Source organism: Xenopus laevis, chromosome 8L (assembly GCF_017654675.1).
Source record: "Xenopus laevis strain J_2021 chromosome 8L, Xenopus_laevis_v10.1, whole genome shotgun sequence".
NCBI lineage: Eukaryota > Metazoa > Chordata > Amphibia > Anura > Pipidae > Xenopus > Xenopus laevis.
In genome coordinates this window covers 116,314,039-116,374,986 of record NC_054385.1, presented here as the reverse complement: position 1 = coordinate 116,374,986, position 60,948 = coordinate 116,314,039, and the positions used below count along the sequence as shown (strand labels likewise).

At 38.2% G+C, this 60,948-nt stretch overlaps 5 protein-coding genes across 5 annotated transcripts; 3 read left to right on the top strand and 2 right to left on the bottom strand.

Annotated features, from left to right (window-relative positions):
• Positions 1-1,667: 1,667 nt before the first annotated feature.
• On the bottom strand, positions 1,668-2,615 carry LOC108699059 (olfactory receptor 5V1). The gene has a single exon (XM_018230919.2). It carries the CDS (start codon positions 2,613-2,615, stop codon positions 1,668-1,670), a length of 948 nt encoding a protein of 315 aa, XP_018086408.2.
• An 8,593-nt stretch (positions 2,616-11,208) lies between these two features.
• On the bottom strand, positions 11,209-12,150 carry LOC108699058 (olfactory receptor 5V1-like). The gene has a single exon (XM_018230918.1). The coding sequence runs from the start codon at positions 12,148-12,150 to the stop codon at positions 11,209-11,211; it is 942 nt and encodes a 313-aa protein (XP_018086407.1).
• Positions 12,151-26,703: 14,553 nt separating this feature from the next.
• LOC108699057 (olfactory receptor 10C1) lies at positions 26,704-27,645 on the top strand. Its single transcript, XM_018230917.1, has one exon. The coding sequence runs from the start codon at positions 26,704-26,706 to the stop codon at positions 27,643-27,645; it is 942 nt and encodes a 313-aa protein (XP_018086406.1).
• An 11,925-nt stretch (positions 27,646-39,570) lies between these two features.
• Positions 39,571-40,515, top strand: LOC108699056 (olfactory receptor 10C1). Its single transcript, XM_018230916.2, has one exon. It carries the CDS (start codon positions 39,571-39,573, stop codon positions 40,513-40,515), a length of 945 nt encoding a protein of 314 aa, XP_018086405.2.
• A 19,060-nt stretch (positions 40,516-59,575) lies between these two features.
• LOC121397331 (olfactory receptor 5V1-like) lies at positions 59,576-60,493 on the top strand. Its single transcript, XM_041573965.1, has one exon. It carries the CDS (start codon positions 59,576-59,578, stop codon positions 60,491-60,493), a length of 918 nt encoding a protein of 305 aa, XP_041429899.1.
• The last annotated feature ends 455 nt before the right edge of the window (positions 60,494-60,948 follow it).

The following is a 60,948-nucleotide window of genomic DNA, read 5'->3' as shown; positions in this document are numbered from 1 at the left end:
GTTTGATATGAATAAATACATCAACCCCTTAAATCCTTAGATAGTTAGGGGGAAAGCTTGGTAGAGCTCCCATTCCAGTGAGCAATGTGGAAGACAAGGGCCAAATAATTATGATGTCTTCATTTCTTTTCTGGCGGTGTGGATTCCCAAAGTATTTAGCCCTGGGGAAGCCATGAACTTTGCAGGAAAACTGTACTGGGTTAAAAAGTAAGTAACCCTAAAATTAAGTTGGACTACTTGAAACTATATAAATAGGATGGATAAAATATACCAGGGAAAATTAACCAAAATTACTCCAAAACATTTTGAAAATTTTAATGTATACACCCACAAATACTAGTGGTTACAATTTTACTCTAAAATATGAAAATATGGGGCTGCAAAAAGCATATTTAAGTTTGTATATTTTTGTAAAATGACAAATGTCACATTAAGGACCAAAATTATTAAAATTAAAGATTGCTTATTTCAGAGATTTGTGAAAATACATTTTATTTCTTAATTTAAATTTTCAAGAAAGAGAAAAAAATCGCAAAAAAATATAATTCAGCAGCTAAAACCTGACTAGCTTCTATATAAACCAGTAAAACAATAAACATAGGATTACATAGTAGTATGAACTCAAAATAACATGGGGAGTGCAATATACTCAAACCCCAGTCTTTCAGCAAATTCATCAGAAGTAGAATTTAATATTTATTAAAACACATCAAAAATACATTTCTTCTACTTCAATACCTGAATGTGTTCCTACCTACTTTGGAGCTTCTACATAAATCAGCAGGGCTATAGTTTCAACATTTAAGTAATTTTATATTTTTGTATTTTAAAACAGTTGAATTTGTAAAAACAATGGGAAACTGATCAATTTTTTCTGAGCCTTTTCTTAACTATGCTAGCAATTGGGAATACAAATTGTGATTGTGAAAAAATCTTGATCAATCAGAATCTGTTTCACAATTAAATTGCTAAGAAAAACAGATTAGAAAATCAATGACTCTGCCTCCCCAAAACTAAATGTGAATTAGAATTGAAAAAAAATATCATACAGAACACCTTCAGTTTAGAAGTTATATTTCAGTAAAATGAGGGGACTGGTCAAGGGTATAAAGGGTTTCTATTAGCTAATACATTTACATGTCAATGTATTTGTGTACATATGAGTAAAATAAAAATAGAACATTCATCTGTAATGATTACATTATATTATAATTTGTATACGTTTTCATTTACAATTATAACAAAAAAAAATCACAATTATACTTTTCAAGATTTTCAGTAAACCATATCATTTGGCTCAGATAGCTTGCCATGTCACAATTAAAATAAATAGTTATCACATATTTCCATTGGAATAAATACAATTAATTTTTCGTGGTTTTCGCGCGGGCAACCGTGAAAAAATTTTGTGTTTTTTGCGCGACAATCCGTAAAAGTTGTGGTTTTTCCCAATCCAATTCTTTCAAGTTTTTTTTTTATTGGAAAATAATGGAAAATCATGGATTCTAGTTTTGTCATACTTTTTTGAAAAAATCTGAAAAATTCAGATATTGATAAATAAGCCCCTTCATTTTCTAATATTTCGAGAGAAAAACACTTTGAGGCAAAAAACAATATTTTGGTGGTATAGTTTAGAAAAAAATATCCTACATCATTTAATGATACTACTAAAGTTGGTTTCTAATAGCTTTTTTTCCATGAAAGATTGCTTTAAGGGATCTTTTGACTTCCTGGTTCCTTAAAGCATAAATAAGTGGGTTGAGGACAGGTGTAACAGTTGTGTACAGTAAAGCAGATTGTCTGTCTTGCTCCAGACTATCATTGGTGGCTGGTCTTAGGAACCTGGTGATGAGAGGTCCATAGAACAGAAATACAACAGTCAGATGTGATGTGCAAGTGGAAAAGGCTTTGCGTCTTTCATGAGCAGAACGGACTTTGACTAGATGGATTCCAATGAAGACATAGGACAAAAAAATTAGGCTTGAAGTGCTGACTGCTAAAAACCCAGTTATTAAAGTAACTAAATTCTCATTGAGACTTGCATCTGCACAGGCTAACATGAGCAGTGGTTTTATATCACAGAAGAAGTGATTAATTCTGTCTACCCTACAGAAAGGCAACTTGGAAGTTAGAATTGTGTGTGTTAATGAATAGAATACACTCAGAACCCAACAGCCAGAGATAAGACGAAAACAGGCACTCTTTGCCATAATGATATTATATCTCAGGGGGATACATATTGCCACATATCTATCATAAGACATGGTAGTGAGTAACATGGCTTCTGTACACCCAAAGAAGTGGAAAAAAAAGATTTGTACTATGCAGTTCTGGACAGATATCTTTGATTCTTTTATCATCAAGCCACTCATCATTTTAGGAACTGTGGTTGATGAGTAGACAATGTCAAAGAAAGAGAGGTTACCAAGAAGAATATACATTGGAGTGTGTAGATGCCTGTCCATTATAACCACTAACAAGATACAGATGTTTCCTAGTAAAGTAAACATGTATAGAATCAAGAAAACTATAAAAAGTACAGTCTGGAAAAATGGACTATAAGTCATCGACAAAAGAATGAATTCCTTCACCAGCGTCTGATTTGTCTCTTCCATCTTCCTTAATAGATAAACAGGAAATAAGAAATTGTAGAATGAAGGTACAACAAACTAATGCAATCACAATAAAATACATTATCTATTCTGTTTTTGCAGGTTTTGAACTTCTTGCTTGAATATTTGAAGTAGTTTTTCAGTTGTGGAACTGGAATACATCATCCAAGAATCTAGGCTCCCTGTTAGAAACCTCAAGGATGGTTCTTCTTACTGTATGTACTGTAGTGAAATTGTACTTGACTGGTTGCTTAAACTAGAACAATATTTTTTTAATTCCATAATGTCACATGTCAGTTACTGAAAAAATAAATAGTTAATGAGTGATACTGGAAACGTACTCTAGTAGAAGGGTTGACTAAGTGTCACCCAAGTAGATAGTTGTGAGTTCGAATTGGTGAGATTGCTCTGAGAGAGCAAGAGATAAGTATATTTCAGTGCGGTGATATAGAGAATTAGCAACTTAGTCACTATTAGAAAAACTTACCAGAGCTTCTTCTAACCCTGCTTCGGGTTACAAATTACCAGGGGTAGCTAGAAATTCTACTCTTTTAGCATAAAGAGTGCAATGGCACTCTTAGCATGAACCATTCCTGGCCCTGTGCAAGGGCAGAAGAGTTGAAGGTTAAGGAACACTGCCATATCAAGTGGAAGGAGTGCCAAAAGCACCCCCGAAATTAACAGTTACATTCAATGAGCTAAATTATGATTATACATTTGTGAGAAGAAAATATACATTTCAGGAACAGAGAAGGATATGAGCTGGCCAGCTGAAAATAGTATACAGCAGCCGGGCGCATGCTTCAGAGCATTCATTGTTCAAATATGTTCTCTACCTCTGGAATTTTATAGATTAATGATTAAATTGGCTGGGGAAAACATTAAGCTTCTTTATAAAACTACTGTGTGTCTCCGGAGATCAAATTAAAAAATAAATTAATAAATAAGTAACATTATTAGTCATGTAAAAAAATGAAAGAATCTTTAGGAAGAATCAACAAACTAGTAGAGCACTGAGAAGGACGCTTCACAGATGTCACTCTATCATGCTTCCAGTGGACCGGTTCAACATATTGCCCACCTTGTTTGTCATGGAGTGCTTATATATAATTATAACATAACTTTTAATATTGCTTATCACAACCACTCAACAACTAGAATCACACATATATCACCATGCTTGAACCTCTGGCATAGTAATGGATAATACCCTAAAATCACTGAAAAAGTGTGAAGGTGGAGCATTACTGGTAGTGGCCACACAGTGAGTCCTTGTCACATATGGCAAACCCAACCCCAAGGGAGTGACTGGATTCCTGTCTAAGCGTGCTCTTCTGCCTATAACAGCCATCTTTGTCTTTGGGCCTGGCCCTCAGCTACTAGTAAGCTGACAGTACTTACCACACGAGAATCCAGCAACTTCCACGGGGCAGGAAAGGGCACCAAATGTATACCCTGGGAAGTGCCAATAAGAAAGGAGTCGGTCATATCAGATAACAAGAGCAGCATTGTGAGGCAAACTCAAGCTCCGGAACAGGTCAGGGTCAGAACCAGAAAGTCACACAGGGGACAGGAGCAGGAAGTAGGAGTCAAAAGAACAGCAATCGCAGGGACCTGAGCACCTAAGACCAAGCATACTTGACATATAATGGGCAATGAGTGCAGAGCAGGGCAGACTAATGGCTAATACTGTACTGAGCACTTGAGGCCAGATTAGTAACAGCTGAGTTCACCATGCCTACCAGAGAATACAAATAGCTGTGAAAAATGACCTTAGTTATCTGCTTGTATAGCACATCAGTTTAAGAACCTGCATAACAATTTACAGGTCACAGCTTCAACTCCAGGCAATATGTTATGTTTCCTGATTCCATAAAATATTTTATTCTTGAGGTTGTGCCTTCTTTTTTTGTCTATTTTTTAATTAGACATTGCCTATTCCTGGTACAAATTCAGCAATATACGACAACAGTATTAATGTAAACTGGTTTGGGACTAGTTTTCTATATTTTTTTCAAATGTTTTTTTATTTTTGCATTTTACCACAACAACAATAAGACAAGTATGATTCCATGATAAGTTACAATAATTTCAATACCATACATATGAAATACAGTTTCCTATACTGTATATTGGCATGCAGGTATGCTTTCCATTATTCCTACGAGATCCTTCCCGGTGATATCATGTTCAGGTGTGACTCTGTATATGCTAGCTGCAGGTATTTGGAATGGTGGGATGTAGTGTCTATAGCCATGCTACCCTGGTACCCCTAGGATTAAAGACTCTATAGCCTTAAGTCAATCTCACTATACCAAGTCTTATTTTTGGAGCACCCTCTTGCAGCGTAGGTGAGTTGTATCAGAGGGATCTTATTTTTATAAGGTTTAGCAAGCTGTCAATTGTGGGGGGCTGGGGGGACATCCAGTTCAGGAGGATACATTTACTGGCATAGAACAATAGGGTACGGAAGAGAATTCTTATGACTGCTCTTGGGGTGACCTCATCTACTATGCCTAAGAGGTATAACTTGGAGGTTAACAAATAGAGCAGTGATGTTTTGTCCTGGGTATAGACAGGGTCCAGTAATCTCGGATTTGAGGACACAACCCGATATAGGTAGTTTGCCACTGGGGCTCTGCATTTGGGACACTGGGATTAGTCTGTTCATATAAAATAATCAATGTGGAGTTGGTGTAGAATTTTAAATTGAACTAGTCTATCTCTAGTTAAGACTAAGTAGTCATAGGCCCTGTCATTTGCCTTTTCCCAATCATCCTTCTCTAACTCAGGGATGTTTCTATGCCAAGTTGTGCCTGATGCATTTAACAGAGGCTTAATAGTGTATAGGAGGAGCAAGTATAGTGTTGTGACAAGTTCTTTGGTGGAAGTGGCTCTAATTCTATATTGGAGGTTGTAAGAGTTATAGTATTCCCCTCAAATTAAGTCCATACAGTCTGCCTCAGTTGGAAATATGAGAACCATGGAAGAGTCTCTTGAGTTTGGACATACTTTATCTCATTTCTGGGCCAGGGGGGGCTTTATCTCATTCCTAGCGTGCATAGGTCCATTGTGGCCAAATTTCGTCTGTTGCCATGTGCTGAAGGTGCAAGAGGAAGCAGTTCCCCATAAAGGCAAGTTAGGAGAAAGGATAGGTGGCACTAGTTTGCAGACTTTCAGTACTGCCATCCATGTCCTGTAGGGCATGAGTATGATCGGATGGTCAGTGTGTAGGTCAGAGAGTATGTGAAAGGGAATGTAGATATGTGATTTTATTGAGCTTGCTAATGTGACCTGGAGTGGGAAATTGGGATTGGACGGGTCTGGGCTGTCACTAGTGAATGTAGTAGATCTGAGCTGTTAGCGTGGGAGACCAAGTCCCCCTTCATTGACTGGAGCCTTCATCTTGGCCCTAGGAAATTTGGGTGGTTTATTTGTCTATAGAAAAATTTATGTTATGGGAATGGGAGAGCGTTGAAGCATGTAGATGAATTTAGGGAGGAATATCAGCTTTGACAAGTTAATCTTTCCATAGATTGAGATGGGGAGGTTAGCCCACACTTTCAGCTTCTATTTCATAGTGGAGAGGCTCAGCTCAAGATAGGAGGGTATGAAAGCATCCAAATCCTTGTGTGTAATGATAGTATTTGAAAAGGACCACCGAGACGAGAGGAGTGAGAGGGTATGAGTGGAGATTGATGTTGTTGTTATATTTGACTTCTCCCAATTAATATTTAGGCCTGAGAAATGTCCAAACTAGTCTAATATACACAGGACTACCTGGAGAGAGTCCCCTGGGGTGTCAAAGTATCACAGTATATAATTTGCATATAGGGAGATGCTCTATTCCACTCTCCCCAGGAGGAGACCTGTGATGTTGCCTCCCTGGTGGATCGGGATTGCCAGAGGATCTATGGCTAGGGCAATCAGGAGTGGTAACATGGGACATCCTTGTTGGTTGCCCCAATACAGGTTGAAAGTGGATGATAGGTTGCCGTTAGCTCTGACTCTCGCTACTTATTGTTTGTATGTCAACCTCATCCACTGAATAAATTGGTCCCCTAAGCCTAATTTCTTTAAGATTTCCCAAAGGTATGACCACAGACTACAGAGTCTAAAGCCTAGGCTGCATCTAAAAATACTATTATCCATGAGCTCTGGTTGCTGTAAGTTGCATATGCAGTAGATCTGTAAACAATCTGCTTCGTATTTACATTGGTGGACCTGGTGGGCATAAATACAGTTTTATCTGGTGATTTCCTCTATGACCTGTTTTATTCTGATGGCCAAAACTTTTGCAAATAAAGTGGCATCTGTATTGAGAAGGGAAATAGGCCAATATGATCCACAATTGAGGGGATTCTTCCCTTATTTCAGAATAATAACTCAGTGCTTTGTTAAAGGAAAACTATACTCCCCAATCATACCAAACAAACCATACATGTTAGGTCACATGAGCCAATTAACAGACAGAATCCTGTCTTTTGCTTTCACACTTCTTCCTGTTACAGTTAGAGTTGTAGTATTTCTGGTCAGGTGATCTCTGAGGCAGCACACAGACCATCATGAACTGGTGTTTCAAGGCAAGAGATGTAAAAGGGCAATATTTACTTAAATATATACCAGTTTGCTAAGATTCTTTAATATGCCACTTAATTTGATATAAACTATCTGTTGCTTGAGTATTCACTTTGGGGGTAAAGTTTTACTTTAAAGGAGGGAAGTAGCTGGTCTCCTTCAGTTGCATTCACTATGGTCTTATGTAACCAGGGAGAGAGATTTCACTGGAAGTTTTGTACCAATGTGGTGAAATGCCACCTTCTCCTCCAGCTCCCTAGCAGCTTTCTTTGTAGCACCTTTAATTGCCGAGGTAAGTGCTCCCCTCATTGTTGCTTTGCAAGCCTCCTAAACAGTCCCCATGGCTGCAGTTCCAGGGTTAAGGTCCCAGAACTCTTTAATAGCAGTGTTATTTGATTCCCTGATACTGGGTTATGACAACAAAGACACCAGAGCCATTCTCCAGGTCTGGGGATAAGGTCATCAGAGACAGCTTAAGAAGCATGATAGCAACCATTTGCCTGGATTTTTCTAGCACCAGAGGTCTGTGAGGTTCATAGTCTGGGCACTGAGAGGACATTTTTGCATGGTATGGGGCCTGGGGTCAGTCTGTCTAGCAAGGGGTTCAATAAAGCATTAAAGCCACCCATGAAAAGCATTGGGTTGGTGTAAAGCTTGCCAGTTTACCCATTATGGTATCCAGGGGTGCAATCGAAGGGAGGGGCATGTATAAATTAGCTATGGTCAGTGATTGGTTGGATATCATGCACAGGGTCAGACTGGGCCGGCAGAACACAGAGAAAAAGCGGTGGGCCCCAGCGCTCATGGGCCCCTGCTGGCCCAGGCCTGCTCCCCGACTGCCCCATAAGGACCACCACTGTGGCATTTGCACACTCATGCCCTTTGTGCATGCATGCCACGTTCACGAATGCAAGAACCGGCACTGTGAGTTTTAAAGTTAGGAGGGGGCCCCCGAGGACTGCCAGGAGGGGCCTTGTTTTTCAACCCTGGTGGGCCCCTAAGGCTCCAGTCTGACCCTGATTATGCACGCCATGAGCATATGTGAACCATAATGGTTGGTAGCTAGGTATAGCAGTTCAAATTGCACACCTTTATGGACCAGGATGGAGGAGAAAGTGGCATGATATGTGTGCGAGCCATGCCTTCTTAAGTGCCATAAACCTGTGGCCTACTAGGTATGTTTCCTGCAGGAGAAGGACATCAGGGACATATCTCTTAATGTAGTCAAACATTATCACTCTCTTAAACTTAGAGTTGATGCCCATGTTGTTCCAGGAAAAGATTTTAAGTGGGCTTCACATAGCTTGATTTTAAAAGTTCTATTGTATTTGTTAGTGGGTGTGAGATATACATTACTGTTATTAGAATTCCAAGTCATGAACAATAACAAATGAAACCAAACAACATGACAGTAACATCCCATTGAACCCATCCCACCCAACATGACCCGAGAACTTGGCAGGTGTCATTCCCAAAACGTTGTTAACAGGGGTGTGGTTGCCCGAGGGCAGCTAACCTAAGAGGCAATTATATATGTATATATAGTCTTAGTTTCTATAGTACCAAACTTATCAGGCAGATCATAAATTTCTTAAGGAGGCAGCAGTGTCAAAGCTTGACACGGGTAGCATGGGGCATCGATGGAGGGTACCTCGCAGTTGGCATATTGTGGTTGGGGGGAGGGGGCATATTGTAAAACAGCACCCTTATGAACCCAGGATGGATCGTTGTCAGAGTATAACCTGTCTGCTGTATCGCCCTGTGCAAGGTGGTTGAGCAAGTATCACTGTGTGAGATACAGTCTGTTGTGACAACCCAGTTGGGTATGAGTGTGGGCCCTGTAGGTGCATCTGTGTGACACTGGGTTTTGTTTGAAGGTGAGTGCTGTTGCTACCCTTCTGTTGCCCCTAGATAAGTATCCTGGGTTGTGGTGTAGGGAAATGCCACAGCAATGGGTTTAAATGAGAGTTGACCTCACATGCTACAGCATCAGCATTTAAGTCCATCTTAGTTGGGATGGCTATGGCTCGCTTTGGGGAACAGGTGCCCTGGTTGTCCGGCTAGTCACTTCTTGAACCAAGGTAAAGTACATGGCCCTTTCCCCAGCTTGGATTCTCAGCTTGGCTATGTAGAGCATGCCATATTTCAGATTTGCTTCCTGTAGGCGATGCTTGACACCCGTGAAAGATTACCTGTTGTCTCTGAAGCTGCGGAATAATCCAGGACTTTGTTGGTTGCTTATAGTATATCCTGGTCACTGAAGTTAAGCAAGGGGACTAGGAAAGGCCGGGGAGGAGTTCTGGGGGGGGCCTTCTCCCTGAAACATAGTGTGCTCGCTCAACTGCGTAGAAGGGTGGAAAGGGGGCCAAGTGGAATGCCAAGGGGTTATTCCCTCCCGTAATTCACACATTAATAGGCTGTTGACTATATTCTGTTTTCAATCTCATGGATTCGCTCAGATATATTCTGAAGGTCAGTCAGGAGAAGAGAGAGAGGTCAATCTTCACTTCCTCTAGTTTTTTGGAGAATGATGGCATGCAGTCTGCAGCTGTGTTGTAACCTCTGACTGTGGTGATGGGGAGTCTGTGGCGACAGCTTGACTGTCCTTCAGGTGGGAGTCATTTTGTGGAGCTTACATTGCAAACTGCTTACGTTTAGATGCCATATCGGACTTTGGCTACTGTGTTTTGTTGCCTCCCATCTTCTGGAGGAAAGGGTAGTGGTTTTGGCACTAGGGTAGGATACCCAAGACAGGCTATAGTACACAGGGCTCTCACAGTTTCACACTACATTTGTTTAGTGTGCTTTCTTGGCCATTTTACCATTGTGCAATCTCAGCTTCGTGGGGTATTAGGCCTGACTAAGTTTCATTTCTTATTGCTGCTTGTCACTTTCTTATTTGCCAGAGTTTGAGGCAGTAAAAGTCAGGCTTTGTAAGCTTGCGGTGGCCAGGACTGCTGTTCTGGTTGGGCTGTGTTCGGGATCACTCGTATGGAGTCCCCGGCTTCACTCTTTACTGTAGGCCTCATCCGGATCTTGGGCTCTGCTGACGCTGGGAAGTCGGTTTTGCCCTCTACTTGTGGCAGATGTTCTCCCAGAAATTGGTGCAGGCCTGTCTATACAGTGGGGATGGCAACAGTACCCTGGCAGCACCTCAGAATTGCATCCTTGCTGCTGCCTGGTCTCTATTTTAATTCAATCCATGCAACATTCTAGCTTAGACCATGTGAGTTTTAATGCTGTCATACATGACTTCTTAAAGAGAAACTCAAAAGCCATCAGATTCCTGAAATAATTAATTAAATAATCAAATAAGTGAATACATATATCAATCTGTTAATAGAAAAATAATATATGCATAGATGGAAAAAGTTAATATATTCATAAATCTCTCCTTATTTAGTACAGTTACTGAGTCCAACACTCTTGGCATTTAAAATGTCTGGGAATGACTGTTTGCTCAGGATGTTAACTACTTAAATAAATAAAAAAAAGAGTTGATAGTTCTAGTAGTATACTAGAAAGAATGTGTTTCCAAAGTATGTCAGTTCATCTATAGGTTCCACTTTTGTTGAAGTTCTACAGTGGGGAGGATAATTTAAAGATCTAATGTGTGTGTTCTGTTCCAGTTTTGGATGCCCTGAGGTGTGATAGGGTTGAGTTTATAAATGGTAAAAGTAAATCATGTAAGTTTTTGTGGCTCAATCTCCAATTGTTTTATATTAAAAAAATATTGCTTTAAACAGCAGGCTAAGCATGGTTCCATTTTGCCGAGGAACCCCTTTGTTGACATACATAGAGCCTGGGTTCACTGAATTTATACTAATGAACCTTACTGTCTCCCATTCTAATGTGTATTAATTTAACTTGGCTGTGAATTAAAGGACACCTGTGAATTAAATGTCACCCTCAAATTGTTCCCCTCATCAGAGGTGTGGGCTAATACATGGGCAAACAATAGTTTGTTTTTTTAATGGCCCCTGCAAGTCCTAGCCCACCAACATAGAGAGGGAAGTTATCAGCTTCTACCAAATTTGTGCCTCAACTTTCTGAATTTAAGGGACATCTTTACATCTTGATTCCTTAAAGCATAAATAATTGGATTAAGGAAAGGCGTGATTATTGTGTATAGTACAGCCGTTTGTCTGTCTTGTTCTAGGCTATCACTTGTGGCAGGTCTTAGGAATCTGATTGTGAGAGGACCATAGTAAAGGAGTACAACAATGAGATGAGAGGTGCAGGTAGAAAATGCTTTCCGCCTTTCATTAGATGAACGAATTTTCAAGAGATGGGTGCCAATCAACGAATAAGAAAGAAAGATAAGACAAAATGTACTGACAGCTATAAATCCGGTTATAATAACAACTAAACTTTCATTGAGACTAGTATCTGCACAAGCTAGCTTAAGAAGTGGTTTAATGTCACAGAAAAAGTGACTAACTTCATTAAGCCCACAAAAAGGTAACTTGGAGGTTAGAATTGTGTGTGTCAATGAATAGCCAAAGCTCACCATCCAACAGCTGGAGATAAGCTGGAAACAAACTCTTTTCACCATAATTATGTTATATCTCAATGGGTTGCATATTGCCACATATCTATCATAAGACATGGCAGTAAGAAGTAGGGCCTCAGTACACCCAAAGAAGTGGAAGAAATAGATTTGCACTATGCAACTCTTTAAATATATCTTTGAGATTTTTTTCACTAAACCAGCCATCATTTTAGGGACTGTGGTGGATGAGTAGACAATGTCAAAAAAAGACAGGTTTCCAAGAAATAAATACATTGGAGTGTGAAGATGCCGGTCTGTGATAACCACTGCTATGATACAAAGGTTGCCCAATAAGGTAAATAAATAAAGAAGAAGGAATACTATAAACAGTATAACACGAAAATATGCAATGCTGGTTACTGGCAACAGGGTGAATTCTGTTACTGATGTCAGATTTCTTCCCTCCATCTTCCAACGAGCGTGGATGGATCTAGAGTAGACAACAACGGCTGTTTCAGTTTCTCAAATCTGTATATTATTATGACATTTTGTTAGATTATGACAATCATACTATTCTTATTAGTGTTTTTTGTTACGCTGTTGACCTGTGGAGATAATTACAGATGTCCTTCATTGATTGATGCTAGTGGAAAGTTTAGAAGGAAAATGTTTCTTCTATGCGTAAAGTGATTTATAGCAGATAACGCTTATTTAATTCTATAATAGACTTTTTTGTGGTTCTCAATTTTTATCTTCTGTAGTTCTTTGGTTAAGTATATAAACAGTGATCTGAAGGCAGGATTTTTACCATACCTGTCACGGTCGGCACCCAACACCAGAACAAATGGCAAGCACCCTGGTCTTGGCTCGTGCTTCACCTGTAGTGTGACCGCCTTTGGCCTCGGGAGCAGCCCTCAGCTACTTGGATGCCACCAGGACTTAAACGAGAGGTGCAAGGCTAAAGGTTCTGGATAAGCAGAGGGGCACGACTGTTAGCAAAGTCTTTGGGCAGAAGGTCGTGGTACAAGGTGTTAGACAGAATCATAGTTGGAACTGGCCGGGTCGAGGCAGGCAAAAAGTGAGCGTAAACAAATCAGGCCAGGTCTGGGCAGGCAGTGTTCAAAGTGAGGTCAGGCAGGCAAGGGTCAAAACCGGGAGATCAATCAGAAGGATATAGCAGAAGAGATAGTTGAAATTCAGGCAATGGATCAGGATACAGAGGTCAGAATCGTCAGGAACAGGCAGGGGTCACAACAGATAGTCAGAATCAAGCTCAGAATCAGAATAGCAGAAGCTAAAGGCACCAGGAACAAATCTATAACGGGCAATGAGAATCTGCATAATGGTCCTTTAAATATTTTCAAATTTTGCGCCATTGCGTGCTGACATCATCACGCCAGCGCGCATGCGCCAATATACACAGCAGAGATGCGCGCATCCTTAGCAATCAGCGCGCCAAGAGAGAGGATGTGGCTCTGTACATCATATTGAATGTAATTTTAAGATAATTTTAAAATAAACACCCTTTTCAAATCAGGCATGGGATTCATTATCTGTAAACCTGTAATCCAGAAAGCTCCAAATTAAAGGAAAGCCACCACCCATAGACTCCATTTTAATCAAATAATCAACATTTTTAAAAATGGTTTCCTTTTTCTCCGTAATAATAAAACAGTACTGTGTACTTGATCCCACTAAGATAATTAATCCATATTTGAGGCAAAGCATAACCATTGAGTTTATTTAATGTTTAAATGATTTTCTAGTAGACTTAAGATGGCCATAGACGTGTAGTTTTACCTTCATATCAGACAAACGACCGTTCGATGCCATCTCCTGACCTGCCACTAAGCTTTCAGATAAAATAAAGTAATAAAAGAACAGATCAGCCGATGTCCTGCCCCTGACAGCAATCGTACTAAAGTTATGTCCGACAAAAGCTGGTGACAGTCTCCCACTGATCAGATCGGCAATACACGCAGAGATATTATCGGTAGCCAATAGAAATTATCTAACCTCTCCAATCGTCTGATCAAATCGTTGCGTCTATGGCCTGTTTTAAAGGGGTGGTTCACCTTTAAGGTAACTTTTATATACAATTCTAAGCAACTTTTCAATTGGTTTTCATTATTTATTTTTTATAGTTTTATAGTTATTTGCCTTCTGACTCTTTGCAACTTTCAAATGGGCGTCGCTGACTCCCTTATAAAAATACAAATGCTCTGTAAGGCTACAAATGTATTGTTATTGTTACTTTTTATTACTGATCCTTCTATCCTAGTTACCAGATTGGGTAAGATGCAATTTGAAGAGCTGCTGAATAAAAAGCTAAATAACTCAAAAACCTTCAATAATAAAAAATTAAAACAGACTGCAAATTGTCTTAGAATATCACTCTCTACATCATACTAAAAGTTATCTCAAAGGTGAACCACCCCTTTAAAGTATGGAAATCCCAATTATGGAAAGATAAAAGCCCCAGGTGCCAAACAGTCTAGATAATAGGTCCAATACCTGTATACAACAAGCATAATTAGTAACACAAAATGTTTAAGATTAAATATGCAAGAAAAGTAAACATTGTTTCTACTTGCATCAATTTGCAAAACATTACATCAAAATGTTTATTTTCAAGTCAAAAAGAAATACATTTTGATCCTTGAAAAAATCGAATATTGTTGTCTCCCGTTTCAATTCTTAATATAATTTAGGCTTTTACCTGTATTTCATGAACAGTGTGTTCCTATTTCATGAACAGTGTGTTTCCCTGAAAAATCAAAATGTACATTTCTGTTTACTTATATATTATATATATATATATGATTAAAAACAACTTACACATGTATAAAAAGGAAAAATGTATCAAAAAATAGACATGGGTCCTTGAAATATTTGATTTTCTAATAATTAATAAATATGGGAAAATAAATATTCAAATACAAAATAAAGAATCCTTTACTATGCTAAAACAAAGTTGACATACTGTAGATTGGTGATGTGCACAAGCAGGAGGCAGAGGGTAGAGGGTTGGGTGTCAAGGAGAAACAGTTTCTTGCCAACCTTGATTTTTGGTGAAATGAAAGAAATTCTACATTTTAGACTGATTTAACAAACACAGTATTTTGAAAATTAAATTGTTTCTCACCTACATGGCTCTCAGACAGAGGGATACTTATTTATGTTTTTCTGTATAGCACAGTAAAAGATGTTGTAGTCCTAGTGGAGCTTTTACATTGTATTGTAACATCCTCAACTGCAGGACTTTTATAGTCTACCAAAGGATATTATTGTGGTGGAATCTTAATTGCTTAAATACCTAGGGTACAGGCCTGATTTATATAATTAACTAAATTACGTAAACACTTGCCTTTAATGTCTAACAAAAAATAGCTATAAAATAACGAAGACTATTAATATTCAATTGGTTTTGATTATTTCTACAACCCAACAGTAAATGAACATGTCATATCATCCCTGAAAGTTTTTGAGTCACTTTAAGCACTGCAAAGGGGTTACCAGTATTAAAATACTATAATAAATAAAATAGGGTTTAAAAGAATATTCTTACACATATTTGAGAGCTCAAATTTTGCTCTGCTCCTAAGCGTTGAGCTCTAAACTTTCTCTGAAAGCAATAGGAGAACAAAAAATATACTTAGGGAGACATGGGCAAACAAACCTAATATCACAATGTTTAATGCCAAGCATCAGAGTGTACAAGTCACTGCCATTAGACTCTTGAGCAATGTAAATTTGTTTTCTTGAGTAATGATGGGCGAATAAATTCATCTGGCACAAATTCGCGGTGAATTTCCATGTTTCGCCGCCTGCAAATACATTTGCTAATCTCCAGCGAAAATTCCCGGGCAAAATTTCGTTGGCATCAAAAAAATTCTGGATGCGCCGCGCATCAACACTATTCTGACGCCCATTGAATTTAACGCCAGCGTCAAAATTAAGGTGAGCGAATTTTTTGTCAATTTCCAATTTTCACAATTTTTTCGCGGAAATTTAAGATTTTCAGGATTTTTTCATGAAACTTTCTGATTTTCACGATTTTCCCCGCAAATGGTTCAGTGAAGCGAAACAGGAGAAACTCACCCATCACTATTTTTGAGAGGTAAATGGCATTTATCACCTGCCAGTCTTTTCATTTTGTGTTTCAAACTGAATTCAAGACAAGGTTGATTCCCAGCAATGGTGCACAACTTAATTTGAGGTTTAATGGAAGCAGACTCCACCATTCTAAAATGGAAAGACTTGCCAGAAGACTAGAGGCTGTAAAGCAATAAGGGAAAACAACTTTTTGTATGTTATAGAATTACTAATCCTAAGAAACTTTTTAATTTGTTTTTTTTTTCCTTTTTTCTAATTATAATTTTTGAATTATTTGCCTTCTTCTTCTTCTGACTCTTTCCAGGTTTCAAATGGTCTATGTGGTGTGTAATTTGGGCACAATTAAGACTGATGGCTCTAGCTAAGTGTTTTTCAAACTGTGAAGGTAATGTCATTTGTGAATTTGTGAAGCTCATTCTCCTGCTGCTTTTGACACAGTAGATCGTCATCTCCTTTGTGTCATTCTTCTCTCCCTTGGCATACAAGTTACAGAACCTTCACCTCTTAAATCACTTAAACTCTCTGTTGGGTTCCCTCCCACTACTCTTCTGCATCTCTGGATCAAGGCATCAGCTCCTTTGGCTTTCAATACATCTATATGCTGTTGATACCCAAATCCATCTCTCTTGCCCTGATTTTTCTCTTCTGTCATGTCTTACGTGTCCCGCTGCCTCTCTGCTGTAGCCTCACGGATGACTTCTTGTTTTGAAAAACTTAACCTGGAAAAAACAGAAATGATTTCCTCTCTACCCAACCACATGCCCTGCCCCAATAGGGTTTGTTACTGTAAACAATGCTATCATTCATTCTAGGATGATGGTTTACTGTCTTCAAGTCAAATTTGATTCTGCATTCATTTATTCCTCACATCCAATCTCTTGCAAAATCTGCTGATTAAATCTCAAAAATATTATAAGAATATGCCCCATTCTCAGGCATGAAATAACAAAAATACTAGTCTTCTCATTAATCATCTTCCAATAGACTATTGCAACCTCCTCCTTATTGGCCTACCACTCATTTGTTTATCCCCTCTACAATCCCTCCAGAATTCAAATGCAGAGCTCATTTTATAGTTGTAAAACTACCTCTACTGCATCTCTCTAAAACTCCATGCAGTAGATACTTTGCATCAACTTTATTTTCAGCCTCACCTATAAGGTTTTCAATAACAATACTCCACCTTACATTTCAAATCTCATCTCCAGGTACACTCCAAATTAACCACCTCACTCCTTAAACTTTCTTCTGCCCTAGTAATCTGCAGCCTGGGTATTGACTATGATAACCATTGCCTTGGTCAAAATGTGCATAAGAACCTGACTACGTTTGAGGAACCCTAATAGTCAAATACAATAAGTTTATTTATTTTTTCCTGTTATGTTTAACTTTCACTTCCTTCCACTTAACTCTCTCTCTTTTTGGGGCATAATCCACTTTATTAACTGGTGGATATAACTACATTCAATTCATAGGTCTGTACCAGTAAACTACAGTGCAATCGAGAATCATATTGTATTAAAAAACTGCAACAAGAGAAATCCTTGATCATCAACTTTAATTGGGGCATCCCAAAAAATGACTTTTCTTGTATTTGCATTTCCACTTTAGCAGTAATTAAATACTTTTGTACTTTTTCTTTACAGGTTTGGATCACACAGGATGATTAGTAGATGTTAGATGTATCCGGTTAGATTTTTTTTTGAATGTCTTATAAAGACATAAGAAACGATGTCATAGGAAACAAGCAGGCTTATTAGAAGCCAGATATAGGGGGGCAGCTATCAATATCCCTGTATTATGATATAATTGTATTAAATCATTTGTAAGGAATATAGGCTTTATTTTGAATCCAGGCACACAGTGCTACACTCTATTACCTGTTAAAATGAATGACATACCAACCATGCCATGTGAAGAAATGTCAAAAGTGAGTCTGTTCTAGTGTATATACCCCTTTATCCCATACCTTTTGTCTACAAATGTTTTAAAAATGGGATGCACAATGTGATACTATTATATCAATGTGTGTAGTGTATTGTTCTGATAAAGACACTGCACTCTCAAATTATAATGCAGGTATGGGACCTGTTATCCAGAATACTTGGGACTTGGGGTTTTCCAGATAATCGATCTTTCTGTCATTTGGATCTTCATACCTTAAGTTTACTATAAAATAATTTAACCATGGAATGAACCCAATAGACTGGTTTTATCTCCAATAAGGATGAATTATATCTTAGTTTTAATCAAGTTTGATTAATAAGGAAACAGATTTAAAAAATTTGGGCTATTTGGATAAAATAGAGACAGCCTTCCCATAATTCGGAGATCCCACCATACCTGTACCAATTATTGTTACAGGGGGGGCTTCTTTGGCTGACAGTTTATGGTATCACTGCAAGGGGCCCCACAGTGAGCAACACTTTCCTTGTCCTTAGAAAAGAAAGACTTATTTGTTTAAAATCAGGAATTTAACTACAGGAATTGACACTGACACTGAGTTCTATCTATAAAGTAACCTGAATTATGGATTCCATATCTGTATATTATACAGTAAATATGTGCCAACACCTGCAAAAATGTAAGTGAAAAAAGCAGAGCTTGCAGAGAGTGCCAATGTCCCCACCCAGCCAGATCCTTACCTTGATGTGGTATGGAGGCTTACCAATTTTATGATCATAACTTTATAACTAAAAACCCCTGTTTTTGTAAATACATGCACTTGCATAGATGCTATATTACTTATAAAACAGGGGACCAGGGAATGTGCATTGTTCAATCCCCTCTCTTTTGTTTGGTTGTAGATAATTTGGCTAGATCAGTTCCACTTCCATTGCGTTTCTATATTTTTACTTAGCCTTGGAGTGCTTCCACAACTAGTGATGGGCGAATTTGCGCCATTTCGCTTCGCCTAAATATTTGCGAATTTCCCACAAAATTTGTGAAACTGCGAAAAATTTGCCAGAGAATTTTTGCGGCCGTTGTTCTAATTCGCGTCTGGTGAATAAATTCGCCCATCACTACCCACAACCCCCATTTTATGTTTGAACCTAGCCAGATCAGTGAATAGTGTGCAAGGGTGCCTAGTGGTGTAAGTATAGAGGAAGGGCCTGAAACAGGGTCTGCTTCTTCTAAAGTTGTATAGAAATCCCCCCTCACAGCACTCTTCTACCTGAGAGCTGACAAGGATCGAGGTACGCAGACAGGCTTTTTTTTTTTGCCATGAAGTTACACAATGGAATGTGTTCTTCAAAGCTAGAGACTGGGAGAACTAAAATGCACAAAGAGGTAGGGGCCGATTCACTAACTTCGAGTGAAGGATTCGAAGGTAAAAAACTTCGAATTTCTAAGTTTTTTTTAGGCTACTTCGACCATCAAATGGGCTACTTCGACCTTCGACTTCAACTTCGAATCGAAGGATTCAAACTAAAAATCGTTCGACTATTCGACCATTCGATAGTCGAAGTACTGTCTCTTTAAAAAAAAACTTCGACCCCGTAGTTCGCCATCTAAAAGCTACCGAAGTCAATGTTAGCCTATGGGGAAGGTCCCCATAGGCTTGGCTAACTTTTTTTGATCGAAGGATATTCCGTTGATCGTTGGATTAAAATCCTTCGAAACGTTCGATCGAAGGAATTATCCTTCGATCGTTCGATCGAACTATCTGCGCTAAATCCTTCGACTTCGATATTCGACTCTTAGTGAATCGGCCCCGTAGTTTCAGGGTTCCACATTTTATACCAAATTTAAAAATAGTTGGGGAGCAACACAAGCATGAAAAATGTTCCTGGGGTGCCAAATAAGGGCTTTTATTGGCCATTTGGTAGTCCCTATGTGGACTGACAGCCTACAGGAGACTCTACTTGGCAGTAGATCTGTTTTTATGCAATGAAAACTTGCTTGGAATTCAAAATTAATAACTTGCTTTGAGGCCACTAGGAGCAACATCCAAGGGAACATGTTGCCCCCACTGGTTAGGGAGGGATCACTGCACTAGAAGGTAGCATCAATAGCTGCTACTGATTTGTTACAAATGTATCACATGCTAATGCCATTAATGTAGTGTTCAATGGTGATCCAAAAGTGACGCCATCCCTACTCTTAAAATGCAACATCTAGATGATTCTGAAAAAACATCACATTAAATAGCATGTGTACTGGAACACGACAAGCACTTGTGCCGGATGCTAGAATTTTGGGAAAAAATGCTGAATTGTATTTTTACTGTATGTGGTGAAATGTCTCTAAAAAATGCACGTTGCACCAAGGACTGCATTTGCAAACAAGCCTTTCTGTATGCAATTAATTCATATTAATACCTAAAATGTACCCGAAAATGTAATGTGTTTATGGCTAATATAGTAAACAACAGGGTAAATTAGGCCGGTATGTAAAAGAAAGGAAGGCTGTAAAATCATAATCCCATCTGAAATAATAACTATCACATTGCACCATAGGGAATAATTAGCTGGGAGTATCGGTATAATAGTTACACTGTAATGAGCTACAAAATCAACAGCTGTGTTAATTGAGACAACAGTGATCTCGAAACAGTTGGAAACTGTAAATATCTCGTTACAGGCCCCAATATATTATTTCTATTCTACAGATTAGATCTTGTTAATGAACCTGTTTGTTTTAAAGCAAAGATAATTGCAACACCAACACACACAGTATTATTTCTTGTCTTCTTAAATGTGACATAAAACTTAAAAAAAAAAAATAAAGTGTAATACTAATCTACTTTTCAATATACATTGGATCACAAAATATCATTGATTTTAAAGTTATTTGTAAATGTAAATTACCAATCTGCTTCATTGTTTCAAAAGTCACAACACCCAGGACAGATCATTGAAAACTGAATAGATTGATACTACTTTCAAAAGTAGATGAGGTTAAAAGAAAGACAACCATTCCTCAAGTTCAGTCTTTGCCAGGGCCTGAACTAATGGTAGGCAGAAGAGGCAAGTGCCCAGGGTGTAAAGGTAAAGGGCACTGGGCATGTACCTCTTCTACTGCCTTCCTTTAGCTCAGGCCCTTGTTTCCTCCAAGTGGACAGCTCTTACATTGTTGCTGCAAATAATCGGAATCCGAATGCGCTCTTCCACTCACGTTAATGTGCGCGCATTGGGGGGAAGTGACCTAGGCATGCCGGCTTGGGCTGGCACTGACATTTGCTCTTGATTTCAGGTACTGTGATTGTAATCTCCTGGGAGGAGACCATTTTCCAGGAGACATCAAATACAAAGGCACAGATTATTTAATGCAATATAATGGGCCTTTGGTCAGTATATTTAGGGCTTTTTCCCTAAATATAAAATACAGAAAATAAAATTCTATGCCGGTCCGACTCTATCGGTGATTTCCTGGTTTTCGTAAACTTTCGTAAAAAGTTTAAATGTGAAATCAGATGACTAATTTACAATTCTCTGAATGTCAACTTTCTTCTTTCTATGTCGCTCTATGCTATAATTTATTTTCATCAAAAAGTTGGAGTAAAGCAATTTTGCCAGTTGAACTTAATCTTTCTGAATTTGGATGTAAGTCCAGTTAAATGGCAATAATAGTGTGAAAAATTTGGAATGGCCTTTTGAAACTCACACAATATCCTTCATTCACTTCAGGGAGAGACCTTGTAAAGGTAGGGGGTAGGAAGGGAGGGTGCAAATTTAAAAAAAAATGGGTGAAATCTGCCATTTTTTTCACTTTTCACCCTGCCACCCACCTCTGGTCACCCACATGAATATAGCATTGTATATGTTCTGTAGCATTGTATTCATGAGAGGTGGAGGCAGTAGGCTGTGATAAGGACAGGGCAGGCCTCAGACTATTGACACTACACTCTGGACCTTGCACCAGCTTTTTTTATCAATTATGAGGTGCAGAGCATGATCACTAAGGGTGTGCACTTCTGTGCCCCTTAATGCTCCTATACTTGTGGCATGGGCACTCGTAAATGAGCCATTTTGTTTATCCCCACTGCAAAAATGTCCTTGCACAGGAATCACATCACATAGGAAACTGGGTTAAATAAAAACCACAGCAACCTGTTTCCTAGTGTTTCTATATAGTGACACAACAATAAACAACTATGTGCAGGGCACATCCGCTATGATTTTTGAAAAATTGCTGTAGGTTTCTGCTCTCAATAACAGAGCACCCTGCATTTGGCAGAACTGTATTCTTGAAAGGAGGCCAGAGGCATGTAGGTATCACCCCTGCATGCCATAATTTGCACATTGCCTTTTATTTGCTGGAACTGCCCTTCTGCCACATTTTTTATACAGCACACTGTGCAGATGCAGCCACATAAGGAACTCATACTTTTAAGACCCTAAGAGCCCAATTCGTTACAGAGGTGTTAAGATAGGTTGAGATCAGGGTTCTAAGGTCATCTCAACAAATCCATTGTGTATGGCCCTCGTAGTATGTCTGTAATATTCATGAATGGCATTGTAAGTCGCAAAAATAATGCCCATAGACTCCAATGGGTGAAAAAAATTGTTGCCCATATACTTCAATGCATTTTGGTGAATTTTCACCTTTTTGTGAATTTTCAGCGAAGCGAAACAGGTCAGAATCACCTAAGGAGCAGGTTTATTAAGGTTCGATTTTTTGTTGTTGCTTTTTTTCAACGTTTATTATACCCCGCCCCTGGAAATAGCTTGAATCCAAAAATACACTAAAACCTGTGGAGGTCATGTAGGAGTCAATGGAAGAGGTCCCTTGAACCATTTGAAGATGGTAATAGCCTTCATGATGTTCAAGTTTCTTTTTCGGTGGGTTTCACTAGAAAACTCCATAAATTAGATAGATTCAAGTTTTTTTTGCCGAAAACTCGATCGTTTTGATTTGTTAACCTCAAACTCACTGATTTTTGTTTTTTCTTAAATTAGAAAACATTCGAGTTGTGAGTTCATTCAAGGTTTTAAAATGCTCACATAGCTCTAAAATTTGACCTTAGATAAATAACCCCCTAATTGTAAGCTGTAGTCGAAAACAAGAAAAACAACCCTCCACCTACTAAATAGCCTTCTCTTAGTACAGTGATTTCCAACCAGTGGCTCATGAGGAACATGTTGCTCTCTGACCACTTGTATGTTGCATCCAATGGCCTTAAAGTAGGTGCTGGCTTGAAGGAAAGCTCTAGTTGTATAAAAACCATATGTTTTGTCAAACAGACCCTCTGGTAGGCTGCCAGTCCACATAGAGACTATAAAAAGCCACATTTGACACCCAGGAACTTCTTGCATGCTTATGATGCTCTCCAACCATTTTTTACATTTGAGTGAGGTTGACCAGTAAAAAAGGTTGGAGATCCCTGTCCTAGAATATGCCAAACCCAGACTTTCTGTCACACTGTCTTAATCAAAGGCAGTGACCCTTACACCACCACATCCAACTACTGGCATTGCCCATGATGAAGCTAGGCTTGTGGGCAACTGCTGACCCATAAAGAACCCTAGTTCACTAGTTATAGTTCTTGTTCTGAAGTTGCTTTCTGAGGCACTTTTGAACTTGGCAGTGGGTGTTCATACTGAGGATATCATTTTAGATGGAAAAACTTATGGCTAAAAATGTGCCAAGATATTTTGGACATATAGGGCCAAATTCATTGAAAAAAAGCTTCATTAGATTTGCAAGTGTTTCTTGCCTCACATTGGGTATAAAGCATAGGCAAACTGTTATGAACTAAAAAGCTATTCATGTGATAATTGGTTATTTGATATATGGCAAGCACTGTTATGTAAAAATTGGCATGAAATAGATCAAGATGCCAACTGGTGCCTAAAAAGATCATAGCCCCAGGGCCATATGTTCTATATTCCCTTTAGTTCTTTGATCCTATGCTTTCATGGCAAATGCATGGCATAATCAAAGAGATGGCAATAATAGGGTTTGATATGGACCTGATGAAAACAACAGGCCTTTTTGTACAGGTATGTATCTGGAGCCCATTATCTAGAAAGTTCCAAATTATAGAAAGACAGAAATCTCCAATAGACTAAATTATAATCAAATAATTAAAAGATTTAGAAATTATTTCCTTTTAATCCGTAATAATAACACAGTACTTCACCTTGTAGTTAATCCCAATTTAGATATAATTGTCCCTTGTTGGCGGTAATACAATTCCATTAGGTTTATTTAATGTTTAAATGATTTTTTTTAGTAGACCGAAAGTATGGAGATCTAAAATATGGAAAGATCCCTTATTCATAAAACCCCAGGTTTGGAGCATTCTGGATTATAGATCTCATACCTGTATGTAGTTATATATACAGTAAGTTATCTTTTACTTTGTGCCACATTGATTGCTTGTACATCCAGTGATATAGATTTTAATAATTGATAGAAAATTACAAAAACCCTGAACATTCTTTTACCATGTGAAACGGATGAATGGATATAATATTGTTGTATACTGTACATGGATATGGTTTTTGCATTTTATAGCTTTTGAACTTTTCAATACACTGAGACATAATTAATCCTTGTATCTTCAAAAACTTTAACTTGCAGTTACAGAGTTAAAAATCTTTTAATTATGAAGTTTGTTAAGTCTCACACCAATCAGACAATTGCAATTGTTTTGGTTTCAGAGGACAATGCCTCCAATGGGGATTAGCACTGTTACAGTATATTAACACAGATTTTAAAAAGGATGTAAATTATGACTTGTAAATCTTGAATGTACCAACTTTATGTTTATTGAACACATTTTATAGCAGGTAAATATTTTAATTTATGTTTGCAAAATGTCACCATATATTTGTTAATTTCACCAATTATAGAGAATAGAATAGAATCTGGGTTTGCACCTTGCTATGCCTTCTTCATGCAAAAGACAAAATCCAAACACCTGATATAAAAGCAATGGTGTTACAATGACTCTGCTATATATTGATGTGCATCCAGGACAGAATTTACCCCATAGCTCCCTCTTAATGACATTCAAGATGTCTCACTACAATTTGGAACCCAGTTTGTGGATAATAACAGGAGACCAGAACCAATAGGCTGCAATCAAAAGAATAAAGACAATGGCCTCAACAAGAAATGCATAAGGAGCAAATGTATTTACAATACCTTTATACAAAGGAAAACACCTTCTGTTTATGTATCTCCTGATAATTGATGTTTTTGAAAGCCAACCATGTGTTTTTTGACTCCTTGACTTGAGCTATATGATGTTCTATAGACATATGGTTGTTATTAATTCCAGTTTTGGAATGGAGCTGACATTGTATACACAGTTGTGTTGGCATTTTAGTTTTAATTACTACAACACCTAATGAAAGTCATCACAGAATGCTAGTTTAGTTTATCGGAAGAATGTCTCTGCAGAGGGACATGTATATACAAAACAACAGAGATCTGAAATAAATCTGATTAGTAGAAATTAACTCTAAAAATGTAATGGATTTCATTTTTATCTGGAAGCATGGATAGCTACATCTTCTCCCAATACAGGTATGGGATCCATTATCCATAATTCTGTTATCCAGAAAGCTCCGAATTATGAGAAAGCCATCTCCCATAGACTCAATTTAAATAAAATAATTAAACATTTTTAAAATGATTTATTTATTCTCTGTAAAAATAAGACAATACCTTGTACTTGATCCTAACTAAGATACAATTAATCCTAATTGGAGGCAAAACAATCATTTTGGGTTTATTAAAGGTTTAAATTATTTTTAGTAGACTTATGGAGTTCCAAAATATGAAAAGACCCCTTATCCAGAAAACCACAGATACCATGCATTCTGGATGAAAGATCCCATACTAGTATTATGTATTAAACATCTTTAAAAAAAAAAATAGAACATGAATAGAACTAGGAAAAATCTGTGATTTATTTTGGTTTCTTCCTATTAACATTGCCTTTAGTTTAATGGAACCTGGAAGTGGAATTTAGGGGCAGATTTATCAAGGGTCGAATTTCGAAGTACAAAAAACTTTGAATTTCGACCCTGCGGTCGAATAAAAATCATTCGATAGAACAATTAAATAGTTCGAATTGAACGATTCAAACGATTTTAGCGATCGATCAAAGGATTTTTATTCGATGTGCAAAAATGTTGTAGAAGGTCCCCACAGGCTAAAATAGCACTTTGGCAGGTTTAATTTGGCGAAGTATTGAAGTCGAAGTTTTTTTAAAGAGACAGTACTTCGATTATCGAATGGTCAAATATTCTAACGATTTTTACTTCGAATCGAAGTCGAAGTTCATTCGCAGTCATAGTATCCTATTCGATGGTTGAAGTATCCAAAAAATTACTTTGAATTTTGAATTTTTTGACTTTGAAAATTCCCTCAAATTCACTCGACCCTTAATAAATCTGCCCCTTAATGTCCATTGTCCTAAAAAAGCAGCAGGGTTCAAAACAACCCTATCTGCCACTTGTAATAGACACATATTGGAAATTATCTAACTGACAGACCTGGTGGTGGTGGCAAGTGGTCTAAGACTATCATTTCTGAGAAGTGCTCAAGGTGAACAAAGGCACGTTGATGCAATTTTTGAGTAGAAGATGTTATAAGTAAAATTACATGTATACAAATCAGTCATCCATTTACAGAAGCTCTAAACTCTAAGCTCTAATTCACAGACAAATTTAATAGCTGTTATTTACACAGTTCAGTTTAATATTCAACAATGACGTGACTTTGACCAAATTTTTTGTTTGTAGCAGGATGTGCTTTCAAAGAATCTAATATTATATTGGCACATCTATGCAATAAATACATCTTCGTTTTTTTTGAAAATGACTAATTCAATTTCTAACTAAATTACAGGAGAATGTTACCATCAGCCGCAACTAAAAGAATGGAAAAATATTCCATCTCATCAAAATGAGATTTTTTTCTATTCAGATATGTTCTTGGCGCACAATGGAAGACTTCAACCAGACAATGGTAAAGGATTTCATCCTACTGGCATTTTCCAGTTTCCCCCAGTTGCAGGCTCTCCTTTTCATTGTGGTCCTAGTCATGTGCATGATAAGTATCACTGGGAACTTGTCGATTATCATCCTTGTTAAGATTGAACATTCTCTTCATACCCCTATGTATTTTTTCATCAGTGTCTTTGCAGGATTAGAAATTCTCTTTATGTCTGTCACCATACCCAAATTACTAGCTAATCTTGTTGCCAACTACAAACACATTGCTTTCATTGAGTGTTTTGCTCAGCTTTATGCTTTTAATGCTTTTGGCGTCACAGAATGTTGTCTTCTTGCTGTCATGGCCTTTGATAGAGATTTGGCAATTAATAACCCGCTACGATATGGAGCCATTATGAGCCACAGGCTCTGTTTAACGTTAGCTGTAATTCCATGGGTCGGTGGTTTTATCATTGGGATCATCCCTATAATATTCACTGCTGACTTGGATTTCTGTGCTTCCAAAGAGGTCAATCATTTCTTCTGTGACTTGGCTGCTCTTCAGAATCTGTCATGTTCCAACCCTATCATCAGCAATGTAGCAACAAGCATCATAACTGTATTTGCCGGTCTTGCACCTTTTATGCTTATTATAGGGCTTTATATCCATATAATTATAACTATCTCCAAAATTAAGAATGTTGAGGGTAAAAAGAAAGCCTTCTCCACATGCTCGTCCCATCTTATTGTTGCCAGTTTATTTTATGGAACTGTTATCATTATGTACATCAGACCTTCATTCAGTGATTATGACAAGTTCATTGCCCTCATATACACTGTTCTCATACCATTTCTGAACCCATTTATTTATACGCTGAGAAATAAAGATGTTAAGGAGGCCTTCAAAAAATCCATATTTTCAAAATGCCCAACTAAACACATCCACAGATAGACATACTGTATATAAGAAAGTTCAGACTGATAACAAACCAGGAAATCTTTATTATCAATATAATGATTTGCTCCTCAACAGTGACCTTCACATTAAGTGTCCGATGAGTTCCAACAAGAGTTCCCAGTGAGCAGCAGTTTACATATTCTGCTAACATAATCTACCATTGTATATTGCTATATAAATATTTTTTTTAATCTGAAAACATTCACTAAAGCGCGAAACGCCCAACGCTAGAGCATATTCGCCAGCGTGAAGTCATTTTGTTACTTTGCTGATTTACTAACGGGCACTGGCGTAAATTCGCTAGCGAAGCGGACCTACTCTAGCGCTACTTCGCACCCTTATGCCAGACGAAGTTGCGCTTTGGCGAAGGGACATAACTACGCAAATTCACTAACTTGCGCATTTTACTGAACTTTACCTCTTGTGCCGGACTTGCCTTTGCCACCTCAGACCAGGGGAAGTGCAATAGAGTAGATAGGGCTTGCTTCAAAAAAAGTTGAAATTTTTTCTAAGTCCCGAAAAACGCTGGCGTATTTTCCTTTTTTAAGGGTGATCGGCTGAAAAAGATCATAAATTTTTTTGGGGGGCACCCTCCTTCCCCCTACATTTCCTACCATATGGCACCTAAACTATACAGTGGGCACATGTATAGGGCAAAATAACAACTTTATTCTATGAAGCTTTCCCAGGCTTGTGTAGTGTAATGTATTTGCTGTAACATATACGTCCATTGTACTTTAACTTGGCGCCGTATGGAAATTAGGCATCGCTAGCGTAACTTCGCTTTGCTTGATGAATTAACGCTAGCGCAACTTCACTACCGTACGCCTCCCTGAGCGCAAATTCGCATTTTAGTGAATTTGCGTAGCGCTGACGAAACTACGCCTGGTGAAGTGCGGCGAAGAGCGGCGAAGCTGACGCTGGCGCAATTTCGGATCTTAGTGAATATGCCCCTTGGAGACTTCAAATATCAAGTGACAAACCCATTTTATTTAACCTAAGAATTCAGCAATTTGCTTATTGGGAATATTATATATATGGTGTATATATGTATATATATATATATATATATATATATATATATATAAATTTGAGATTCAAGTCATTTACTGTGCACATCAAATTACAACATGAACATTAAATTTAAAGGTACATTTCAGTAACTGGCTACTTGATTACTGTAGTGGCAAGAATTGCATATATATATGAAGAGACATGGACAGTTAGTACTGTACATTTCACCAAATTCAATTACTTAAACACAGGACTTATTTGCAAATGTCATAAGCACACGTGACACCATAATGGAGTGTAAGGACCTGCACTTTCCAAACTAATACAGCATTGCCTGCATCTAGAAGATCTGTATCCATAAGGGGAAGGCTGGGAGTGGCAGACCCCTTCATGCCCCATAACTTGTGCTTGATTCAGATACTTAAGTTAGGAGGAGTAATAGTGAATACAAGGTGCAAAAGAACCCTGTCCTAACTGCCTACCCTATAGAAGACGCAGTTTCACACAGGACACAATTAAGTTATGGGTATTTTATGTGTTGTTAGTTTCAGAAAGTGTTACTCAAAGGAGAAGTTTGCCATTAAATGCAATTTTAGCATGTTACAGAATAGAGAGATGCAGTCTAAGCACTTATTCAATTGGTCTTCAGTTTTATTTTTGTACTATTTTGGAAATATTAGCCTTTCCATTCTACCTCTTCTTCTGCTTTATAGTTGCTGGGGTCTCAGATGGACTTTATTGCTTGTATTTCTATGTAGACACCAGATAAGAATAAAAAACAAATCAGCTCTTTATTGCCATGTTAGTTTCACTATTTTTGAAATGGTATTGTACAGTAGCTCATTCAACAACTTTCTCTCCACCAATCATTCAATCATTCATAATGCCCCTAGTAACATTATAAAATGCAGAGAGCATACTGTATGTAAAAAACTATAAAACTGCCAGTTTGTCTACCCTGGATTGTTAGACTACAAAGTCATTTTTTACATATGATATTAAAGGACAAAACAGCCCGCTTTTCTCCCTTTGTTAGACCATTTTATCCTCTTCCTAATCACTGAGGTTTTTTTCTCCAAATAGTGCTTACTTCAGCTCAGTTCCCTTCAGCATGGAACTTCTTCCCAGGTATAATTGCAGCCACCATATTGCCTTTTATCAATGTAAGAAAGATGGCTCAATCTGAGTATGTGCTAATATCCACCTGCCCACTGACCCTAGATGCTGCAATGTCTCATGGGACATTTAACACCACTGAAGCAAAATGAAGAGGACTCAATCTGCCTGCACCATTATGAGTTTGAGCTATTCCAGGTATAATTAGAAAAACATGATATTGCTACATGAAATGGCTACATATTCAACTCAACAGTGAGTGCATCTCAAGTTAGTATAGGTAGGCTAATCTTTTAAGGCACCATCTTTTTGGAGTTTTCCTTATATTTTAAAGAAAGTAAGAACAGCAGCATATAGATACAATGTATTAGGTGCCTGTTAACTGTTTGTGAATGGTCCCCCTATATTTAAATGAAGTCACTGACGTTACATCAACACAAGGAAATAAGAGGAGATATTGTTTGAAAATGGTAAACTGTTTACAAAATACTTCTAGCTATTCATTCCAACCATGTATGAGTGAGATTGGTTTTGAATGACAACTTACTACTTTGGTTTCTGTTCCTGGAGCTATAACACAATAACTTTTATGACTATTTGTCATATTATGAGTTAGAGTGGGAAGGGGTAATCTGGGACAGTTTGTTGGCTGAATCATCAGAGCTCGGCTGCCTCATTTCCAATCTGCCCAGATGTTTCTCTTTCCTTCTTGTGGATGGTGAGATAAGCTTTCTCATGACTGAAGACATGCCACTCTCACCTGCCATAGTAAGGAACAGGAGATGCATAAGCTTATAATGTTACACATACATGTACTTGATATGATTGCTGTAGAGGGAGTGCCATCTGAGCCAACATGAGGGAAACACTATAACCTGACTATAGGTCAATTTTTATATCCCTACTAGTACAAAATAAATAGCAAAACATGCAATTTAGGATGGATAACAATAGTATATGCTATGGGAAGTTCCAGGTTTGCATTCTGAATCATGCAGCCCAAAGGAGCTCAACTATTTGCTTGTGTGATTTGGTTTCCTTAGTGAGCCTGGGTTGCTTTGTGCATTTTACCAATAAAGCGTCCATTGTCACAACCATTTCTGAGACTCTTTTGCATTTTATGACCACACTTTTTTTCACATCCATAATAGAATAATTGAATACATATTGAAATAACAGCTTTCTTTGCTTACTAATGATGGAGGAGCCCAGCAGAACACCATTCTCTAACAGGCCCTTCTCACTAATCTTGTTGTTTCTCCTGTTCGACTTCCATAAACGTATATATATGCTTCCCACCATGGCCACATGTTTGGGTGAGCAGTTGGGCCTACCTGACACCTGGGCCTTCTTCAGTCATATTAAAGACTGCCTCACCATCCAACCCCATGGAGTCTTAGTACTCCACAGAAGTAAAAATAGGATGAGTGTCTGTCAGGTAAGACCCAAGCAGTGCATGTAAATGGCATTATGAAAGGCAGTCATGTTGTAATGAAGAAAAGAATGTTGTAATGAAGAACAAGAAGACAACAGATTCTGAGCGCCACAGTATAACTTCTGCTGGTACCTTGATGGACCATTCTAATACTGACAGTTTCTCTTCACATTTTACAATAGCTATTTAGTTCTACATGACAAAGTAACAATTTCAATGAATTGAACCGATTTTAATTTCTTTTACACACACATATATAAAGGAATGGTATTCAAACACATAGCGGTATACAGTATAACCATGTTGAAAATAGAGATGAAAACTTCCATATATGAACAGGTTGTGGGAATCTTAAGTGGGAATCTTAAATCTTAAGTGTCCTCTCAACATGATTTTCAATAATTATTGCAATCCCTTATAACATTTGTTTAATGGAGGGACAAAAGTAGTTCTCACTCAATGGAAATGTCTAAGTTGCTAAATGGATAATCTATAAAAAAATTTGATACACAAATTTTTTATTTTTTTTACCAGCGATAATTTTTTTCACTCATTGGAGTCTATGGGCATTTTTTCCAGGCAAATCCTGATGAAAAATTTCGCTCATCACAATTTATTAGCGATAGCCAAATTTCTCATGTTTCGCTTCGCCGAAAAATTTGCGAATTTCCCGCAAAATTCACAAAACGGCGTAAAATTGGGAAATCCTAAAGTTCCTGAAAAATTTTTGAAATTTGAACGTTTTCACAGAAAAATTGTGAAATTAGAAGGATTCCACTCACAAATCGTGAAATTTGAAGGATTTCACAAAAAAATCATGAAATTTGAAGTATTTCACTCAAAAATCTTGAATTTTTTAGGATTACACTCAAAAATTTTGAAATTTGAAGGATTTCACTCAAAAATAGTGAAATTCGAAGGATTTCACTCAAAAATCGTGAAATATGAAGGTTTTTACTAAAAAAACTGACATTTTCACTAAAAAATTGTGAAAATCGTAAATTGACGCAGACGAATTTTCACTAGCGAATTTTCACAGGAGATTCGCGAATTTATTCACTGGCGAAGAAATGTGGAAATTTGCGGTAAATTTGTGCCAGGCGAATTTATTCACCCATCACTACTATTCATAACTAGATTTATACTGGGAAGGCAATCGGTTTGGCCTCATTTATGTGCAAATAACCTATAGACTCAGTCTAAAGGGGCCAAGTCAGCAGTTTATATCAGTCAATGTTTGGCCAGCATTACTCAACAACAGCAGGTCCGAAATCTAGATTGCAATTGTTGAAACGGCTGTGACCCCATTTTCAAAGATATTAACTATATATGCATTATTTAAAAAAAAATGTAAACAAAGAAAATAAAATAAAAGAAGACTGGATATAAATTTAGATTGGGGCTGATGACAGGCTGTTAGGGAGTTCCTATTGTACAGGAAACACCGTGAACACGGGAGCAGCAGCTAGGTACCATAGAGAAGAATAAAGAAGCAAAGGGTGCTAATGGGGACCCAGAAAATGGAAAACATCACAGTAGAAACCTGTATTTAGTGTGCAGCTGGAAGAGTGGGAAAATCACATGGGTGAAAACTCTATCTCTAACTCTATAAGTACTTAAGCTATAATGTACTGTTGCACTGCAGTGATAAAACTGGTGTGTTTGCTTCAGATAGACTAATGTATATAAATAAGCTGCCGTGTAGCCATGGGGGCAGTAATTCAAGCTAGAAAAACAGAAAAGGCACAGGTTACACAGCACATAACAGATAAAACACCATTGTATTGGATAGCACAGTTACATAGTAACAGTAGCACCGAAAGTTAGGTTGAAAAAAGACACACGTCCATCAATTTCAACCTTTTAAGTCGATATTTAACCCAACTAACTGCTATTTGATCCAGAGGAAGGCATAAGTTATGTGCTATGTGGACTGACAGCCTACAGGAGGTTCGGTTTGGCAGTAGTCATAGTTTTTATGCAACTAACGCTTGTCTTTAAGCCTGGAATTAAAAAGTATGGAGCTGCTTTGAGACTACTGGAAGCAACATCCAATGGACTGGCATGCAACATGTAGCTTGTGAGCCACTGGTTGGGATTACTGCCATAGTGTATTCTAGGAGGCCTTCTGTAGGTATATAATTGTCACGATCGCCGCCCGGAGCAGGTCCAAGAGCTCCGGGCGGCGCGTCCCTCCTTGCCAGCGTCGCTCCCAAAATGGCGGCGCCCATGGCCGCCATGTGGGTAGCGGCGCCGGAGCGATGACGTCAGCGCGCCGACGTCGGCGCAAGGGCGTCAATGACGTCACAATGGCGCCAAATTCAAAATAAAAACGCCAACTAGACGCCAGAATGGCGCCCAAGTATAGGATTACCTCCCTAAAGTGTATCCTGGGTTTCCTGTGTGACTTATTGCCTAATCTTGTTCCTGACCTGTTTCCTGACCCTTTGCCTGGACTTTGGACTTTGTTGATATCTACCTGCCTGTGAACTCTTGCCTGGATCCTGACTATTCTTCGATTAACCCTTTGGACACCGCGACCTTGTTCCCTCAAGAGGGCTTCCTCCTTGATCCTGACTACCTCCCTGGAGGGAGCTCCCGGCTCCCTGACAATAATGTATTGATTACTTCCATGGTAGGCTTTTAGATCAATTCAGCTGTGCTATATTATTTACCACCTAAAGTAGTTGCTTACCCCAGAAGCCTGCCTGATTGATGGAGAAATAAGGTGCGAGTTGTAAGTGTGGGAGCTCTAAGTGGAACTTTGTACCCCTTAGTCCTCCAGCACTCAGGGGCATTTTTGGATCTCCTGCCACCTGAGGTCTGTGCTAGTGATGAGTAAATTTTTTCTTCAGCCATGGATTGGTGCCGGAATTCAGCATTTCGCCATCTGGCAATTTGCTGCAAAAAAATGTTGCAAAGACAAAAAAAGTCACCATAAGCAAAAATGCCTATTGACTTGAATGCGTTTCGTGAATTTTTTGCCGTTTTGAGAATTTTTTTAGCACTTTCATTTTTTGGGGAAGTGAAATGGGACAAATTCGCTCATCATTAGTCTGTGCTACTATGTTCTGCACTTGGAACCCAACTGAAATTCCAACATAAGATGCACATTGTAGCACAAAAGGGGGGGGGTGTATTAATTCCTGCTTTCTAGGAATTACTGTAAATGTTGCTCAATGTCCAAATGTACAGAGTTGAATAATTAAAAGTGTGCTAATTCATTTCTTTTGATGTTTCTTTAATCACAAGATTTTCAATTACAGACCTAAATTTCACTTCCCATCTGATCTGAACTATAAGTCTGTTTAGGGTTTTGTTACACAAGGTCAAGGCACAATGATTCCAGAGGGTGCCACTACTAACAAGCTCCCAGTAGTAAACAGCCTCAGAAAACTATATATAAGATGAGTGTACAAACAGCTGTGAGCTACTGCATATAACTGAATTGATTTTGTAAACATCAATCCTCTCCGTGTATATTATGCCACTTGGAACTGACACTTTCAATTTGCACTATTTTTCCTAAAAAAAATGTTGTATTATGAGTTTTTTTTTTTTAAATAATCCAGCATATTATTATTATAGTGCTCAGTACATCAGCTGAGAACTTGGAGAATGGAAGTCTGTGCTGCATGACTATAGGAATTTGGCCACAAATCCATCACCGCTGAACATAACTCGGTATGAATTTATACATTGCTCATTATGACATAGTCTGTTTCAATCTCAGTTATTGTTTCCTAGTTTTCTAAAATTTCTTCCCATAATGCTGCTTTCTTTAGTTTTTCCTGCTCTCATTCATCTTAGGTATAATGCCTTTGAACAAAGTCCCTACTACTGTTTTTATTCTGTGTGTATGTTACTATGAGGTTCCCTGCCAATGTGTGCAATACTTGAAGTACAGTTCTGCGGAGCACTTTTCTACTTTTTATTTAAATCCTAAGTACATTGCCACATACTTTCCTAAATAGTATGCCATGTTTGTGCCATTGTTATGTCATTGGTTTGGGTTCGGTATCTAATGGAAACATTAAGCTTGTCATTAGTCTTGTAGTATTTGTTTTATGTGTATTGTGGCCATGTACTATATGTGTACTAAAGATTCAACATGTTTATTGACAAAGAAAAGGGGTGTCACTTTACACTTTAATTTAAAAAAACTATAGAGAGGTGTCCGTACCCTATATGGCCCCTCGTACGGTATCTGTCCTTTCTGTCTGTTGATCAATTAGTCAGAGACACTGCAAGGTCTGCACTTCTATGGCAACCCTTAGGGGCAAATTCACTAAGCGCCGGAGCGCCTAACACTAGCGTCAATTCTCTAGCATTGGGCATTTTCGGTACTTCGCAAATTCACTAACGAGTGTAACTTCGCTAGCATTACTTCGCACACTTACGCCTGGCGAATTTGCGCAACGGACATAACTACGCAAATTCACTAACACACGCATTGTACTGAACGCTACCTTTTACGCTAGACTTCCTTCGCCACCTCAGACCAGGCAAAGCGCAATAGAGTAGATAGGGATTGCTTCAAAAAAAGTTCAATTTTTTTCTAAGTCCCAAAAAACGCTGGCGTTTTTTCTATATTATGGGTGATAGGCTGAAAAAGATTGAAAATTGTTTTGGGGCTCCCCTCCTTCCCCCCTACATTTCCTAACTCATGGCAACTTAACTATACAGTGGGCACATGTGTAGGGCAAAATAAACACTTTATTTGATGTTTTGAAGGTTTCCCAGGCATTTGTAGTGCTGCTACATATTCCTCCATTGAAATTTGAATTTGGCGCCGTATGCAAATTAACCATCGCTAGCGTAACTTCGCTTCGCTTAGCGAATCAACCCTAGCGCAACTTCGCAACCTTACACTACCCCTGAGCGCAACTTCGGATTTTAGTGAATTTGCGGAGCGCTGGCGAAACTACACCTGGTGAAGTGTGGCGAAGTGCGGCGAAGTGCGGCAAAGTGCGGCGAAGTTACGCCTGGCGCAACTACGAATCTTAGTGAATTTGCCCCTTAGAGTTCAGTTAGATCAAACCTGTAAAACTTGTTATCTTGATAATAAATCTGTGTTCACATTGTAAATTAAGACAATATTCTTGTTGAATGATAACAATGATGATCACTTTCCCTTTGAAGGATGCTTCAATTTAACCTCCCAGGGTCTCTTGCAGGGAATGTTAAATTGCTCTTATTATAACCTTTTCTCCCGACCCTCTAGTCACATTTCTGTGCAAGGGTATACTCATATAGCATCAGAAAAGGAAACAATAGTAGTGTGTGACAGCAGAATGGTGAGTAATAAGAGAACCAATGGACAAGTATTACCTTAAACAAACAATACAATTATAGGATCTGTTATCCAGAACACTTGAAACCTGGGGTTTTCCAGATAACATATCTTTCCATATTTTGGTTCTTCACATTTTACAGTCATATGAAAACATTTGGGAGCCCCTCTCCGCCTGCACAATAATATACTCAACAAAAAAGATAACAGTAGTATGTCTTTCATTTCCCAGGAACATCTGAGTACTGGGGTGTTTTCTGAACAAAGATTTTTAGTGAAGCAGTATTCAGTTGTATGAAATTAAATCAAATGTGAAAAACTGGCTGTGCAAAAATGTGGGTACCCTTGAATGCATGTTTAACTGCTCAATACTGATTACTGGCAACATCAAATTTGTTAGATTAGCTCGTTAAGCCTTGAACTTCAGAGGCAGGTGTGTCCAGTTATGAGAAAAGGTATAGTATTTACAATTAGGGATGTAGCGAACTGCCGATTTGGTGTTCGCGAACGCCGTTCGCGAACACCGGCAAAAAATTCGAACGTTCGCGAACAGTTCGCGAACTTCGAACACCCGCTAAAATCGTTCGATTCGAACGATCGAAGGATTTTAATCGTTCGATCGAACGATTTTCATTCGAATCGAACGATCGAAGCATTCGATCGAATGCTTTTCATTCGATCGAATGCTTACAATCGTTCGAACGAATGGAAATTGTTCGATTTTTAGCGGTCGAAGGAATTCGAATGGTCGAATGGTCGAACGATTTGTATTCGAATCGAACGCGAACTCAAAATGCGAACGGCGCGCGACGTTCGCGAACATTCGGCGGACGCGAACGGTCGAAGTTCGCCGGCGAACAGTTCGCTACATCCCTATTTACAATAACATGGCCAATTGCAAGTTGTGCTTCTGTTTGACTCTCCTCAAAGCAACTCTCAAATATCTGAAAACAAAGATTGTTCAGTATCATGATTCAGGGGAAGGCAACAAAAAGCTATCTCAGAGGATTAAACTGTCAGTTTCAACTGTAAGGAATGTAATCAGGAAATGGAAGGCCACAGGCACAGTTTCTGTAAAACCCAGGTCTGGCTGGCCAAGAAAAATACAGGAGCGGCATATGTGGAGGATTGTGAGAATGGTTACAGACAACCCCAAGTTCACCTCCAAGGACCTGCAAGAACATCTTGCTGCAGATGGTGTATCTGTACATCGTTCTACAATTCAGCATAATTTGCACAAAGCACATGTGTATGGCAGGGTGATGAGTAAGAAGCCCTTTCTGCACTCACGCCACAAACAGAGTCATTTGTTGTATGCAAAAGCTCATTTAGACAAGCCACAGTCATTTTGGAACAAAGTGCTTTGGACTGATGAGACAAAAATTGAGTTACTTGGTCATAACGAAAAGCGCTTTGCATGGCGGAAGAAGAACACCACATTCCAAGAAAATCAACTGCTACCTACTGTCAAATTTGGTTCCTTCATGCTGTGGGGCTAATTCAGGTTCTTGGGTCCTTGTTAAACAAATTCTTCAGGATAATGTTCAAGCATCAGTCACAAAGTTGAAGTTACACAGGGGTTGGATATTCCAACAAGACAATGACCCTAAACACACTTGGAAATCGACAAAGTCATTTATGCAGAGGGAGAAGTACAATATTCTGGCATGGCCGTCACAGTCGAATTTGAAGCAGGTTGTCCATGCTCGGCAACCATCAAATTTAACTGACCTGGTGAGATTTTGTATGGAAGAATGGTCAAAAATACCATCATCCAGAATCCAGACACTCATCAAAGGCTATAGGAGGAGTCTAGAGGCTGTTACATTTGCAAAAGGAGACTCAACTAAGTATTGATGGAATATCTCTGTTGGGGTCTCAAATATATGCACCTGTCTTATTTGGTTATGATGCATATTGCATATTTTCTGTTAATCCAATAAACTTTATGTCACTGCTGAAATACTACTGTTTCCATAAGGCGTGTTATATATTAAAAGGAAGTTGCTACATTGAAAGCTCAGACAATGATAAACAAAACTCCAAAAGATTGAGAGAGGTTCCCAAACTTTTTCATATGATTCTAAGTGTACTAGAAAATGTAATAAACCCAATAGGCTGGGTTTGCTTTCAATAAGGATTAATTATATCTTAATTTGGATCAAGTACAAGATACTGTTTTATTATTACAGAGAAAAAGCAAATCATTTTGAAAAACTTGGATAATTTGGATAAAATGGAGTCTATGGGAGACAGCCTTTCTGTAATTCAGAGCTTTTTGGATAACGCACCCCCCATACCTGTATATGTATATAATACACAAAGGCCATGAATATCCTGTAAATTATATAGTGCATAAAGTACCCCCTCTTGTAAATTATAAAGATATTTATATAAGCATATAAAAACACGAGGCCGAAAGCTGAGTGCTTTTGTACAGGTCATGGAACTCCGAGGTAACTTCTAATATCCTCATATTTTACAACTGGGGGTACTTTATTTATTATAATACACAAGTTACAGTTAATCATTTGACAGAAATGACATCGCTGCTCACCGTTTATAACTGATGACATCAGTACTCACCATTTATATATATAATTTACAAGATATTCTTGGCTTTTGTGTATTATATGCTTATAATACACAAAAGACATGAATATCTTGTAAATTATATCCTTATAAACGGTGAGTTCTGGTGTCATCATTTATAAACGGTGAGTTCTGATGTCATTTCTGTCACATGATTCACTAAAACGTATGTATTAGAAGTTACCGCAGAGTTTCATGACCTGTATAAAAACACTCGGCCTTCAGACTCGTACTTTTATATGGTCATGAAACTCCTCGGGACTTATAATATCCTTATATTTTACAAGAGGGGGTACTTTATTCACTATATAATTGCTATTTCATGTCTGTTATAAATAGATCCACCATCATGGAATGTTATCAGTTGTGCCAAGCGCTAGAACACAAAATATCAACAAGACTTATACCTATAAATAACATATTTGTCATTTCCCCCTGTTTTTGTTAACAGGTGTCCCTATCCTATGCAATGGAGAGTGTTAACAGGACCGAAGTGAAAGAATTTTTTCTCTTGGCCTTTTCCAACTTTCATCGGTTGCAAGACTTGTTTTTCTTTGTAATCCTCCTGATGTTCATTGTATCGGTCACTGGGAATTTCGCAATTATTCTTCTGGTAAAGTCGGAGCCCTCCCTTCACACCCCCATGTATGTTTTCATAAGCGTATTTTCAGCATTGGAGATTTCCTTTGTGTCTGTCACGATTCCCAAGCTTCTTGCTAACCTCATTGCAGCAAACAGAAGTATATCTTTCATTGGTTGCTTTGTCCAGTTGTATGCGTTTAATGCTTTGGGAGTGACTGAATGCTATCTGCTTTCTGTCATGGCTGTTGATCGAGACCTGGCGATTAACAACCCTCTTAGATACGAAGCCATTATGAGCCATGCATGTTGCCTTGTGCTGTCTGTATTTCCATGGATCATAAGCTTTGTCATTGCATTAATTCCAACAGTCATTACAGCTAAGCTGGAGTTCTGTGGTCCCAATGAGATTGATCATTTCTTCTGTGACTTAGCTCCAATACAAAACCTGGCTTGCTCCGATCCCTTCATCAGCAATATCAGCACCAGCATTGCCGCGGTCTTTGCTAGTCTTACCCCATTTATCATTGTCATTACCTGTTACAGCCATATTATCATTGCTATTATAAAAATTAAAAACATAGAAGGCAAACAGAAAGCATTTTCTACTTGTTCGTCTCATCTGATAGTAGCCGGCCTGTTCTTTGGCACAGTTATCATAGTGTACATAAGACCTAAAGGCAGTCATTATGATAAATTTCTAGCCCTTGTCTATACGGCTGTAATTCCTATGCTCAACCCTTTTATTTATTCCTTGAGGAACCAAGATATGAAGAATGCCATTAGGAAACTTAGTATACTCAATGCTCTTTTTACACACAGAGGGAAGAGATGATAGAGACACATGTAGTGCAAACAGCGCCCCATCAGTTTCAATGGGTGTGACCATGTGCTGATGTTTTAGTAAGGTCCTTTACTTTTTTAAAGTGATACATTAAGTAATTTTAATACACACATTCATGACCCCAGGGGGCACAAGAGCAGTTTCCTAACAACTTAAACCCCCAGGCTAGCTGCTCTGTAGTATTTGATTCTAGGTGTCATCTGTAGGTCTTTGTCTATTTGCACAATGCCATACACCAGTGATCCCCAAACAGTGGCTCATGAGTAACATGTTGCTCCCCAACCCCATAGATGTTGCTCCCAGTGGCCTCAAACCAGGTACTTATTTTTGAATTCCTGGATTGGAAGCAAGTTTAGTTGCATACAAAACAACTGTTATGCCAAACAGATCCTTCTGTAATCTACCAGTCCTCATAGGGCCTACCAAATAGGTTGGGGACCCCGGCCTTACAAAGGAGGCAAAGTGCAAAACAATGTACAGTTGTGGTCTTTGTACAACAGTTTGACCAATTTTACTGACTCTTCCTGACTGTCAGAAATAATTTCCTGGCAGTCAGGAAGTTGTTCAAAACATGTATCAAAGTGGATGCCTATCTCAGCTCGTCAGAATGTGTATGATTGTTGAATCCCATTCTGTTTTATTGAGTTGTAGTGTTCTCCAGTCTAGTAGTGAGCATATCACCTGAATATTATATGAGGGAAGAAGGGATGAAATAATTGGGACAATAAATTATTATATCCAAAAGGATTGTTCTTTCTTTAATGTGTATGCACGCCTCACTTTGGCCCCTGTCCAGTACCAACAGTACCTACCTTGCCTGCATTGCCTATCCTGGCTGCAATGAGTGCTAACCTTCTCTACCTTACCTGTTCTATGTGTGCCTAAATAAAGAGCAAAGTCTGCCTTGCTTGACTTGTCTATTCCTGCTTCCTCCTTGATCCCCAGTAACCTCTCCTGGTGGACATCGAATCCTTAAAACTCTTCTGAGCAAAATAGCAAATTACATTATATTTATTTATAGTTTTATATAGATATATAGCCATTTTGAAACAGCACCATCTGCTGTCATATCTGCCAACTTGCTATAGTCAGCAGAAAATTAACTTCCTGAGAACTTAAACCTTCAAATCAATAAAATCAAAATTGATTAGAGTCTACCGAGTACTCTTCCAATTTGGATCAATATGTTTTTTTAGTTCCCAAGATTTTAACTGAATGCCTGCCAACAATTCTCTGGTTGGTTATAGGCAGAACACCACACTGTAGAAACTCAGCCAGACCGACAGGTTGTCGTTGTTTTAAATTCACTGTACTAGCCATTTGAAAACTGCTAATAAAATCTAAACTTTTGTTTGTGGAGTGAATTTAAAAAAATGTCACAAATGCAAAGAGAAATAATTGGTGTGAAACTGTATAAAGAATTGAAGTACTTTATTACTGATTCTTATGTGGTTAGAGTTACTGCTTAAAATAAAACTTTGCTTATGTTAATAAATATGAAATTATGGGGCTGATTCACTAAGCTCGAGTGAAGGATTCGAATGAAAAATACTTCGAATTTCGAAGTATTTTTTGGGTACTTCGACCATCGAATTGGTTAAATTCGTTCGAAGTCGAACGAAATCGAACGAATCGAACGAAAAATCGTTCGACTATTCGACCATTCGATAGTCGAAGTACTTCCCCTTTAAAAAAAACTTCGACCCCCTACTTCGGCAGCTAAAAGCTACCGAAGTCAATGCTAGCCTATGGGGAAGGTCCCCATAGGCTTGCCTGTGATTTTTTGATCGAAGGATTTTCCTTCGATCGTTGGATTAAAATCCTTCGAATCGTTCGATTCGAAGGATTTAATCGTTCGATCGAACGAAAAATCCTTCGATCGATCGCAGGATCAGCGCTAAATCCTTCGACTTCGATATTCGAAGTCGAAGGATTTCAATCCGAGGGTCGAATTTCGAAGTATTTTTAACTTCGAAATTCGACCCTTAGTGAATCGGCCCCTAAATGTGTCAGATGTTAAAATAAATATGTCAACTCCAAGTTGATCCCGTTATCATTTTCTAAATGTTTTAAATATTTTTTAAATATACAACAATATCATTTTACCAGAATACTGGCAGAATTCAGTGTATTTGTTATAAGGCCTAACCTGAGAACATGCCTTTAATCTGTTTACTAGAAAATATGAACTATCCTAAAGAAATGATTGAATATGTTTCCACAAAGGGCCTTGTTAGTGCGCTAAGGCCAGTCCCTACCTAATACTGTGAATGACAGAACAAAACTGGTTCCCAAAAGGATCTGTGTCCCTTGAGCTTACTTCTGCTCTGTAACATTGCTTCACTATTTCTCCAGCATGGAGCTACTGGATATAAACTATGTTTCCTTCAACGAGTGCTAATATTTTTTTTTCCAAGAAGATTCACATACATGTCGATTCTAATAATACAACATATAATATGTCTATTTAGAAGAAAAGGTTTGTTTGATTCATTGAATTTGTACAGATTTTGGAAATAACACAATTTACTTTCCACCTTTGGTCAATTCAATGTTCACATTTGCTTTGTACAACTGGAGCTCACCTGGCCAACAAGACTGTCCTAGAAAAAGATTTCTGTCATACTATGAAGACAGAGGCAAGCCTGACTTAGAGGTTTTCCCCAAAATCATGTGTGCTTTTTCGTGCACTCAATAATATTTGGTGAATTATTATGTTGGCCCACCAAAGAACTTGCGTTCCTCTGTATTCCACCTTTTGGTCAGCAATGTTTTCTAAAAGAACCAAAAAACCCACATAAATGTTCCTTACAATAATAACTTATATTAATTTTGGGTGTTAAAAACAGGTTATGTATGTGTTTGAGATTACATTTTAGGAAACAAATGAATATACATATATACAGATCTGAGAAGGTAACTGAAGGATGGGATTTGACAGCAGATGAGGATAATTTTATAGGTATGGAACCTGTTATCCAAAATTCTCTGGACCTGGGGTTTTCTGGATAAGGGGTCGTTCCATAATTTGGATTTCCTTACCTTAGGTCAACTAAAATATCATATCAGCATTAATTAAACCCAAGCGATTTGCTTCCATAAAGAATTCATTTTATCTTAGTTGGGATCAAGTATGAGATACTGTTTTATTATTACAGGTATAGGATCCCTGATCCGGAAACCCGATATCCAGAAAGCCCTCAAATTACTGAATGGCTGTCTCCCATAGACTCCATTTATCCAAATAATCTGAATTTTTAAAAATGATTTCCTTTTTCTCTGTAATAATAAAACAGCAGCTTGTACTTGATCCCAACTAAGATATAATTGATCCTTATTGGAGCAAAACCAGCCTATTGGGTTTATTTAATGTTTAAATGAATTTATAGTAGACTTAAGGCATGAAGACCCAAATTATGGAAAGATCTGTTATCCGGAAAACCCCAGGTCCCGAGCATTCTGCATAACAAGTCCCATACCTGTACAGTAAAAAAGGTTAAAAATCTGAATTATTTGATTAAAATGGAGTCTATGGGAGATGGCCTTCCCTTAGTTCGAGCTTTCTGGATTTCTGGATAACGGATCCCATACGTATCTGTATGTATCCTGTATCTGTTTACCCAATATTTCACACTTTGTTTGCTCTACTTTTATAACATTGTCTACAAATGAATGTGAAATGACTACACTGTTTGCTTCTACATGATTGATGTATACAATTATCATACTGTAGGGTGTAAAAAAGATCTTCTGTGAGTAATATGGTTTCCAACCCATTATAGGTCCTTTTTCTAAATTCAATAGTTACAGAAAATTCTGTTTTCAGTGACATATTTCAGCAAATGTGAGTGTCTACATATAAATTCCAGGCATATATGGTATAATTACTATTGACAGTGATCAGTACTATGATTGCTACTTCTGGGGGTGATATTAGGTTCCTCTACCACTTAGGTTGTTTTGCTACAGCACTCTGTTATTAAGGAAAATTTTATTTTTTGGACCAAACATAATTAAAAAGCAAGCAATTCCTTTCAGACACCCTAACAAAATCTTAATGTCCACTGATTTGCTCTTTACAAATATTTACACAGACACAGATGAAAAAATGAATGAATCAGATGTAAAAATGCTTCAGTTATGTTATACTATATGGAGTAAATTTGGTGCATATCACTATAATCATGAGGAAAGATTTGAAAATTGAGGTCTTCAAATATTTTATGGTCAGTTTTGGAAGTCCAAATCAATTAACAACAAACAAAGGACCCATAGATTTAATGACCCTTATGGTTTCATTCCCCTATCAGTGTCTAATTTCCTTGTTGCTGGGTTAAACTCCATTTGACCATTTGTACTTATTTTACATACCCAGTTCATTGGCCCATAGGTTGAAGACCATACAGTATCCTGCATCACTGTAACATAGTGCTTTGCAGGGGATGGTCCTTCCTCTTTGGACTGCAGCAATTGATCTGAATGGTTATCCATTCAGCCTGGAGTCAACAAGGCCCCAGAAGTGTTAGGCCCTAAATGGACAACCCTTTTAGAGAAGTCTGGGAACATGGACCACATGAACAAAGTTTGTCTAGTGTGCAGGTCACCTTTGGTGCTTTATATTGAATAAAGCCTTGAGTTTTGTTGTTTGCAAAGAACCCCTTGTGTCCATTTTTTTATTTATTTTACATCTTTGGCAGTTTACAGGTGTCGTTCAGCAACACCCTTACGTGATTCATCCACTTAGCGAAGGCCCATCCTGTGGAAAGCGGGTCATATGTAGCCTATGCTTTACTCCTTTTAGACCTTTTAAGCCAAAATAGGGTTACATATTGAAAAGAGAAACTGGAAGAGACCACCATCAGAAGGACATCTTATTGGACATCTTATTGCTTCTCTTCTGACTCCAACTTGTGGAACATCTGGCATTGATGGACTGTAGCTTATGAATATGCTTCTACAAGTCCCCACATAGTTAGATAGGATTGATGATGAGAGGTTGGTGGAATTAATGGGCACTATCCTAAGACTTTGGCATTTACAATTATCATCATCATTGTGAGTGTCTGCTTTTTTAAGGACACTGTCCTTCACTATAATGTTTTGATAGAGGCATTTAATAGATTGGTTATGTTAAGTTTATATATAAATCAATCTTTTCACTTTGGTGTAAAGGGTGGAGGCAGAAGAGAAGCAATAGGTGCCATTCGGATGGTCTCCCTCTGTTGCTATTTTCAGTATCTTTGAAACAATTTAAAAATGATTTTACAAACTAATAAGGTATAAATTCAGTTCAGGGTATGTGAAGTTATGTCCATCTTTGTGGACTATGCCATGATTTCTTGGGACATTTCAGATGAAGCTAAATTTTCTATAAGGGATATCTGAGAGTTAATTTGGATGGCTGAAAGACCGGTTTTTAAGTACTGATTCCAAAAGAGCTTAATATATTAAAATATTTGAACTATTAAATTAAATAAACCACTAGGAACACCCAGTTTGGTAAAAAATCAGGCATAAGATATATCTAAAAAACGTAAGATTGGGAACACTAGTGCTTCTGTAAACAATGTTATGAAGGAATGCAAAAATTGATAATATGATGAATGTTAAAATATTACTAATATTTTATGGTGTATTTACAGTGTTTATTATAGCTTAATATATTTTCTTATTACAGATTATACTGTAGTTTTACTTTCTGAAGCACCCACGGTCTTAAGAAAAAGCTGAACCTGAGTTTTGTAGGCTACAAGAAACTCAATTAATGACATTAACTTGATAGTGAATCATCAGTATAATAATCTTCCAGCATCACAATGCCATGGATACATTCACTGTTCTGTTTATTTATTACGTGCAATTTGTTTTTCACAATTTTCACATCCCTTCAGGAAGGTTTTTATTTTTTTTGATATTTTTGGAACATTCAGGCTTCTATCTAATATACATTCTAATTAAAAGACACCTTGTTGCCCTATAGAAATATGGTAAGAAATGAATTTGAAGCTGTAATACTTTGCTTATAATGCTTGTGGCCTACACTCAATGATCATTCCATTGCTTACCATGCACAAGGACTTCTAATAAATGCATATGCTTAAGGGACAGTCCACCTTAAAATTACCATGGTGTAGACCAGTGATCCCCAACCAGTGGCTCGTGAGCCACATGTTCCTCACCAACCCCTTGGATGTTGTTCTCAGTGGCCCCAAAGCAGATGCTTATTTTTGAATTCCAGGCTTGGAGGCAAGTTTTGTTGAATAAAAACCAGGTGTACTGCCAAACAGAGCCTCCTCTTTAAAGGACCAGTAACACATTTTAGAGAACCCAGTCCCAATCAATGCACTCACATTAGTAACATCAAATATGCAGCTGCATCCTGCTTTCTAGTAAGGAAACCGATACAAATGGAAACCGCAACTTTCTTGTGGAGTCCAATTGGGCCCGCCATCTTGCAGCACTAGAAAAGCCTCTTCTCTCTGCCTGCGCGCCGCTGTGAGCTTCTTCCTGTCCTTCGGGATCCAACTTCCTAGTTTGTGATGTCACTTCCGGAAGTGACATCACCTAGCAACCACTAGTTACCTGTTGCGCTGTCAGCATGCTCTTATCTGTTCTAACAAACTGTTCCCCTCCACTGCCTCTCATCAAGCCCCAGCCATTCCACGAGCCTCTGACATGTGCGCCTCTCTCCTCCCCAGCCCTTCCGTGTGTGTGTGTGTGTGTGCGCCTCCCTCCCAGCCCTCGCCGATCGTTGATCGTTGAAGCAGCCCTTCCACTTTGCCTGTCCTCCCCAGCCATTCCGTTTTGTGTGCCTCTCCCCCCAGCTCTTCCGTGTGTGTGCCTCCCTCCCAGCCCTCACCGATCGTTGAAGCAGCCCTTCCACTTTGCCTGTCCTCCCCAGCCATTCCGTTTTGTGTGCCTCTCCCCCAGCTCTTCCGTGTGTGTGCCTCCCTCCCAGCCCTCGCCGATCGTTGAAGCAGCCCTTCCACTTTGCCTGTCCTCCCCCCCCAGCTCTTCCGTGTGTGTGCCTCCCTCCCAGCCCTCGCCGATCATTGAAGCAGCCCTTCCAATGTGCAGGTCCTCCCCAGCCATTCCGTTGTGTGCCTTTACTCCCCAGCTCTGTGCGCAGCGACGCTCTATGGATCCTCTCTGGCTGCTCTGAAAATGAAGTGACTTCCTGGTTCCAGAAGTCACGTGAGGAGGAGAGCTGTCGGGGACGCGCTTATAGGTAGAAGCTGCAGCTGCTGGTCGCCGTTTCGCCGTTTTTCATTAGAGCATGGAGGTGATTTTTATAAGTGAATTCTTAGCTAAACCTAAGGTTAATATAAAAGGCAATAGGATATGGGTATTATTTGGAGGGTGTAGTTTTGATTTTTTTAATGAAAAAAAATGGTGTTACTGGTCCTTTAATTTTCCTTATTCCATCCCAATGGAAAACATCAACAAGACTGTTGTACATTACTTTATACTGCTGGCTTTCACTGACCTCAACCAGTTCCAGCTCTTGTTTTTCCTTATCCTTTTTCTCATATATATAATATGTATGGTTGGAAATGTTGCTATTATTGTTTTAGTTAAGAGTGACACTTGTCTTCATAGTCCCATGTATTTTTTTATAAGTGTATTTGCAACCTTAGAAATGTTCTTTGTGTCGACCACTGTCCCCAGTCTTCTTGGCAACCTCCTTAGTGATTCCAAGAGTATATCTTTTACTGGTTGCTTTGCACAATTGTGTTTTCTCGGTACCTTGGGAGGAACAGAATGTTATATTCTTGCAGTCATGGCTTTTGATCGAGACCTGGCCATTAATTATCCTTTGCACTATACAGCTGTTATGAGACGCTCTTTGTGCATTCAGCTTGGAATTTTTCCATGGATCGCCTGCTTAGCTATTGCAATAGTCCCAACAATATTCACTGCTGGTCTGGAATTCTGTGGTCCAAGGATACTCAACCATTTTATTTGTGACTTGGGCCCCTTAGTAAGCCTGGCTTGCTTTGTGCCATTCACCAACAAAGTTATTGCAATACTTACTGCAATATCCGAGATTGTTTTGCCATTTATGACAACCATTTTATTGTACGTACATATAATTGCTGCTATAATAACTATCAAGAGTGAAAAGGGCAAAAAGAAAGCTTTCTCCACTTGTTCTTCTCATCTTATTGTTTCCTGTTTGTTCTACAGTTCAGCCATTATCGTGTATATAACACCCGAGGGAGGGAAGTCTGACAAATACCTTGCACTTATTTACACTGTTGTGACTCCTTTGCTGAACCCATTCATTTACACTTTCAGAAATAAAGATGTGAGAAAATCATTCAAGAAATTAAATAAGAGACTTTGTGTTAATTAAATTAAATTAAAACTGAACGTTTCATTTTAGTGTCTGGAGGACAATAAAACCACATAATATGCTTGTTTATACAGTAGCTACATCATGTACAGTGGTCCAGCAGAAGAGGTGATCCTTTTCAATAGCATTGTTGGACAAGGTACAGACTTTCAGAAATTAGCTGCACCACCATGTGTCATGCCACATTCAACCACACTTGTGACTGATGTACAGGGACGGAGTTTCGTCTGACTAATTAAAGGCAATGCTCAATGGGGTTTCAAGGGGCTTCAGCCCTCACATTTGTAGGGCATCCTCATCCCTGATTGCTATACTATCTAGATGGTTTCTGGTGGGGAAATGACAGCTCCTGATTTTGGCACCACGCTCTGAATCCTTTTTGAACAGGAGCTGATGTGCTGTGTAATTAACACTTTTAATAAATAAAAAACTGGTACAGACCTCTGAGGATGAGTACAAATGAGGGCAGGCAGAAAACAAGTCCTTAAACAGGCCAGTGGTCAAGGGAGAGAGGCAGGCAAACGTAATCAGGAACAGGCCAAGGATCAGGACAGGCAGAGGATTTGCAGTGTGAAGAAATAAGCCGAGGTCAAACCAGGGGTCAGAACCAAAGGGAACAGGGACAAGACAGGAACAGGGTCACAAATCAGGAGCTAGATCTTCATGACATGAGGCTAGGATAAGGCAGAATGGCTTATGATCCAGCATCAGGTGGTTGGGGAAGGGGGCTTAAATTGCCCTTAAACAAGCTATTGCCTGCAGCTCGATGTGGGGCATGGGTCAGGGAAGATTGACATGGAGGCAGCATCACAAAAGGCAATTTGTCAGGGTCAAGCTGTCACCAAGCTGCCTCTTCTTGCTCAAGTGGGAGGAGCACTAGCAGCAATACAACAAGGCCCTGGTTTGAAACCAGGGAATTCCTGACATGGAGATGATATAAAAAATATTAAAAATAAACATTGATATACAAATTCTAGTTTCTATCTATCTACGTAACTGCAGACTGGCATCCAACTAATTTCCAATCACAGCTGTCAAGTTAAATTCCATTATTTTAGGACATTTAGATTTTGAATGTATTCAATGTTTTTGCTGGCTGTCTCTAGACTGCATACTATTCAGAATCTATAGAAGTTGCTGTCTAAGAATTCCTTTTTATGGGGTGCCTTATTACAGGATATTTAGATGTTTCAAATGTGTTGATTTGGAACCATTCATTAAGGGGCCCATTTACTTAGCTCGAGTGAAGGAATAGAGGAAAAAAACTTTTTAGAATTTTAAAATGTTTTTTTTGGCTACTTCGACCATCAAATGGGCTACTTCGACCTTCGACTTCGACCTTAGACTTCGATTCAAACTAAAAATCGTTAGACTATTCAACCAAGTACTGTCTCTTTAAAAAAAATCTCGACCCCCTAGTTCGCCACCTAAAACCTACCGGGGAAGATAGAGGAAGGTCCCCATTGGCTTCCTAACAATTTTCTGATCAAAGGAATATCCTTCGATCGATGGATTAAAATCCTTCGAATCGTTCGATTCGAAGGATTTAATCGTTCGATCGAACGATTATTCCTTCGATCGTTCAATCGTAGGAATAGCGCTAAATCCTTCGACTTCGGTATTCGAAGTCGAAGGATTTAAATTCGCCAGTCAAATATCGAGGGTTAATTAACCCTCGATATTCGACCCTAGGTAAATTTGCCCCTTACAGTAAGGTTTATGGTGATTCTCCCCAAGGTGAATCTCCCCGAGGTATTACCACTTGCTATAATAAATATACAGCCTTTTTTGTTGCTGCAGATATATTGTTGAAAAAGACAACCACCCTATGAGTCATCCACAGCAGAGAAAAAGGAGAAATTTGCATTTTCAAAGCTGAAAAAGGAGAAAAGGCACAGGATACACAGCAGATAACAGAAACGCTGTGCAGTATACAATGGGATTCTTCGGCACTTATCTGTTATCTACTGTGCATTCTGTGCTTGAATGGCTGCCCCCATGGCTACACAGCAGCTTGTTTATATAAAGTAGTAGTACTTATCTGTTATCTACTGTGCATCCTGTGCTTGAATAGCTGCCCCCATGGCTACACAGCAGCTTGTTTATATAAACTATAGAAGAGTTTCTGAAGCAAACATACCCGCTTTACCAGTGTAGGGCAACAGTACATTATATTTGTATCTTTAATTTTTTTGGTGTTAATGTTCCTTTAACTATACTCCTACAGTACCTTGAGCTGATGCAAGGGATACATGGGAACAGGTATGCATACTATATAATAGTGAGAAGAAGATCTGTTAAAAAGAACTGTAAAGGTGAACTAACCCTGAAAGTTTGTTCTACTGTTTTATTATAAGTGTTGCATTACAATCCCCAATGAAAATATTTTGGAAAAACAACCCCAAAAAAACTGGTGGCCAAATAGAAAAGATGTAACTTTGGTGCTGGTGGAGATTACAGCATAACAAAGACCTAAACAAATAGATGGAACACCAAATTAGCTGGCATGTACATGTGAACACAGGACTGGTAAGCAGATATAATGACTAGTAGTCGCTTCATAGATATATAGGTGTAATAGCACATTAGCCCCTGAACCCACCAATTGCAATCAGCCTCCTGCAGCTAACTCTTAATTTTAATGTTGCATACTAGACCTTGTTTTAATGACATATTAAAGGTTCAGTTTTAAATTTACAACTTAATTTGAGCTTTGGAGCCTATGGATGGGAGGGTGCAGTTGGATGGGTCAGCTCTTTCATTTCTCTTTGTTGTTATATATTAACTATTGAATCCTGAACACCATCCCCTGTGTTTGATGGGTGGTGCTCAGGCCTGGACTGGAAGTCAAAATAGGCCCTGCCATTCCAAGTACACAGAGGCCCAAACAGCCCCTACCAGCCCAAAACAGCCTCCTACCAGCCCACTATATGGTAACTTTCTATGGAACCATACAGCAGCCCCTCTGGCATTTGCCAGAACCCACAGATTGCCAGTCTGGGCCTGGACTGGTGCTCCCCAATACCCAATCTTTTAGTACACATCTTGGAAAGTGTCTGTGACACTCACATGCTCAGTGGGCTCTGAGCAGCTGTTGAGAAGCTAAACTTAGGGCTCGTCACTAATTATCCAGCAGAAAATGAGCTTCCCTTAATATAAGCTGAAGCTACAGGTTTGCTGATTATTAAATTCTGATGCTAATTGCACTGGTTTCTGTGCTGCCATGTAGTAATTATCTGTATTAATTACTAATCAGCCTTATATTGTGACATTTCTATTCTAAGGGGCATATTTATCAAGGGTCGAATTTCAAATTGAAAAAACTTCAAAATTCAAATTCAAGAAGACCAACCAAAATCAAAGGTCAAGATGAAGTTTCGAAATGAAAATACTTTGATTCGAATTTGAAAAAAAAAAGTACTGTCTCTTTAAAACTTCGACTTCGAAGTGCTGTTTCAGCCTATGGGGGACCTCCTACAACCTGCATGGAGGCAATTGGGGGAGTTTGGGAGATCGAAGGTCGAAGTTAAAAAAACTTCAAATCGAAGTACGATCATACGATTCGAAGTATGCCGAAGTTGGCCCACTTCCACAACAAAAAAACTTCGACCTCCATTTGATTGGTCTTTTTGAATTCGAAGTTCACCGTTTTTTTAACTTCGACCTTTGATAAATATGCTCTAAGTCAAAGGTTTTTTTTTTTTTTTGGTCGAATAGGTCCGTTTTTGAACGAGTAGGTCCGTATTTGTCCAAATTCGAATCATACAAATCAATGGAATAGCGAATTCGATCGAATTTGATTCTAAGTTTTTCCCCCCAAAAAAACTTTGATTTTTCAGAGTCCACCAATTGACTCCAAATGGGTTCTAGGAGGTCCCCCATAGGCTAAAACAGCAATTTGACAGGTTTTAGATGGTGTATGGTCGAAGTCGAATTTTTAAAGAGACAGTACATTATAAATTTCGATGTTCAAATTTTCTAATTTTTTTTTAAAATTCTAATTGAATTTGGACTATTCCCTAATCAAAGTACACAAAAAAATAGCTTGAAATTCGAATTTTTTCATTCGAAAATTTACCTCGACCTTTAATAAATCTGCCCCTATGTGTACTGTATATTGTGAGTGGGTCCCTAAGCTCAGTAAGTGACAGCAGCACAGAGCATGTGCAGTGAATCAGCAGAAAAGAAGATGGGGAGCTACTGGGGCATCTTTGGAGACACAGATCTTTACTGCTAAAGGGCTGTGGTTGCCCTATTCCTCTTCCAGCGTCTATTCAAACCACTAAATACAAAATAAAGGACAAATGTAACGTTGCCTATTGTCTAAAAGTTAAAGGTGAATTACCCTTTAAAGTTCTCCATCCTCCCTGATGCTCCTTTCCATAGCACACATTGATTTGCGCTCAAAATAAAAAAACATTATTTACAAAAGCACAGGAATAGGAAGCCTTATTTCGAAACCCGTTATCCAGAAAGACCTGGATTATGGGAAGGCCATATCTCATGGAGTCCATTTTAAGCAAATAATTAAAGAATTTTTTTAATGATTTCTTTTGTATCATTAATAACAACACAGTAGCTTGTACTTGATGATAACTAAGCTGTATGAATCCACATTAGTGGCACAACAATCCTGTTGGCTTTATTTCATGATTAAATTATTTTTAGCAGATTTAGGGGCAGATTTATGAAGGGTCAAATTTCAAAGTAATGGGAGTTTTTTTTGAACACCCATAACTTCAAAATTCAAGATTAAAAAAAGACCAATGAAATTTATAAAAACAAATAGGTCCGTTTCAATCGAATAGGAATTGTACAAATCAAAGTAACAGCGATTTCGATCGAATTTGATTCAAAGTTTTTCCAAAGAAAAAAACTTTTTTCAAAGTCCACCAATTGATTTCAAATAGGTTCTAAAAGGTCCCCCATAGACTTAAACAGCAATTCGGCAGGTTTTGGATGACGAATGGTCAACGTTGACGTTGAGACATCACGGGGCCCATTTACTTAGTTCGAGTGAAGGAATAGAGGAAAAATAGTTCGAATTTCAAATGTTTTTTTGGCTACTTTGACCATCGAATGGGCTACTTCGACCTTCGACTACGACCTTCGACTTCGAATCGAACTAAAAATCGTTCTACTATTCGACTATTCGATAGTCGAAGTACTGTCTCTTTAAAAAATTCTTTGACCCCCTAGTTCGCCACCTAAAACCTACCGAGGCCAATGTTAGCCTATGGGGAAGGTTCCCATAGGCTTCCTAACAATTTTCTGATCGAGGGAATATCCTTCGATCGATGGATTAAAATCCTTTGAATCGCTCAACCAAACGATCATTCCTTCGATCGTAGGAATAGTGGTATATCCTTCGACTTCGTTATTCGAAGTCGAAGGATTTTGCTTAGACGGTCGAATATCGAGGGTTAATTAACCCTCAATATTCGACCCTAGGTAAATGTGCCCCCAAATGATACATTTCGATATTCTAATTTTTGAATTGTTTTCAAAGTCAAATCTAATTTCGACTATTCCCTAGTCGAAGTAAACAAAAATTAGCAGAAATTCAATTTTTTTTATACGAATTTGCACTTCGACCTTTTATAAATCTGCCCTTTAAGTTATGGTGATTCAAATAACAGTAAGACCCCCTTATCCTGAAAGAGAAGACCTATAAAGGGGCAATAACTAACTATGACCTGATTATGAACAATGTTAGCTACTTGAGTCTTATATAGTAGCGAAGCTAAATGGCAGAGGTTGATATAAAAGGAATTATGCGTGCCTAGGAGATTCATCTTTTTGCTCTTTGATGTACAGTATGTTCTTAGTTAAAAGGTTGCAGATCAAATATTAATCTCAAAGGAAATAAATTCCCCCGTGACATTCCTTCTTGTACAGCCAGGAATTTCTCTTTACACGCCTTCTTACAGGGACATATATAAAGCACACATTCTTTAAGATTTGCAGCCTTTACTTCTTGGGAGAATGAATGCTTACACGTCCAAATTAAATAGACCTATCTCTCTTATCACATGTTAATATTCACATTAGACTGGGAATTTGGGTTTTCTCCAGTTCATCTATTTGCCTGACCATACACTATTTATTTTATCTATACACCGTACACTATTTATTTATTGCTACAGTTTAGCTTGAACACAGCCTAATAACAAAGGTACAGTACGTCTATTTGCATTCAATGTCAACCTGCTCATTATTGAGGAAGACAATTGCAGAAAAGAAGCAATGAGAATCTCTGAAAAGGTAAGATTATCTTAAAAAGGAATATACACACCAAATACCCCATATACACCGCGGGGTATTCATTCCTTTATTCAAAAGACTTAGACTAAATGATGCCTTTTTAAGCCACTGTTAAAGAACTCAAACTAAGGGGGTTATTTATCTAAGTCCGAATTGATCTCAATATTTTCGGAAAAAAACTCCGACCAAATCCGCACGGGGTTTTTTTGGCTTATTTATTAATACACTTTCCAAAAAAAAATTGTTTGCAGGAAAAAAATCGTGAAAAATTTGATTTTCTCCATTTTTTTCGGATTTTTCACGTATTGCACGAAACCTAGCGCACGTCAAAAAATCGTTGGGACTTCTCCCATTGACTTATTTGCAACCAAAGACAGGTCTCAGATGCCGGATTTTCTGATTCTAACATTTCCTTCCTCGTGGTTTATTAAATTCCGAAAAATTTGTCATTTTTTGAAAGCCTGATTTTATTTTTTTATAAAATCACGATTTTTTTTTTGATATTTGCATTTGGAATATAGGAAATGACTCCATTAAATTATGATATATTTATAGCATTGTCCTGTTAGAAAGAAGTTTAGGCACGGCAAAGGGGGTGGTTAGAATAAGGTGCCACCTTAAAGTTCCCTAAAGGACACAGATCACAATAACAGTGTTTAAACATCTAAATAATAATAGGATTTCTATGTCAGTCAGCAACATCCTAATTCTTGTTCCTTTGGCTCTTTTCCTCCAGAAACAATCTAAATCTCAGTCTGAGCTCCCCTTAATGGATTCAGTTAGAAAAGTCTACATTTTAATGTTTAAATATCACTGCCAAGATTTTTTAACCCCATTAATTGTCAGATTTGCAAAATTGATTAAGCTATTTATACCCCTGAATCTTCATACAATGTGGGATCCGTTATCTGGAAATCCGTTATCCAGAAGACCATCTCCGATTTTCTCCATTTTAATAAAAAAATTACAAGATATTTTAATAATCAATCCTTTTTGGGGGCAAAACAATGCTATTGGGTTTATTTAACATTTTATGTTTTTTTTGTAGACTTAAGGTATTACAAAAAGACCTCTTATCCGGAAAACCCAAGGCCCTGAACATTCTGGACAACAGGTCCCATACTTATATATGTTATTAAGTGTAAAAAATAGGTAGGCTAGATTTATTTTTTTATGGGACAAATTAATGACAAAATAAAGACAAATTAATCTTTGGCTTCAGTGGTCTAACACTTGCTGCTTCACATTGCTGCTTTTGGCCAGTCACTGGGAATGTATTTCTTTGTTTAAAAGGGTTTTCCAGTTCATTAGTTTTCTGATTGTTCACCAGAAATATAGACAGTTGCTTTCCATTTTCTAATTTTATTATTTACAATTTTTCCCAAAGTTGAATGTTCGTGTATCTGGTGTTTGATTCTGAACCATTACACGTTGCTTCATTTAGTTGATACATTTCTCAGCAGCATCTCTGGAATATTAGCAACTTATTGTATCAATTCTAACAGCCGCCTGCAATGAAACCCAGGGATTCTGCTCAGCAGGGACAAAGATAAGACATGAAGAAACTAATGTATCATTACAGTTACAGAGTCGGCGACCCCTTTCCCTCTCCCTTGAGCTGCTTCAGAAAGTGACAAAAGAAACACTTTAAGCTTTTTTTTAGCCACTTTTACATTTCAATATTAGAAAAATGGTCAAAAATATAAAAGAACGTAATTGAAAAAAAGTCTTTATTTTTGGGGAACAGTCTGAAAACACTTGAACGGTGTTGGAAGGTGAACAACCCTTTTAAAGAGAGATGCTGCGTATCCAGCACCTTCATGTGCACCTGTATATGCCAGGCTGTGGGGTAAGGGTGCCAAGGGCTTCAAGTCATTGTGCCTTTTAATGCTGGTGATCACTGTGCTATTTAATGCTATGGATCAATGTGCCATTAATACTGTGGCTCATTGTGTCATTTAATGCTGGTGATCACTGTACTATTTAATGTTATGGATCAATGTGCCATTAATACTGTGGCTAATGGGGGATTTAATGCTGGAGGACTCTGCACCATTTTATTCTGGGAGGGGAGGTAGTGTATCTTTATTGTGGCACAGATTGATCTGAGCATGTCCTCAAGACTCCAGTAGGATTGGCATTGAACAAGAGCTACAAGAACTCACTTCTGGGAAATTATTTTGATGGCAGAAACATTTAATGAGGAGCTTTGATTAATTTTTTGCATATCTTTTTGGATGGCAGAAACATTTAATGCGGAGCTTTAATGAATTTGTTGTATATCACAGAGATATTCTTTAATGCTGTCATTAAATTGTATCCTGTATCTCTAAGGCAGTGTAAGAGTTGTTATTTCACTAAATGGGAGCAACACTCTCATATCTGGTGCATAATTACAAGGAAATTATTACTGTTCCAAAGGACCTCATACATTAATTAGCTGTTGTATTTAGTACAATGTAACTCTTTGCTATTTGTGCGCTCTACATAGACAGCACCACCAGTAACGAAATCATGGAAGTCATAGCATGCCATGTCAAAAAAATGAATTTCCTACTAAATATTTTCTCTAATATGCCAGCTGTTATCTTAACATATACTGGAGCTATATCAGAAAAACAGTTGCACATTGATGTGATTCTTTGGTTAATTGATTTTGACCCCCATTTTGACCCCCTTTGCTCAAAATATTGCTTTAATTTCTTTTAGTGGTCTAAAGATCCCCAAGTCTTTAACAGTTTACACATTCTTGCTCCTTTTATCAACACCAACAGAAATGTAAGCCAATAGTTAACTTTGTTCATTTAGGGGCCGATTCACTAACTTCAAGTGAAGAATTCGAAGGTAAAAAACTTCGAATTTCGAAGTTTTTTTCGGGCTACTTCGACCTTCGACTACGACTTCGAATCGAAGTAAAAAACGTTTGACTATTCGACCATTCGATAGTCGAAGTACTGTCTCTTTAAAAAAAACTTCGACCCCCTAGTTCGCCATCTAAAAGCTACCGAAGTCAATGTTAGCCTATGGGGAAGGTCCCCATAGGCTTGGCTAACTTTTTTTGATCGAACGATATTCCTTCGATCGTTGGATTAAAATCCTTCGAATCGTTCGATTCAAAGGATTTTATCGTTCGATCTAAGGAATTATCCTTCAATCGTTCGATCAAACTATCTGTGCTAAATCCTTCAACTTCGATATTTGAAGTTGAAGGATTTTAATTCCTAGTCGAATATCGAGGGTTAATTAACCCTCGATATTCGACCCTTAGTGAATCGGCCCCTTAGAGTTCCTGCAAATTAATTGCATTGGAGAGGAATAAAATCAAGGTAGCTCAAGATTTAGCATATTTATTTGATAAAGTTAAGTACAGGTATGAGATCTGTTATCCAGAAAACCGTTATCCAGAGACTATGAAGATTTTCATTCATCCAGGTCATGGTATATCTAGTATAAGTCAATCTAAAAACAACTGGACTTGCTGAGTAATCATTGAAGACGTTTCACTACTCATCCGAGCAGCTTCTTCAGTTCAGTAGAGATGGACGAATTTATTCGCTAGGCGTGAATTTGCGGCAAATTTGTGCAATTCACCGGCATAAAAAAAAATGTCGCCGGCGTCCAAAAAACGGACGCTGGCATCAAAAACAAGCCCCGGCGCCGTTTTGCAAATTTTTCGCCATTTCACAAATTTTGCTGGAAATTCGCAAATTTTTCGGCGAGTGAAATGGTGCAAATTCGCCCATCACTACAGTTCAAGATTATCCAGAGAGCTCCAAATTACAGAAAGGCTGCCTCCAATAGATCACATTTTATCGAAATAATCCAAATTTTTAAAAATGAATTCCTTTTTTTCTGCAATAATCAAACAGTACCTTGTGCTTGAGCCAAACTAAGATAAACAGTAATTCATCCTCATTGAAAGCAAAACCAGCCTATTGGGGTTAATACATGTTTAAATCTTATTTTAGTTGACGTAAGGTTTGAAGATCCAAATTACGGAAAGATCCATCATCTGGTAAATCCCAGGTTCTGAGAATTCTGGATACCAGGTCCCATACCTATATTTATGGCAACTCACCAGCTCCACATTAGGACTTAGTTGCCGATTCATCATGGAGCAAATTGGAAATTGTGTTGTGATCAAACAGTTATAACTTATAGCACAGAGTTATGTTAATAATATGTGAATGTTTTCCCTTGGTCTCAAGTAGTTGTGATGTTACATATGTGCTTTCTTTTTCAGATGACTTTCCTCCGTACTTAGACGTTATAACACTCTAATGCCTTGTTGTAAAGGATGTTGCTAAACCCACCGAAAATGCCAACACATTATTCAGCAGGCCGAGGGATGAATTTAAAGGACCGGTGATTTGTTTAGCAGAAAAATGACAATAAATACACATCTTTGTAAAGATTTCTTACCAAGGTGTAATGGCCGACACCAACACAACAGCTAATAAGGATTTTATTCTACTGGCTTTTAGTGACCTTCACCAGTTCCAGATCTTACTTTTCCTGGTTTTCCTTCTGATATACATAACATGCATGATTGGCAACATTGCCATTATTCTTATCATTAAGATGGATCCTCGCCTTCACACGCCCATGTACTTTTTTATTGGCTTATTTGCCGCTTCGGAAAATTTCTTTGTGTCATCCACTATTCCCAACCTCCTTTCTAACCTCATTGGTAACAGTAAGAGTATATCATTTGCTGGCTGCTTTGCACAGTTCTATGCTGTTTGTACCTTGGGGGGGACAGAATGTTACCTACTTGCAGTCATGGCGTTTGATAGAGACTTGGCCATTAATTTCCCTTTGCGCTACTCAGCCATTATGAGCCAGTCTTTGTGCATTAAGCTCGGAGTTTTTCCATGGATTGTCTGCCTTACGATTGCATCTGTTCCTACAGTTTTCACTCTGGGAATGGAATTTTGTGGCCCAAAAGAACTCAACCATTTTATCTGCGACTTGGGTCCATTAGAACATATAGCTTGCTCTGTGCCGCTCATCAACAGAATTATTGTTATCTTCACAGCAATATCTGAGATTGTTTCACCTTTTACTATCACTATTTTATTCTACATTCACATCATTATCACTATTCTAAATATTACGAGTAAGATCGGTAAGAAGAAAGCTTTCTCCACTTGTTCTTCCCATCTTATGGTTGCCAGTTTGTTCTACGGCACGGCCATTATTGTGTATATGACGCCGCAGGGCAGTTATGAAAAATATCTGGCGCTGATATATAATGTAGTGACTCCTTTGATAAACCCATTCATATACACTTTAAGAAATAAGGATGTCATCAAAGCTTTCCAGAAATTTAAAGCTAAAATCTCCTAGCAGGTTTGGTATCAGTTTTAGGATAAATACAGTATGGTTTGCAAACGTTATTAACGCGAAATAAATTCACCTGATTCTTTGCAACCACTTTCTAACTATTTGATCTATGATTGGAAAGATACACAAATTAAGGTCACTTATCTTTTTAACACTGTTGATTCTGTTACTGACAGTACTGTTAGACTGTAGAATGTAAGATGAAACAATGACATTATTAATAAAAATTATTTTAAAAAGGCATGTGAACCCCTTTAGCATTACTTTTTTATAGTATACATTTTTGTACATATACTGAAGGATGAATGCATAATAGGGATGCACCGAATATTCAGTTGGGTATTAGGCCAGGATTCTGCCTTTTTTAGCAGGATTCGGCCGAATCCTCATGCCTGGCCGAACCAAATTCAAATCCTTAAAATCATGTGAATTTTCATCACAAAAGAAGGAATTAAAAA

Coding starts and splice junctions, on each gene's coding strand:
- LOC108699059 (XM_018230919.2), bottom strand. CDS start 2,615: ATGGAAGAGACAAATCAGACGCTGGTGAAGGAATTCATTCTTTTGTCG.
- LOC108699058 (XM_018230918.1), bottom strand. CDS start 12,150: ATGGAGGGAAGAAATCTGACATCAGTAACAGAATTCACCCTGTTGCCA.
- LOC108699057 (XM_018230917.1), top strand. CDS start 26,704: ATGGAAGACTTCAACCAGACAATGGTAAAGGATTTCATCCTACTGGCA.
- LOC121397331 (XM_041573965.1), top strand. CDS start 59,576: ATGGCCGACACCAACACAACAGCTAATAAGGATTTTATTCTACTGGCT.
- LOC108699056 (XM_018230916.2), top strand. CDS start 39,571: ATGGAGAGTGTTAACAGGACCGAAGTGAAAGAATTTTTTCTCTTGGCC.